The sequence below is a fragment of the Triturus cristatus genome, chromosome 5_1 (genome assembly GCF_964204655.1).
Source record: "Triturus cristatus chromosome 5_1, aTriCri1.1, whole genome shotgun sequence".
Taxonomy (NCBI): Eukaryota; Metazoa; Chordata; class Amphibia; order Caudata; family Salamandridae; genus Triturus; species Triturus cristatus.
In genome coordinates, this window is record NC_140587.1 from 952314036 (window position 1) to 952386124 (window position 72089).

The window sequence follows — 72089 nt, forward strand, 5'->3', positions numbered from 1 at the left end:
TGCCACTGCTTTCGTGTCATTTTTCCTCCATCTTTCTCCCTTTTCTGTTTTTCTCTCTCTCTTACCCTCGGTCAAAGTTTGAGGATGAAATCTAAGACCTAGTCGCCAAAAATAAGGGGTTCCACCACCTGCAAACACTGCCACAAATTAAGCACTGTCTTTAGGCTACTGAACAATGAAGTTTATCACGGGGCACCAGTGACAGCATACAGCAGTCCTCCAGTTTATCTCCATCAACAGCATCCTGGTAGGACACACTGTTCCCAAATTCAACTGACAAAGCGCAAAATTGAATGGATGAATGAATGACAAGATTTGTTAAGTGCAGGGATACTCAAAAAGAGTGTCGCGCCTCTCGGCAAAGAGTAGGAAAACAAAAGGAGGTAAAAGGAAGCTAGAGTGTAAAATTATTTGTCTTCAAGAGCAGCAGTCACAGAGACAGAGGCATAATATATCTTTTCTTTTGCTTTTTACTTCATGGTGAATATCAGGCTGGTGGCCTCACTACACAAAATGTTCAAGCTTCCCAGAGTGGGTGGGAGAGGAGAAAAAAAAGGGGGCGCACCCCACTTAAAGCTCTGTTAACCCCTATCAATAGAGGCACACACTAAAGAGTGCCACTGTAAAACCTAAACAACTTTTCCAGCGATTAAAATTGACACAACATTGTCTAAAGTTGATTCGGTCTCAAAGGCCTTGAACAATTGCAGCACTGTAAATGTCTGCTGCCTGATCCAGCAATCATGATCATTATATGTTATTACTAGAAAATTGCTATGTTCTTCCCAAAAGACCAATGTTTTGTTTAATATGCATCAGCTTGGAAGCAATCGCAGATTATGTGCTGTCCCTGTAATCTGTTCCAGGTAACAGACAGAAATTGATTCACGTGCTTGCGAAAAGGTTTCTAGGCTAAATTGCTCTGATCTTTGATTGTTAGAAAACCAATATTTGGAAAACAAGTGCTTTCAAGAAGACTAACGCCTTCTATTTCGCACTTAATTTTTATCCGAAGCATAAAATAATTAAGAGACATTGGAATGTATCAGCTGCTGAAAAACATGATATTTACTCACCCTTTTGAAAAGAGAGGCCCTGATTTACAAACACTTTGCACTGGGTTAGTATCACAAGTGACACAACCTACTCACATTTTTGGGGGGATTTACGTTTCAGCAAAAAAAATGTTTTGTGGTGGGAAGTTGTCTCAAATTAACGAAGAGCAGCACAAAGTGCTTGTCATCAAGTGGGTTATGGGCGGCACATGGGCATTCCCATGCAACCATCCATGGTTTTTTGTGCAAAACTTCATCTAGTAACAGTAGGAGACAGGCTTTTGCACCATGAACTAGCCCCACTTTTATGAAGGTGTAAAATGGAGAAATGCTTTTATTTCTCCTAACATTTCCCACGTTGCATGTGTGCTGCGCTGTACAAACACATCCGAAGTGGAAAAAGTTTTTAAGTAAGTCTGAGCATAGTATGGTGTACTGGAAGTGTATTCTCCAGGTACAAATCCTTTGCTAGGAGTGACACCCACACATTTGTATTATGGTGCAAAGGTGTGTGCGTGGTGCTAGGTGGTCTGATTGTGCACCAGTGCTAACGAGAGAGAGGGATAGGGCAATATCATAATGGATATGGCACATTACTGCTCTCTCCCTCTCCCTGTAATGCAATAAATTAACTTCGGTCCCTGCGCCGCATTGTGAGACATCTTTGTAAATCTGGGCCAAAGAGTCTTAATTGTTTCCTAACCCCTCCCTCTCCATAAGAATACTAGAACATTTTGCATGTCTATAAACCCCGTTGTAATCCACCTAATGATTTTATTTTGTTTATCATGTCAACTAAAGTTTACAAAAAAGTGATGTATGAAATGCTTACATTAATCTCATTCACTGGTTATTACTCGGGCCAGATTGCAGTTCATCTTTTTCTTTCACACTGTGCCACCTCAGTTTGGACCCAGCCACATGCAAATTAGTCTTGACCCTGCTCCAGTGGGAGCAGTTTAGCCCAAACTGCCAGGCCTGGTCCTCACTGAAACGAAACACAAATAATCTAGGACTGGTTTCACCCTAGTTAGGGCTCATAAGCCAGGTACAGCTTGATTCCAGTGGCACAAAGTGCATGGGATCCATGGTTGGGCATACCCATCCCACTTAGGGCGGTACACTAAAGTATACAAAAAGGTGATGGATTTAATGTCTGATTTTATATCAGTCACTGGTAATGACTCAGGACGCATCCCAGTCCATCAGTTTGCCATTTATTTTGAACGGCGCTGCAAATCTGTGGTTCCATAGCGTCAATTAAAGAGAGTTTGGTGGTCTCCCACTTTCTTTTTAAAACATTGTAGGGTGGGCCAGAACCTGGGGTTTTTATATGGGGAGGGGGCATATGGCATACCACCCTCAGACTTGAATGGGCCCAGGGAGCCCACCCCTGGGGGCCAGTATATTAATATTATGGGGAAGGAGCACAGGTACCCCTCACTGAGCCTTCCACAGACCCCAGCAACCTCATCCCCAGGGCCGATTAATTTTGATTAAGGGAGAGGGGCATGCAGCCCCCCTCCCTGAGCCCTGTGGACCCCATCCCTGAGGCTGGTAAATGAATATAATAATGGGGAGGAAGGTGCTCAACCCACCTCCCTGAGCCTTGAACATGCCCCGAGAACCCATTCCCAGAGGTCAATATGTATATAAGGGGAGGGTGCGTCGGGTGCCCCCCCCCCCCCCGGAGCTGTAGATCAGACCTGGGGACTCCATCCCCTGGGCATCAATACAGCTGCAGTGCCCCGGGGACCCCATCCCTGGGGACGCTGCCCGGGCAGAAAACATACATTTGCTCTGACCAGACAGGAGCAGTGAAAATTTCAGCTTGCACTTCGGCAAGAACAATGTTAGTGAGCTGGCTCCCACCAGCACCCCGTATGTTTCTGTCCAGGAAGCCAACTGGGGCTAACAAAAGTTGTCTTGTGTGTGCCCTGGGTCGGTTGAGGATTGGAGAGGTGCAAAAATGACTCCACCCCGAGAGATGTGTTAGAAGTGCATTATAATCACCTGTAGACCACATCCACATGTATTCCTTGATTAATGTTGAAAATGACTGTGGGTTGTTTTGCATATTTAAAATATCCTTGAAATCTAATGAAATATATGTGTGTTTGAGATGTAACTGATAGAATTGTGGTGCTTATGTATTAATATTTCAAGATAAATAACTGCTAATGTGTTCACGGAGAAGTGGTGTAATGAGCTGTTTACTAAGAGAATAATCATAATAAACTGTATTAATTACTAAAGTGTATGTTGGAAATTCGATTTATTTGTGTGTAGAGAAATGCGCATAATGTACCCTGTGCACATGTTAACTTAACCCAACATGTGGGCCTGAGATGTATTTGAATTTAAGCTCACATTCCATACAAAATATTGCAAGCTAAAAAAACTGTTCCCTTACGACCCAAAGAAACTAATACAAAACAAAATTCAACCATCTCCCTCACATATAAAATAAGACATCCAAACAGGATTCCTACACATTCTCTTCCTCGCCACAGACAACTCCTCACTTCATCCCTCAACTCCAACTGATTGATCATAAATCCCCTACATTACTCTCTTCCATACCTCTTGCTGGCAAACCTTATTTACACATTTACAGCATTCCCTCAGACCTCAACTCCTTCCCAGAACTCACCATCAAAATTCCGGCTCACTTCCGCATCGTTCTCTTCTCTATATATGCGTCTCTCACACTTCAAAATAGCAATCCTTCTCAGATTCCATACCTTACCATCACTTACCTTCACAGCAAGTTTTAAAACTTCAATCACCTCAGAAGGACCTGTGAATTGACTCACACCCATTTGAACTTCCACTTTTTTTTACCTTTGACTAGCATGCCAACTTTAATCTTGGACCCATCAGTCAACGGTCCTTTTTTTCAACCATACAATGCCTTGTATTTTACGTGTGTATCCCTAAGGGTCTCCTTAACCTTCTCAAAATCTACCTTGCAAGAAATAGACTTCTTCAACCATCCAGAGTCACATTTACTTCGGGGAAGACATCCCCTTATAATTTTAAAAGGAGAAACATTTGTCATTTCATCAGTGATAATTCTGTATAACCATACAGTTTTCTGAATTTGCAATTTCCAATCTCTCTGCCAACTGAATTCCTTCTTTGAGTACTTTGATGAATCGTTCCACCATACAATTTACACTTGGATTATAAAGAGAAGGGGTACAATGCTTAACTCCCACCCTTTTAAAGTATTTCACAGCCATGTTAGATACAAATTGTACACCATTATCCATGATAATAGATACTGGTAAACCTTACAGAGAAAACACCATATCCAGAAAACTCAAAACAGTATTCGTATCCACCTTTTCCACAATATGTACTTCTGGCCACCTTGAAAACAGATCGATAAAAGCTATGATATACTTAGACTGATTGGAGAGCCAATTGCCCCGATTATGTCCACAGCAACTGTATCCCATGGCTCACTAGGAATAAACAGTTCACCCATATTAGGCATCAAAGTCTTTAATGCTTTGTCTGAATTAGCACAGCTAATGCAATTCCTCACCATCTTTTCAATGAACAAATCCATTCCCGGCCACCAAAATCTCTTCTTAACTCTTTGTTTGGTCCTAACAATAACTCCATGTCCCTCATGACATTGCACAGTAATATCCCTCCTCAAAGCAGCTGGAGGAAAAACTCTCTCTCCCCTCCAAATCATACCTGCATCTGAAGTATATTAATTCATATCTTCACAGAAACTCCTTATCTCTGATTTAAAAGCACCTTTTGTGGGCGAACCATTAACCATGTATTCTATAAGATTTTGCAGAACCACATCCATTTTATAATCATCCATCCATATATTCTTCATTACAGCTGGAATGCCCTGATCATGAACCCACGCTATATCAATCGCACTCATTGAATCTGGATCAAATTCCTTCAAAGCGGTGGCATTAGCAATGGCAGTTTTTTCATCCGTAAATACTTTTCTACGTTCATCACTCCATAAAAATGTTCACTTGTCTTTGAGCAATTGACGAATGTTAAAAATCCTTGTAGAAAAATTGTTCACATACTTTGAATAGAACTCTGCAAGTCCAATATAAAATCTCACACCATCTTTGCTCGGCAGTTCTGATGCCAAAAGAATAGCCTCCACTAATTCAGGTTTAGTTTAACACCATCCTCATACAACACATTACCCAAATAGGTAACTGAATCCATGGCAAACTTGCATTTCATATGCTCAATGGTCAAACCTTTCTCGTTCATAACTCCCGAAACCATTTGTAAAATACTGTAATGCTCATCCTTGTTTTTACCATACACCAGAATGTCATCCTGAAAACACATGACATTAGACAATTTAGAAAATAAATGATACATCACACGTTGAAAAACAACTGCTGCTGAGGCAAGTCCAAAAGGCATTCTCTTGAATATGTAACAGCCCATTGGAGTTACAAACGTGGTTTATGAACTACATTCTTCTTTAAGCAACAATCTGATGGTAGGCAGCATAAAGATTAATAGTGGTAAAAAATGTACAATCTCTTACAAGAGACAGCATTTCAGAAATGTTAGGCAATGGAAATGGATCCACAAGGATATTATTATTTAAATGGCAAAGATCAATACATAACCTAATTTTTCCGTTACTGCATCTGGCTACTATGATGGGTGAAACCCATTCAGAAGACTCCACCTTATCTATAATATCACCCTGTGCCCATTTCAACAATTCCTTCTCAAAATCCTCCCTCAACAACTTAGGAATGTTTCTAGCTTTGTAAACTGTAGGAATAGCATCTTTCTTAAGTGCAATGTCATACTCAAAATAATTCAAGTTACCAATTTTACCACAAAAAACATTCAGAAATCTTTCCAACACACTCCTACAGTGCTTTCTAGTTCATCCACAATCATTACTGGCTCCAACCCATTTGGATTCAAAATCATATGTAAATTCCCAAGGTCTTGCCACCGAAGTACAGAAGGACCCTTTTAGCAACATATAACTTTCCTAAAGCCTCATGATCTAAACACAAGTGTATGGTAGCCCAAACCATACATTATTCCCCCAGTATGGCCTTCCGGATTGATGTCAGTATTCTCTAAGTCACTACCAATTTTGCCAACAAATTTTATCTCCACACACCCCCATTTACAATAGTGTATGGAGATCTTGAATCCACATAAATTTGCAGTTTCACCCCTCCACGCGTCATGTCACATAAATGTTTTTTTCTGTACAACTTTATCCTGCAAATTCAAAACGTTAGATGAGAAGTCATTTATATTCAAAACAAACGTGCATGAATTCTCTTCTTGGTTTGAATCATCATCACTAGAATTTTCTTACCCTAAACCCTTTACTCTTCCCTGTTCTTGCCTCCTACACACCTTTGAGAAATGTCCAATCATGCCATAACTTGAACACTTTTGTTGTAAAGCAGGACACGATTTGCTATTGGCCAAATGATATTTGATATCACACCGATAGCACCTTAACCATCCTTATTTTTTCCAGCATCAGCACTCCTTTCTGACGGTTTGACATTTGTTTTCTGAGCCATTGTATTTCCTATTTTACTAACACATGCATCACTCTTTTCTTTGGTTTCCACTTGTTTAACTTTAGCACTCCTACAAGAACGTTCAACCTTCCTCACTATTGCTAGTATGTCATCTAGGTCAGCATTTCCATTAAGCCACAATCTTTGCTGAGTGGCCCGATCATTCAAATGCATCACAACCTGATCCCTTATCAACTCTTCCTACAGACCACCAAACTTACAATCCAAAGCAAATTACTTAAGAGCTACCACATAGTCATCTACTGTTTCATTGGCCTCCGGTTTCCTTCTGAAAAACTTATATCTAATTATACCTATGCACACTTTAGGTGACAAATAATGATAAAATGAGCAATAGCATTCAAAAACACACTACCATCAACCCGATCTTTCCTAGACATTTTCTCAAAAACTTTTAAACCTTCAGGTCCTATTGAATGCCACACAATTATTTTTTTCTGTGCCGGCGACATCTTCCCTTCTTCAGCCACAGTAGCAATGTAATTAAAAAAAAATAGGACTTCCATTCCGCCCATTTCATACATGGTGTAGATCCAGCTGGCCAAAATGCCTGAGGAAGAAAGAAAAATTGTACGCACTCATAACTCAGACAAAGAACCAGTTCACTGTCACAAATAGGAACTAGAACCAGTGTCCAATCGTAACCTCTTATGAAATGTGGAGAAAAACAAATCATGGAAACAACAGTATAAAAATTACCTAGGCATTGCAGGTACATGAAAAGCATTCCAAAAGAAGAAAACAAGCAAAACTTGCTTTATAAACCACATGCAACTGGGACAGGAAACTGAGGAAGCATGCCTGTTGCTGAAAACTTGCTTCATAAAAATCTGAAAATCAACTAAAAATTGAAGAAGCATGCCTGTCTCTGAAATTAACTTCCCAGTTAGAGGCAAACGTGCCTGCCACTGACTAACAACACAGGACAACTGAAGAAACTGAGAATTTGTGCCTGTTGCTGAAATTTACTTCCCTATTACAGGCAAATTGCCCGTCGCTGAATAACAACTCAGGGGCTTATTTATGAGCCCTTGCATCACTTTTGCGCCCCCGGTGTGTCACTTTTTCTGACGCACCACCGGCGTAATAAAATGTACCATGTTGCGTCATATTTACAAAGTAACGCATCTAGGTAGATGCGTCACTTTGTAAACCCCTGCGCCACATTATACCTGCGTCAGGTATAATGTAAGCAGGGTGGGCGTTCTGATGCAAGTACGCCTCGTCAAAGTGACACAGTGAAATATATGAGATTTCACTGCGTCACTTCTAGGACGCAAATGCATCACTATCTTACACCTGCCGCACAGCAGGCGTAAGACTGATGCAGGCACATTTTAAATGGGACTTGCCCATGTGAAATGACCCATTAATGGAGTTGTGTCACTTTTGTGACACACTCCAGCAATGCGTCATTTTTGCACCTACACATACATCAGAAATACTGACGAATCTGTAACTCCTTGAGACATGATGCGTCATACTGTAAATATGACGCATCCAGCATGTTGCAAGGAGGGCGCAATGAAAAGTGACGCATCGCTGTTTACACGTAGCGATGCGTCACTTTTCATAAATGAGGCCCTCAGTTCCACAAAGCAACACGAGGACACTAGCACACATCCATAGGCGACAATAAAAAGAAGCTCAAAAGATGGCCACCGTACATGAGAAAACGTGCTTTTGAAAGCTGGTGGAGCTTGGTCAGACGTCCTCATGCTGAAGCTATTGTCAGGAATCAGTCGTTGTGACACTTGATGAGCAGAAACGTGACAGGTGATCTGGCACAAAGACGAAGGTCACAATCAGGCAGAGAAGGCAGAGAAACACACGCGCTGGAGCAACCATCATTTATGCTCACGGGACACGAGAAATCCAGGTAAAACACAAAAAAAACAAATATCTTGAAAATGCTTCTGCAGATACAATCAAATGAAAACCATAGCCATAGATGAAGCCACTATTACATACATAAAAGCACATCAAAAGGGGTGACAAGAACACAGGAGGTTCCCAAAATTGAGAAAAATTTAGAAACCAGGGGTTCTCACAGTGGTGTTTAAAGTAACCCGTCGCCAAATTTACTCCATCTGAAGTCAGAATCGAATGAGTATTTATTCATGTCAATAAACACCACCAATGAAACACTCCTCCTTGCTGGTCAAATCGCCTGCAACTGTCATTCACGCTCCATGGAACAAACAAATCCATGACTCGTGTGACAACAGGAATACACAACACCTCTGCTTTGGTTAGTGTGGCTTTATGCTACTTGACCCATGTTGTAGTTTTTTCTACAGAGGACTGTGATGGCAGACACTTTTCTAAATTAACCTTACTTTATTAAATATCTGCTTTAGATTAGGGCTGTGACCTGCGGAGAGTGTACAGACTGATATAGGACCAATGCTACCTTTTGATGAAAAATTAATGCAACTATCTCAAAAGGTTTGTTTCCTTATTACATACATGGCAATAATTTAGTTAGTTGTTTTCTTTTATTGTCTAGTGTAAATCATTTTAGGAGATTCGGTTTTCTGTTGTTTGCATTGTATTTCTGTACAATAATGCTTAGACTGGTTTATATTAATCAGTTTCTGAGTCTGACTTTGAAATAAACTTACTAACTTGAGAGTTGGTGTTGAACTGAGTTTTGTGTAACCAAATTGGCTACACTATATTTGGAGATTGGAAAGACAGTGTTTCCCTTACCTATCATGTCACACAAAAAGACTGTAGACCACATGTTACTGTGTAAGTGGGACCAGGCTCCATCAGTTGGTAGGTATAGAGGATGGTTGTTCACTTGAAGTAAGTGGAATTTAGCATAGAATCTAGAATAGCCTAGATACCAACCCCAGTGTCCCTGGTCTTGAACCTAAGATCGAGGATTGGAGAATGTCGTCACTTAAAGTAGAAAAAGGATGGCGGGAAGCTACGTTTTGTTTCACTGAGTCTTTATTTTAGGGCAGCTAGACATGCAAACGTCCTCCGTCACACTTGAACAGGAGAATAGAATTCTAAGTCAGGGCAGTTAGAAATACAAGCGTCCTTCGTCACACTTGAATAGGAGAAGAGGATTCAACTCGTCTTCCTTGTATCACAGGCACCTTTCTTCTGGGGTCTTCTTTAATGTAGGAGGCTCGGAAAGAAACAAAACAAACGGAAACAAAAATCAGAGACCTTGTCTCGCTTCTATACGGTGCAAGGACAGTGGGTGAGGAATGTACACCAGCCGGCCACCGGATGTGAAGGAACGGGGAAAAGAACAGGCAGGACGGGACACCACCCGTACGGTTTTACTCCGTGTCAACAACCCGCCTCCCCCTTAGTGCCCGTAACCGAGCACGTACCTCTGTTAGCCACGCTCCTCCGGGAGCGTGGCTGGCTTCCACACGTGTTGCTGGAGTCTCTGCTCTCCGTCTGGAATGGCGGGCGAGGCTTCTATGGTTCTGTTCCTTCCGCTGTTCCCCGGAGCTGGCAAGAGCAGGGATTCCCACTGGTCGGACTCTTCGACGGCGCCTTCTCCCGATGCCTTCTGTAATTCCTCGAGCGGACGGCGTCTTCCGGGGTCCTCCCCTTTTACGTACTTCACCTCCGTTGATTCAGGGAGGACGCTGTACGTGATGCATCCCCTTGGGGCAGGGACTGCGTCTGGAAGCCGGTGTTCCTTAAAGGGCCCGTAGTCCTGAGGTGATACGTTACAAGAGGTTGTCACAAGATTGTTATTCTGGAACGATAAGAAAGGCATGGCATGGTCAGGGAGGGAGTCCTCTTCTAGTCCAGATGTAGTAGTCTCGTGACACATCCCCCCACCAGACTTTTCCCATTCGGGGAAACAGGGGATCCGAGATAAAAAGTCTGCATTACCATTCGCGGTGCCCTTACGATGCCGCACCTCAAAACGGAAGGGTTGAAGGGAAAGGAACCAACGTAGAACCCTAGGGCTGTTTCCCTTATTTCTACTCATCCATAGGAGAGGAGCATGGTCGGTATACAATGTAAAGAAGGAGCCCTCCAAATAATACCGCAGTTTTTCTACCGCCCATTTAAGGGCGAGGCACTCCTTCTCTATGGTGGGATACTTGCGTTCCCTTGGAAAAAGTTTTCGACTGATAAAGAGGATGGGTTGCTCCTCCCCTTTTGTCGATAATTGGGAGAGAACAGCCCCTAATCCTATCTCTGACGCGTCGGTCTGGAGGATAAATGGTTTAGTGAAATCAGGGGACATCAGGACAGAACAGGAGATAATAGCTGTTTTTAGCCTTGTAAATGCTTCCCTGACTTCTAGAGGAAGATTGAGCAAGTCTTTGGTTTTTACTTCTTTCTTCAATAGATTTGTGAGAGGGGTGGCTATGTCAGAATACCCAGGTATGAACCTCCGGTAATAACCCAACAGGCCAAGAAAAGCCCGGACTTCCCTTTTGGTAGTTGGGAGGGGTGTGTTGATGATAGCTTTAACTTTCTCCTCTTGTGGTTCAATGACTCCATTCCCCAAGAGATACCCTAGGTACTTCACCTTTTGATAGGCTACCCTTGACTTTTTAGCGTTAATATAAAGACCAGCTTCTTTGAGTGCATGAAGGACCTGTCTACAATGTATAAGGTGTTTCTCCCATGAGGGGCTAAATATTATGATGTCATCTAGATAGGCGGAAGTGTATTCTTGATGCCCCCTTAAGACAGTATCCATGAGCCGCTGAAAAGTGGCAGGGGCACCATGGAGGCCAAAGGGCAGTACCGTAAATTCATACAGGCCGTTTGGGGAGGTCAAGGCTGTTTTCTCTCGATCTTTCTCTCGTAATGGGACTTGACAATACCCTTTGGTTAGGTCTATAGTAGTGATGTATTGGGCCTGTCCCAGTCTCTCTATTAATTCTTCAACCCGCGGTATTGGGTAGGCATCGAGTTTAGACACAGCATTGACTGCTCTAAAGTCTATGCAAAATCGGATTGAACCATCAGGCTTTGGCACTAGGACTATTGGAGATGACCAATTACTTTTTGAAGAGCGTATGACACCCATTGCCAACATGTTCTCTATTTCCTTTTCTAGCGGTAGTCTTCGGGCTACCGGTTTACGGTAAGGACGTTGTTTTATTATCTCGCCTGGTTTTGTATGTATGGCATGCTCTACCAGTGTTGTTCGTCCCGGGAGGTCAGAGAAAATACCGGAAAAAGGATGTAAAACGCTCTCGAGGTCAAGACTCTGACAGGTGGTAAGGGTGTTATTGATGTTAAGATTCCCCAGAGAGGAGGAAGGGGGAAAGGCACAATCCTGTAGAATATTGGTGGAGTTGGGAGGGGGTCCTATCCATTTCTTTAGGAGGTTTATGTGATACCTTTGTGTCTTCCTGGGACCTATCTGGACGGTATAGGTGGTGCGTCCTATGACTCCTACTATTTTATATGGACCCTTCTAGGTCGTTTTTCCTAGTGTCAGTGCCGAGGGAAGGGATATCAAAACCCAATCACCCTCTTGTAGCTGTCTCCACTTCTTCCCTTTGTCGTAAAAAGCTTTTTGGTTTTTTTTGGGCTTTTTCTAGGTTTGAATGTGTTAAATCACGTAATTTTCCAAGTTTTGATTTCAGGGTATTGGCATACTCAAAAAGATCTGGGGTGTCTGTTGCCTTTTCCTGTTCCCATGCCTCTTTTGTCATCTCAAGAAGCGTTCTGGGATGGCGACCATACAAATGTTCAAAAGAGGAGCAACCAAGACTCCTTTGTTTTTGTCCCCAGACGACAAAGAGGGCAAGGGGTAAAAGCAGGTCCCACTCTTTTCCTTCACTAGCCAACATTTTTTTGAGAGTTAGTTTCAATGTTCCGTTATATCTCTCACAAAGACCATCGGTCTGAGGGTGGTATACTGAGGTTTTGATATGGGTTATATTCAACAGTTTGCATACTTGTCGCATAAGGTGTGACACAAAGGGTGTTCCCTGGTCGGTCAGGATTTCTTTTGGAAATCCTACCCGGGAAAAGAACTCTACTAGTTTTTCGGCAATCGTGGAGGTATTTGTTGACCGAAGGGGAAAAGCGTCCGGGTATCTAGTTGCATAGTCAACAACTACTAGGGCATACTGATTCCCTTTTTTGGACCTAGGGAGAGGACCAATAAGGTCCATGCCTACTCTTTCAAATGGGGTTCCAATTATGGGAAGAGGTTGTAAAAGTATAGCAGGGGGCCTATACAGGTTTTTCCTTTGACATATCTCACATTCCTGGCAGTATTTAGCGATGTGAGAGTGTATACCTGGCCAGAAAATTGTTTCAATATGTTTTCCTTTGTTTTCTCTGCCCGCTGTGGCCAGCAAGAAGATGTGAATGAGCAAAGAAGAGCACTTGGTCCTGAAAACTTTTAGGAACAAGTAGTTGTGGCTGGTCTCCTAGTTTCCCTATTCTATAGAGGAGGCCATTCTGTATCTGAAAACATTGGGTGGTAGGGGAAGAGTTGTTTTTCTTGGCTTGTTCCCACGTGAACCGAAGGGTTGAGTCGTTGCTTTGGGCAAACCTAAAGCTACGGTCAGAGGACCAAGGAGTTTGTGTCAACAAGTAAGGGGCGGACCTAATCCTTGCTATCGCGTCACTGAACCAGGGCAAGAAACTGGGGTTGTCAGTCCCTATTATGACTTCCTCTGGTAAGGTATCCATTACCCCAACTCTAGAGACCCTAGGGGCATGACCCGGTAGTTCTAGGGTGACCTCTACTATGGGATACACCTTGATGTCCCCGTGTACGCACCGTATGGGTACAGTGGTGCTAGAAACCAGCTGTTCTTTTTCTACTAGGCGGGTCTGGACAACCGACTGGCGACACCCGGAATCCAGAAGAGCAAGAACCCGTTTTCTGTTCACAAGGAGACTTACGTAAAAGCTTGCCCCGACTTCCTCTGAGTATAGCACGCTTTTTGGAAGATAACTAACATCCATGGGCTCGTCTGGTGGTTTCTTTTGTGTGCAGAACCAAGCAATGTGGCCCCAGCTGCCACATTCAAAACATTGGGGTCCCCAGGAGGGTAGGGTCTCAGTCCTTGCACAATTGTATCTAGAAGGAGGTTCGGATGTGGGTTTCAATGGTTTCTTTTCGGGCTTTTCTGAGTGTCCTAGTCTTTGTGTTTTCTCAGTGTCCCAGGGAAGGGAGCGGGCCTGGGCCCTAGAAAATGTAGTAGCCATCTCAATGGCTTGTTGGATAGTCAGGTTGGTATGCTGACATTACCATTTTTGGGAGGGATATGGCAAGGCCTTCAAGTACTGCTCTAAATAGATAAGAGCCATTATGTCTTCCTTTGTATTCTCATGGGGTCTTAACCATTTGTCGGCTGCTGCTTTTAATTTAAAAAGCAAAGTCTTAGGGTTGTCCCCTGGTGACCCTCGTTCCTTGCGGAACTTGATCCTGTAGGCTTCTTTGTCCATGCCAAAATGGTCAAGTATGACTGTCTTGATGGTTCCATAGGCGGTATTGCCATCCGGATTGGCTACTTGGTAGGCAGCCTGGGCTTCTCCTGTTAACAAAGGGGCCAGAAAGAATGGCCACTGGGCTACAGGCCAACCGCATGCCCTTGCAGCCCTTTCGAAGTTCAAAAGAAATGCATCGGGGTCTTCCCCGGGTATATATTTTTGCAGTGATATATGGGGTGAGCCTGAGGAAGCCTTGGGAAACTGTAATCGCGTGGTCAATTGCACTTGATCCTCTGCTACCTTATGGATACAGTCCACTTGTTGGGCGATGGTGTCTTTGAAGAGGTCTCTGTCAGCCTGAGCTGCAGTCAGTTGCCTCTCTATGGCCCACTCCAATTTTTCCTGTCCCTTTATCAGTTGTTGCACAAGGTTTTCCATTATTATCTTCTAATGGACATATGCCCGCATTCTCCACCACGTGTCGTCACTTAAAGTGGAAAAAGGATGGCGGGAGGCTACGTTTTGTTTCACTGAGTCTTTATTTTAGGGCAGTTAGACATGCAAACGTCCTCCGTCACACTTGAACAGGAGAATAGAATTCTAAGTCAGGGCAGTTAGACAAACAAGCGTCCTTCGTCACACTTGAATAGGAGAAGAGGATTCAACTTGTCTTCCTTGTATCGCTGGCACCTTACTTCTGGAGTCTTCTTTAATGTAGGAGGCTCGGAAAGAAACAAAACAAACGGAAACAAAAATCAGAGACCTTGTCTCGCTTCTTTACGGTGCAAGGACAGGGAGTGAGGAATGTACACCAGCCGGCCACAGGATGTGAAGGAACGTGGAAAAGAACAGGCAGGACGTGACACCACCCGTATGGTTTTACTCCGCGTCAACAACCCGTCTCCCCCTTAGTGCCCGTACCTCTGTTACGCACGCTCCTCGGGAGCATGGCTGGCTTCCACGCGGTGTCACTGGAGTCTCTGCTCTCCGTCTGGAATGGCGGGCGAGGCTTCTGTGGTTCTGTTCCTTCCGCTGGTTCCCAGAGCTGGCAAGAGCAGGAATTCCCGCTGGTCGGACTCTTCGACGGCGCCTTCTCCCGATGCCTTCCGTAATTCCTCGAGCGGACGGCGTCTTCCTGGGTCCTCCCCTTTTACGTACTTCACCTCCGTTGGTTCAGGGAGGACGCTGTATGTGATGCATCCCCTTGGGGCAGAGTCTGCATCTGGAAGCTGGTGTTCCTTAAAGGGCCCGTAGTCCTGAGGTGATACATTACAAGAGGTTGTCACAAGATTGTTATTCTGGAACGATAAGAAAGGCATGGCATGGTCAGGGAGGGAGTCCTCTTCTAGTCCAGATGTAATAGTCTTGTGACAGAGAACGAATGGAGTTCCTGTGGCTTGCGGTGAAAACGGCAGTGAAGGAGTGAGTATCAATAAGGTTGAGTGTTTGAAACTTATGTTTAGATTGTGGCGAAAACTGGTTGGGTGATGTCTGGCGGAGATGTTGTGAGAGTTGTGTGAATGTGGTCATAAGTTGTTGTTGAAGTTATTATCATGAGCGTCGTGGCCTAAGATCCCGGGATATATAGTAGGGTGCAGAAGACACTGTGTTGTATTTGTCTGCTGGGTTTTGTGGGGTTTGTCACGAGACGTCATCGATGTCATAATTAAGACAGGTGACCTTGTCTGAATGGGACAATTGTGATTAGTGTTGTGGACCTTTTGCGCAGATGGAAAACTACACTGAGTCAGGTGATTTCCTGCTGGTCGAGGTTTCATTTACAAGTGTGTGTTCTTTGAGTGATTGGATTCTACCGATACATTTAGTGAAGCAGACAATTTTTGTTTAGGAGAACGTGTGTGTGTGAATAAATTGTGAGAGAGAGTGAGCTGTAGCGAGGAGCGGAAGTGACGTCAAAGTGTGCTACTCTGAGATAGGTTGCTTGTTGTAACGCCATGCTGTGATTGGTTGTATTCATCATTTGGTACTGTATTGTTGTTATGTTTATACCACTGTGGAACTCAGAAAATCTAAAATTAGAGTTGAATTGTACTTTTCTAAAAGGGAAAAATTAGATGTTTTGGAGCGATCAGAGATATGATTAGAGGAGAAGTGGGTATTCCAACTAGAATGGGCAAAGAGGGGTCACCTGAGGATTCGTCAGCTTATTATATGGCAACGAATGTAGGACATCATACTATTGTTTGGCTCAAAAATTGGCACAAGATCACTGAGAAAGAAGGTGCATTGACATTTCCACACTGCGGTACATTTAATCTGAGAATAATTGATCACTTGAGGGGGATGTTGTTTGTGATGAAGTCACTGCCTAGATCTTCACAGTTTGAGGCGCTTAAAGTATGGGAACAGGCAGCACATGTAAAATTGAGAGACCAATGCAAATGTAAAATGACAAAAGTAATGCGTTCATTTACATATGCGAGATGTGGTGAACAACAAAAGAGATGGAGAGTAGACATATTTAGGGAGTGAGATTGTATCCTGCAATGGTGACTGACGGAGGTGATAGAGGAAGAGAGAGAAAGAGGGGTGGAACAGACAGAAGGCGGCATGAAGACAACGATAGTGATGCTAGTGATAGTTTGTTGGATGGACTGTTGGCAGAACATCCACCTCCATACAACCAGTAATGACCCTGATGTTATGGGGTTATATCAACAGGGAATATACAGACTGTAGCGAGAGAGGACCTGAGAACTTTTGCACCCAAAGCATAAGTACTTTGCAATCCTAGTTCTGTATTAAAGATTCTGGATGCTCTTACATTACCGGTCACTATTGTTCCCATTGTCCCCATCTATGATCCAAAATTAGCAGGGAGTGATGCTCAGAGAAAACCTGTAGTTCTTATAAAAAGGGGAATATCACAGAAAAAAACAGAGTTCTCATGTGAGATTTGTTCCACTAACCCAATGAATGTAAGTACCCCTTGTGCAGCGACTGCAGATCCGTCTGTAGTTTAGACTGCGTTAGGACCTGTAAGGTCTTTTCCTGTATTAGCAGGTCTAGATTCACCTGTATGGGAAACAATCCTAGAGTGCATAACAGTAAGCATCGAGAAACTGCTAACATGCAGAACACATCTGAGAGTCACCATATATTTCATGTCTTGGACTTAGAGACGAGGTGGAAAGAGCATAGCAATGCTATGGAGAGCCAAAGCACTGAAACAAATCAGGAAACTATAAAGTCATCTGTAAAGGTAATTTTGATTGATGTGGTCAAATTGAAAACAGAACTGGATGAAATGATAAGTGGGAGTTTGGATTTAAACTAAAGTGACACCTACTAATCAAAAGAATTGGTGTTTGTGGCCAAAGATGGTACCAGGAGAGCAAGACAAGCTCATGAGAAATGATACCAATTGGCTCAAAAATATGATATTGATCTTGGAAGAATGAAGTTTTTGCAGAAGAGCGACAGGCTTGCTTTCAGTGATCTGGACATTGATGATTTGAGAACACCCAAACTGAAAACCCAAATTCGGGAATTAATTGCAGACATCCAAGTCTGGAGTACAGTAGATAAAAGGAAAGAGAAATGGTCTAGGAGAAAGGGTTCAAAAAGAGCAGCAGGAGAACTATCTCCATTAGGAGAAAGAGTTACAGGAGTTGGAGCTTATCTGCTACGAGAAGTACCTAGTGGGGGGGTTATGTACAAGTACCTTGGAGTAAAGGTGATCTTGCTGCATCTACAAATGACTTCTAGAGGTTGAGAGAGAAACCTGTAGAATGGTACAAACAGGTTAATTACTTTGTAAAAATTTCAAAAGTGTTGTGAGTTGATTTGAAAATGTTGTTTGAAATTGTGGTTCTTAGTAATTTATGGTCTGCATGCAAAATAGCCTCGGAATGGCTTGAGGGTGAACCAAAGAGAGACCCAGTGAGGCATAGCCCGTCACTGACAGTGGTGGAGAAATATGACCAGGTGATAACATGGTTAAAGGTTAAGGTGGCTCCACAGGATATCGAATGGGTCATGATTGATAGAATGACTCAAGAACCTAAATACACAATTCATGCGTATTATGAAAGGTTGTTGCAGGCGTTCAAACAGTACAGTGGCATGGATACGCTTGAACCTAAGGATATGGGAAAGTTTGTGTTTAGATTTGTAACTGGTTCATGATCTGAGATTAGCATGATGATTCAGCAGCATTTAACTTGTTGGCAGAATAAATCTGTCAATGAAATTCCGCGTTGTGCAAAATATTGCAGCAATGAAATTAAGATGAGACACAAAAGGATAAAAGAAAACCTAATGTTAGTGCAAATGAAGGCTACTCAGAAGGGGGGACACGTTGAGCCCCATGTAGGGAATGTTACCTCAGTGTCAGGTACATATCAAACAAGAGTTCAGGTACAACAAGGTGGAGGAATACAGGGACAGGGATGAGGTAGAGGTGTTCCCACAGATCCAAAGACTGGAGTTAACGTTGCTACTTTAAAGAAGAACAACCCATGTCATTATTGTAATAAGGAGGGGCATTGGAAGCGTGAATGTCATCTTAATACTGCAAATCAAGATCAGAATGGGGGATTTAACTAGTCACAGGGTAATGTAGTACAAACACAAAATGTGCCCAGACCAAGATCACAAAATATGGGCCAATCTCACGATCCTGTGATGCAAATGCCACAGCCTCAGATGCCACAGCAAGCTGTGCAGAATGTGCCCCATTATGACATTCCGTTCCAACAGTTTTCTATGTTCAAGGATTTTAATGATTATGGTGCAGACACAACCTTATGACGGTGCTTGAGGTGGGAGGAAGTCTGTACACTTTCACAGTCTTAGAGGTAGACCAGAGTGGACCATATGCTGATGCTAATGTAGATGGTACAGTGTCACTTTTTTGATCGACACTGGTGCTACTTGGTCTACTGTGAGAACAGCAGAGGCTCCAAATCTACCCCTCTCTGGAAAGCAATCCAAGTTGTAGGTGTTGCAAATAAGAGGACATCAAATCCCCTTACAGATGAGGTGCCTGTGAAGATAGGGACATTTGAGGATAATCATCAGTTTGTGGTGTGCGATACAAGTCCTGTATGTCTCTTAGGACATGAATTATTGTGCAAGTTAAACTGCACTATATATTGTACACTAAAAGGCATTGAGCTTCAGGAAATGATGAAGAAATTGCATTTAAATTGGCAAATCAAAATTCGAGTGTTCATAGTTTCCCTTGCTGACGGTGAAAGATGTACTGTTGTATCTCAGCGACAGTGTCAGATTCAGTCTGGGATTTCTCGGGAAAGGAGATTGGACTCATTGAAGGAGTTGAGCCAGTCTGCATAGAAATTAAGCCCAATGCTGAACACTCGAAAATACCACAATATAACCTAACGCCCGAGACGGTTGCTGGGATAACACATGTGACTGAGTCCATGATTGAGCAGGGGATTTTGAAGGAGATCCTGGGAGTCCATGTAATTATCCCATTATGGGCTTACAGAAACCCAGAGGTAAGTACCGCATTATGCAGGGTCTTCGAAAGATAAACAGTGTAATGATTCCTTGTTGTCCTGTGGTACCAAAACCATCTGTTTCAGATTCCATGCAAGGCTGAATGGTTCACTGTCATCGATCTTTAGCAGGTGTTTTTTTTCGATCCCCTTACATGAAGACAGTCAGCTTTTATTTGCATTTTGGCTGGGGGATCGTATTTTAACATGGTGTCGAATCCCTCAAGGGTACATGGAGAGTCAGTCCATTTTTAATCAGATTCTGAAGAAGAATCTCGAGTCTCTGCGTATGCTCTGTAATTTGGTGCTTGTGTGGTATATCGATGACCTTCTGAAAGAGAGGGTTGTGCTCTCTCAGTGTTAACTCAGAACCATGGAAATGCCTGTAGACCAGTGGCCTATTTTTTAACTACTTTAGATCCAGTAGCATCTGCATTGCCTGGATGTCTCAAGTCCATTGCTGTGGCAGGTGTCAGCATAGAGAGATGTGATGGCATTGTGATGGGTCACCCTTTAACTGTCTATGTTCCGCACTCTTGAATTGCTGTTAAAAAGAACACTTAATCAGCATCCGGGTAACAGTAGTCTCATGAGATCTGAGCAGGTGATTTTGGCTGCTGAAAATTTTACCTTGAAACATTGTTCTGTGCTTAATTCTGCCACGCTTTTACCTATGCCTAATTTTGATGGGGATGGAAATGAAGGCGAGCATGACTGCCTTGATGTCACTGAACTATGCACCCAACCCCGTCCTGACATTACTGATGAGCCATTATCTGAGTCTCACCAAATCCTGTTTGTGGATGGCTCATGTTTAAGGGATCAGGAGGGAAACCTGAGGGCTGCCTATGCTGTCTGTACTGTTTTAGGAGTGTTGGAAGCTGCTTGGCTTCAAGAAGTTTTATCTGCACAAGTGGATGAATTGGTTGCACTAACATGTGCATGTTGTGTTTCAGACCAGCTGAAAGTGACAATATTCACTTATCACCAATATGGCTTCGGTGTGGTGCATGATTTCAGACAGCTCTGGTTTCAGAGAGATTTTATTACCTCATTGGGGTCACCAATATGCAATGGAGAAGCTGTGAGAAAATTATTGGAGGCTCTACTGATGGCTCGAGAAATTGCTGTTATAAAGTGTCCTGCCCACCTTAAAGGAAATGATTTTCTCACAGTTGGGAACAGGTACTCTGATAAAGGTGCACATTATTGTGAACTAAATGCTTGTACTTTCAATGGGGAATAGGAGAATGAAAAAACAGATGAGACCAATGTCAACCTTTTGATGACTGTTGCTGATACTTGGGATGAGGTGAAGAGATTGCAAGAGGAGGTGTCCGAAGAAGAGCAATTGGGTTGGATCAGGGCAGGATGTGTGAAAAGAGATCACATTTGGGTTTCAGGTGATGGAAGACCAGTGTAATCCGCTGTATCAGATGGCAAGACATATTCATGGGCCAACACATGTAGGAAGTGATGCGATGGTGAGGTTGTTCAGACAAACATGGTTTAATCCAAATTTTCGAGTGATGGCTGAATAATAGTGTCACAGGTGCATGACTTGTCAGCAAATGAATGTGGGAAAGAGAACCGCTGTTATCTTGTGCCACATTCAAAGTTCACAAGAACCTTTTAACAGGATGTAGTCAGACTTTGCCGAGATGCCTGTGTGTAATGGATTGAGATACATTGTGGTGGTGGTGTGTATTTTTCTTGGTGGGTGAAGGCTTAACCGACAAGAAGGCACGCCAGTCTTGCAGTAGAGAAATTACTGCTGAGGGAACTTATTCCAAGATTCAGATTTCCAACTACTTTGGAGTCAGACGAGGATCTCATTTTAATAATGAGAACTTGAGACTGTTATGTGCAGCATTACAGGTGGAGTAGAGATTGCATTGCAGTTACCATCCAGAAGCTTCAGGCATTCTGGAACAGATAAATTGCACTTTAAAATCCAGGTTAGCTAAAGTGTGTGCTTCAACCTCTAAACAGTATTCCAATTAGAAGAACAAGATGGTCAGCACACGAAATTCTTATGGGGCAAGCTATGAGGTTATCTGCTATGTCTGCCAACATGCTTGTGAACATATCGGATGATTTGGTGCTCGACTACTGTAAGAGGTTAGCTGACATCGTTCGTTCTGTGTCTTACCAGGTTGAAGCAGCAACAGCACAGTCATACCAGGAGCAATTTCACAACCTCAACCCCAGAGACTGAGTTTTTATCAAGAAACATGTAAGGAAGAACTGACTTGAATCTCATTGGCGTGGCCTATTTCAAGTGATTCTGGTTACAACGACTGATGTGAAGTGTGGTGGTCTTCCGAACTTGGTGCATGCTTCCCATACCTGTAGGGTCCTGTGTCCCCTTAATGATACAGCTCCTCTTCCACAAGAAACGCCAGAGGTTGTTGAAAGGCCACAGGAGAGGGTCAGACAAGCTGTAAGCGAACATGCTGAGCCTGAAACAGCACTAGAACAAACCGAGGGGGGCCCAGGTGAAAGAGAAGTTGGAGCTGACTCGAGTTGAACTGGTGCAGTAGTGGTGAATGAGCCAGATCCTGATCCCGGCGAAGGAACTAGTGCTGTAAGACCATGAGTGGGAGCAGAATAAAGCTGGCCAAAGGAACAATCGAGGGGAAGTCTGCAGTTGTCCTCTGGAGGAACACTTGCATTCATAACTGTAATGTCTGAATCGGAGCACAGTGAAAATGAAGGCGAAGTGCCTAATCTGAGGAAATCAGAGAGATTGAGGGCCTATTACGATGTCGACACTGTCTCGGAAACGGGACCAACCGACCTCTGTTTGGCAGTACCGGCTGCCTGATTAGGATGTGACCGAAAACTGTTCGGTCACATTCCAACATTTCCCTATGGGAACATGTGTTCCGGCCGTAAACCGGCTGTAGTACATGCTCCCAAAGGGAAATGGGAGGTGGTGTTAATCCCTGGACTCCGTGGCAGGCACCTCAAGGTGCCTGCCACGGTGTGCAGGGATTTCATTGGGGCACTATAGGTGCCCCCTCGGCCACAACCGGAGGCCACAAACTAAAGGTGGCCCTGCTCGGGGCCCCCAAAAATGCTTTTCCCGACAGGGTTTCCATGTGGGAAAGGCCGGCATGGAAACCCTGACAGAAACCATGCATCATAATCCGGACGGCATAAACTGGTGTCCATTTGGATTACGGGCCAGTTCTGACTGGATGACGGGCTCCATGAGCCCGTCGGAAGCAAGCAGGAATGACGAGCCTGTTTCAATTTCGACCGGCTGAATCGAAATCAGCCGGTTGTAATTGAACCTGATGATGTTGGTTGTCCGACCTGAGGTCGGAGGCCTTACGACTGACATCGTGATAGGCCCCCTAGTGTTACTGTCTTAGTGGGCCCAGGCTCCATCAACACTGAGGCACCTAAAAAACTGTTAAAAAAGCACAACAAAATAAAGAAGAGTAATAAATGAGTGACAGGAGCCACCAATTTATTATTAACTGCTCCAGACAAGGAGTACCCCATACTGTCCTGAAAGGGCTATTTGTTTTTAATAGCAGAAGTTCCTGAGGACTAAGCATCCTGTTGCTTTATGATTAGTTGCTTATCAAACACAAAGATCAAATTTGACAGAACCTAATACCTAGATTACAACAAGGTTTACATTAGTTAGAACACAGCACACATCCAACACAGCTCAGATATGCTACACAACCAGCAGTAGAACAATTAGGGGTCAATTAGAAAGTCGGGCAGATTGCCACCGCCCGCAGGGCGGTGGACATCTGCCCAACATTCTCTCCTGCCCGCATGCCATTTCCTCCGCCATATTACTATGGCGAGGGGGACCCCCGGGGACGGAAAGACCGTCCACCGGTTTTCTGCCCGGTCGATGAGTTGACCGGGCGGAAAAGGTTTTAATATGATGGTGGTGTCTGTTAGACAACGCCATCCATATTACGATACATGTGGGGATTTGCCTTTCCATGGCGGCGCATGCGGTCCTTGCCAATGGGGGCCCGTAGCGGGACCCCAGGAATTTTGGGAGTTGGGGGGTGCACATGGGGGAAACCTATGGTACCCCCCTGCATTTGAATGCACAACATGGCGGCACCGCGCTGTGCCGGGCGGACTTAATGATGCCCTAAGACTCCACATTCTAAGTGATCAGGGAAAGCGTGAGGTATTTTCGGCATCTGGTACATACCAATACATGATTACGATATTTAGTGGGCGTGGTAAATTCCTCCTATTCTGACTTTGCCTCAGGAAAATGGAGAATTGCATGAGGAATTAAATGGTTTCCACACCTAATTTGATAGACATTGAAATTTGCAATATGTTTCCCCAGTAAATGTAAGCAGGTTTAAACTGACAAATTCATCAGGGAAAAACTGTGGTAGTACAATGCTTACCTCAAAACTAGGAATCATGACCCAGATACAAACAGGTGTTGGACAGGCCACACGAAGGGCTTGCTCCCTCCCCGCATGACAGGGCCCGAGCCCGGTCCACCAGGTGTTATCCACAAGAATCACCCGCACCCCGTCTCCCAACGAAACTTCTGCCCCCGGACCCCCATGTGTCACGGGACCGAACCACCTCCGGCTTTCCCGGCCGGATCAAGCCGCCATCTTGGGCCCTGCGCCACGAGGCCGCGTGGCCTCCCCCCGACCCCAACCCTGGGCCTGGCCGGCCCCGACATCCCGGCACCACCATCCACCCAGGAGGTGAGCGGACCACTTGGCAGGTCAATGGGAGAACGAAGCGTCAAGGGCTCTCCCCTGCCAGGTGCCGATCGCCTCCAGCTCCCCCAGGCACTGGCTCCACCCCCTGCTGGGTGTCTGGACACCTTCATCCCGGACCCTCCGACCTCCAAGTGCGAGGGTCCGGACATCAAAGGGCACCAGACCTATAACTAGGGCAGCCCCGGAGCAGGAAGGCAGTTGTATCCTGGAGTCGAGAGACACCGAGAGAACTCAGCCTTGACGGACTACTGGCGCTGCCATAGCCTGCCTTGTGAACTATCGTCCTGCCTGCTGGCGCTGCCGCGGCCTTCTGCAACATCCATCCTCGTCGGGACCTGCTGGCGCTGCCGCGGCCCGTTGTAACGACCATCTTCACCTGGACCTGCTGGCGCTGCCGCGGACCGTGTACCGACCATCTTCACTGGGACCTGCTGGCGCTGCCGCGGCCCGTCCAAGCTAGAACACCAAGCTCGAGGATTGTGAGCTATTTCATCATACCATCTCAACTACCAGACTGTCCCGCTACCCCCCTTTTTCCCACCTTGAGAGACTCGAATCGAGGGGACCTCTGAGTCCAGACCTCCTTGTACCATTTCATCGTACCTTAAGAAATTGCCTATAAAGAACGCTAAATCTTCTCCCTGTGTGGTGTCTGTCTGTGGGGGGGAAGTTATTTATCTGTACGATCGCTGGAGACGGCTCTCCCCGGAGACCTCTCCCCTTGTCCTCGGCCGACCCTCCCGGTCCGTCTAACATTGGTGGCCAGCGGCGCGATCCGAATCAACGCGTAATCGTACAGAGAGTAGCTCACCCCACGACAAAACCACGATGTCAGCCAAAGATAGCGGTTCCACTGAAAAGTTTCAAATGGATAAATTGGAAGAATATAGCCACCGCGAACTTAAACAATTCTGTATGGAACTAGGCATTGCTACCACCGGCCTGAGTACCAAAGACGATTTGAAGCGCGCCCTCGAGTCGTGGGCAGAAACCGGGGTCACCGGATCCTCCGACCAAAACAATGTCGCACCAGAGGGGAACGCCACGGCTCCCGAGGAGCGGGGAACGGGTCTCTCGCAGGAGGAGATCCAAGAAAGAGAAAGAACCAGATTACACGAGTTGGAAATGGCACGACTCAAGATGGACGGTGAACTAAAGTTAGCCGAGCAAAAACTAAATCTAGAACATCTGCGGCTCCGAGAAGAACGGGAAGAAAAACAGAGACAGAGAGCTCGAGGAAAAAAGAATAACACTCGAACACGAGCGCAAACTGGCGGAAATAGAACTTCGGAAACAAAATAAAGAACCGGGGGTGCCTGAGCGACCGCACACCCCGGGGGCAACCGAGAAAAAAGTCCACATCCCCAAGGATGTTGTCCGAGAATATGTCCGAGAGGACGACATACAACAATGGTTCAAAGCCTACGAGATTGCCATGACCTCCCACCGGATCGACCGGAGTGATTGGGGAGCCGGCCTATGGGGGAGGTTCGTCAACGAAGGCCGCGATGCCCTACTGCAGCTCCCAGATCACCAGATGTCATCCTACGACCACATGAAGGCTGCCCTCCTCACCCGCTACGGACTCACACCCGAGATGTACCGCCAGAGGTTCAGAGACTGCACCCGAATCCCGGGTACAACTTGGGTGGAATACGTCAACTATTTCAGCCGAGCCTTCGAGGGTTGGATCAAGGGGAGCCACGTAACAACCTACGAGCAACTCTTTAACCTTATGGTATGGGAGCACCTGTCGAACAACTGCTTCGTCGAGCTCAGGCAGCACCTCCTCGACAGCAAATTGACTGACCCACGGCAACTGGCCGCCGAAGCTGACCGATGGGAAAGCACCCGAGTGGGCCGGAGAGGGCCACACGAGCAGAACCGGAACAACCAAGGTCAGCACCGTCCCCGAGGAGGAGGAGGAGGCCAGGGGCGAGGGAGAGACACCGTCCCGGCCACTTCCGCTGCCAGCACCCCGCCACCGGCCGGCCGGGGCAACCCCCCGGTGCGCCCGGGGTTCCGAGCCAACGTCACGTGCCACCGATGCCAGCGAGTCGGCCACTACGCCAATGACCCAAGCTGCCCGCAGAACCAAACACCAAAACCCCGCCAGGTAGCTGCCGCCGCCCTGGGGGAAGAACGAATATCCGAAGAGCAGGAAGAATATGAGCCGGCCCAGCAAGAGTGGGAACCGGCCGCCATGGTTCTAGCGTGCCTAGGGGGAAAAGACATGGTCCCGCGGGCTCCCCTACCCGCCAACACCCGGAAATATGGCCAGTGGGTAACCATTAATGGGAGTCGGGCCGAAGCCTTACGTGACACCGGCGCCAGTGTGACGGCCGTCCGCTGCCACCTGGTGAAGCCCGAGCAGATCCTGCCGAACATTCTCTGCCCCGTCCGCTCAGCTGACAATTCCGAAAGTCTGTGTCAAATGGCCTGCGTCCCCTTCGAATGGGGAGGGGTCTCCGGCCTGTTGAAGGTGACGGTCCGAGATGATGCCCCCGTGGACTGCCTCCTGGGGAATGATCTTGAGAGTTCCCCGTGGGCCGCCGTCGAAAGAAGAGAGCACCTGGGGATGCTGGGCCTCCCGGACTGGGCCTGCGTAACCACCCGGTCCATGGCCGCCCGTGCCATCCCCCGACCAGAAGAACCAGAATGGCCGGCACCTCCGCCGCCGGTCGCCCCAGTAGAGGACAACGACGATGCCGACCCACCAGAACCAACGGCAGAAGGGGTCGCTCAACCCCAGGACCTTCCCGGCCTGGCTCAGTGGCGTCAAGAAGGGGGGCCCACCCAAGAACAGTTCCGCCAGGAGCAAAAGACCTGCCCCTCCCTCGAGGGACTCCGCCAGCAAGCCAGCGCCCAGAGCGCAGGGGACTCCACCGGAACTCATTGGGTCTATTGGGATAACGACCTGCTTTACAACGAACAAAGAATCGCGGAGCTAGGGGCCAGTCGAGTGCTGGTGGTACCTCTCCGTTTCAGAGACTTCCTACTAACTCTGGCCCACGATGTCCCCCTGGCTGGACACCTGGGCCAGGACAAAACCTACAGTCGCCTGGTGACCCACTTTTTCTGGCCGAAGATGCGGAACGACGTCCTTAACCACTGCCGGTCCTGCCCCACGTGCCAGGCCAGTGGGAAGAGCGGCCGTAAGCTAAAAGCCCCTCTGCAACCCTTTCCGGTGGTCACCACCCCGTTCGAGAGAGTAGGAATAGACATTGTGGGGCCCCTGGACCCCCGCACGGCACAAGGACATAGGTTCATCCTGGTACTGGTGGACCACGCCACCCGCTACCCCGAGGCGGTGCCCCTACGAACTGTAACAGCTCCGGTGGTTGGCCGGGCCCTAATGGGGATCTTCTCCCGGGTGGGCTTCCCCCGAGAAGTCGTCAGCGACCGAGGCACGAACTTTATCTCCAAATATATGAAGTCCCTCTGGCAACAGTGCGGGGTCACCTACCGATTCACGACCCCCTATCACCCCCAAGGGAACGGACTAGTGGAGCGATTCAACCGCACCCTCAAGGGGATGATTGGGGGATTGGAAGAGCCCCTCCGTCGCCAGTGGGATGTACTCCTCCCGTGCCTCCTCTTTGCCTATCGAGAAGTTCCCCAGAAGTCCCTCGGCTTTAGCCCTTTCGAACTCCTGTACGGGCACCCTGTGCGAGGGCCCCTCAGCCTAGTCAAAGAATGTTGGGAGATGGCCCCCCTCAAGACCCCTCCAGACGTCTTCAAGTACCTCCTGGCCCTACGCAATCAGACCCGGCGCTTCAGGGAGATGGCCAAGGCGAACCTCGAGGCCAGTCAGGAGGACATGAAAAAATGGTACGATCAGAATGCCTCCTCCGTCGAATTCGAACCTGGTCAACAAGTGTGGGTGATGTCCCCCACCGAACCATGTGCCTTACAAGATAAGTGGACGGGGCCCTTCAAGGTGGTCGAGCGCAAAAGCCCCGTCACTTACCTCATCGACATAGGGACCACCCGGAACCCCCTCCGGGTCCTCCACACCAACAGACTCAAACCACACTTTGTGCGCTCAGAGCTCAGCCTCCTGATGGCTACGGACAGTGGGGCGGAAGAAGACTCCGAGCCCCTCCCGGATCTCCTAAAGACTCAGGAGAACGACGGTTCCGTGGACGGGGTCCGGCTCTCCGATGCCCTCACCCCAGAGCAACGCCAGGGCTGCCGGGACCTCCTGCTGCGGTTCGCTACACTATTCTCCCTCACCCCCGGGATCACCCCTTGGTGCTTGCACGACGTGGACACCGGGGACAGCCCCCCTGTCCGACACCGGGCCTACCGCGTGCCAGATCGGGTACGGGCCTGCATCCAAGAGGAAGTGGCCAAAATGCTCACACTCGGAGTCATCGAGCCCTCGGACAGCCCCTGGGCCAGCCCGGTTGTACTGGTCCCCAAAGCCGCTGCCCCCGGCACCACTCCTGAACTGCGATTCTGCGTCGACTACCGGGGCTTGAACGCTGTCACCCGGACCGACGCTCATCCTATCCCCCGAGCGGATGAATTAATCGACCGGCTGGGGGCCGCCCGCTACCTCAGCATCTTCGACCTAACAGCGGGCTACTGGCAGATCGGTCTCACACCCCGGCCTCAGGAACGGTCCGCCTTCTCTACCCCCGATGGCCACTACCACTTCAAGGTCATGCCCTTCGGCATGAAGAATGCACCCGCTACCTTTCAACGTCTCGTGAACCAGGTCTTGGCGGGGCTCGAAGAGTTCAGCGCCGCCTACCTGGACGATATCGCTGTGTACAGCCGCCACTGGTCCGACCACCTCCTCCACCTCCAAGAGGTCCTGCAGGCCCTCCAGCGGGCCGGCCTCACGATTAAGGCCGGCAAGTGCCAAATTGGTCAAGGGTCCGTGACCTACCTCGGGCACCAGGTGGGAAGCGGACTAGTGGCCCCGCTGCAACTTAAAATTGCTGCCATCCAGTCCTGGCAGCCCCCCGTCACCCAGACCGAGGTCCGAGCCTTCTTGGGGCTCACCGGCTACTACCGGCGGTTCGTAAGAGACTACGGCAGCATTGTGGGGCCCCTCACGGGTCTCACGTCCAAAAACCAACCGAAGCGGATTAACTGGACCCCCGACTGTCAAGCGGCCTTCGAAAAGCTGAAGGCCGCCCTGTGCACCGCCCCTGTGCTCCAGGCCCCCGATTACAGTCGGGAATTCATTGTACAGACAGACGCCTCCGACCACGGCATCGGGGCGGTTCTTTCCCAGCTGAACCCCGAGGGTCATGACCAGCCGGTGGCCTTCATCAGCAGACGTCTCCTGGCCCGAGAACAGCGCTGGAGCACAATCGAGAGGGAGGCCTTCGCAGTGGTGTGGGCCCTCAAAAAGCTCCGGCCCTACCTCTTCGGTACCCACTTCCGGGTACAAACCGACCACCGACCCCTGCAGTGGTTGATGCAGATGCGGGGGGAGAACCCAAAACTACTGCGCTGGTCCATCTCCCTGCAGGGAATGGACTTCACCGTGGAACATCGACCGGGCCAAGACCACGCCAACGCAGATGGCCTGTCACGCTTTTTCCGCCTCGACGGGGAAAGTCCCCAAGAAGATGGGTGACTCTCCCCGCCTTCAGCTGGGGGGGACGCATGTTGGACAGGCCACACGAAGGGCTTGCTCCCTCCCCGCATGACAGGGCCCGAGCCCGGTCCACCAGGTGTTATCCACAAGAATCACCCGCACCCCGTCTCCCAACGGAACTCCTGCCCCCGGACCCCCATGTGTCACGGGACCGAACCACCTCCGGCTTTCCCGGCCGGATCAAGCCGCCATCTTGGGCCCTGCGCCACGAGGCCGCGTGGCCTCCCCCCGACCCCAACCCTGGGCCTGGCCGGCCCCGACATCCCGGCACCACCATCCACCCAGGAGGTGAGCGGACCACTTGGCAGGTCAATGGGAGAACGAAGCGTCAAGGGCTCTCCCCCGCCAGGTGCCGATCGCCTCCAGCTCCCCCAGGCACTGGCTCCACCCCCTGCTGGGTGTCTGGACACCTTCATCCCGGACCCTCCGACCTCCAAGTGCGAGGGTCCGGACATCAAAGGGCGCCAGACCTATAACTAGGGCAGCCCCGGAGCAGGAAGGCAGTTGTATCCTGGAGTCGAGAGACACCGAGAGAACTCAGCCTTGACGGACTACTGGCGCTGCCATAGCCTGCCTTGTGAACTATCGTCCTGCCTGCTGGCGCTGCCGCGGCCTTCTGCAACATCCATCCTCGTCGGGACCTGCTGGCGCTGCCGCGGCCCGTTGTAACGACCACCTTCACCGGGACCTGCTGGCGCTGCCGCGGACCGTGTAACGACCATCTTCACCTGGACCTGCTGGCGCTGCCGCGGACCGTGTACCGACCATCTTCACTGGGACCTGCTGGCGCTGCCGCCGCCCGTCCAAGCTAGAACACCAAGCTCGAGGATTGTGAGCTATTTCATCATACCATCTCAACTACCAGACTGTCCCGCTACCCCCCTTTTTCCCACCTTGAGAGACTCGAATCGAGGGGACCTCTGAGTCCAGACCTCCTTGTACCATTTCATCGTACCTTAAGAAATTGCCTATAAAGAACGCTAAATCTTCTCCCTGTGTGGTGTCTGTCTGTGGGGGGGAAGTTATTTATCTGTACGATCGCTGGAGACGGCTCTCCCCGGAGACCTCTCCCCTTGTCCTCGGCCGACCCTCCCGGTCCGTCTAACAACAGGGGTCAGTAAAGATATCTGAATTTACCACTCCACTTAGAATCAAGCCCTCAGAATATGTCCAGTTGCCATGCAATGAGCAAATTAAGATAACTAATGAATTGGGAAATCTGTCCAGCTATATTTCCTTAGCAGTAATATTATGCACACAAAGCTCAATTAATATATAGAGCAGAATACCACAAAAATGGATCAGTGACATAATATTGATGCATACAATACTGAAACATAAACATAGCAGAAAATGAATATCGGTCACAAAAATATTGATTTCCTTTGCTTAACAAATAAAACCAGAAATATCAAGAATACAAATATCGTTGTTAAAATATCAATTTTTACTTATACCGAAAAAACAAATATTGGAAACAAAAATATTGTCACCTTTAAACAAACATATAGGGGCCGATTCCGATCCTGTAAAAAGGCTGTACGAATCGTAATACGGAGCGTTTACCCCGTAGGACTCGTACCCGGTACACTTTCCGTACAACCTAGGAAGTACGATTCGTACCGAAAGCCTATTTCAGTACGTTTCGTAAAAAAGCCCATACGGCTCAAAAAAACCTACGATTCTGATCCGTAACAGCTTGTATGCGACGTCCGGACGTATTCAGGCAGCGGTTTCCGGCCCAGCAACTACGATTCGTCCCTAAGTCACTCCGTACGGCTCTTTTTTTACGGGAGTCAAACACAGCCGGAAAAGCAGAGTCCGACGCGAACCGCAACGCAACGGAGCCCCGGTACGCGACGTGCACGCCATGAACGCTGTTGTACGTGTCATCCCGGTCCTCTTGGCTTACGACCTGGTACACCGCACCCGACGCACATGCCGCAGAAGGTGAGAACAACATCCAGGGGCCAGGGTAGGGGTGAGGGGCAGGAAACAAACCCCATACTCAAAGCCAAACCTATAATATGGAGGCCATATATTACCACCAGGGTCTGGTCACTTGGGGGGCGTGGCCAGCAACCCCTGCGTACCGCAACAACGGAAGTGGACGTGTACGGTGCGTTGCACACGTACCCCTACGGCACCATTAGAACAGTGATACGGACCGTACACACGCAATGACTGCGTGGGCACCATTAGAACAGTGATACGGACCGTACACACGCAATGAATGCGTGGGTACGGTGCGTACCACACGTACCCCTACAGCACAGTAGAACTGTGATACAGACCGTACACACGCAATGAATGCGTGGGTACGGTGCATACCACACGTACCCCTACGGCACAGTAGAACTGTGATACGGACCGTACACACGCAATGAATGCGTGGGTACGGTGCGTGTCACACGTGTCCCGTTACGGCACCAGTACATTTGGGATACGAGGCGTACACATGCCAGGAATGTGGGCTTAGAGGACTGGCTCAGCATGTTACCTTCATATTGGTGTGTATGTAGGTCCAGGCCAGCAGTGTACTGCTCCAAGGGGGTGCGTGGGTGGGTGCAGAGGAATCCCAGCAGTGTCCAGACATATGAGGGGTGGGTGCATATGACTCCCAGCAGTGGCCTGCAATATGAGGGGTGGGTGCATATCACTCCCAGCAGTGTCCAGACATGTGAGGGGTGGGTGCATATGACTCCCAGCAGTGGCCTGCAATATGAGGGGTGGGTGCATATGACTCACAGCAGTGGACAGAGATATGAGGGGTGGGTGTATATGACTCCCATCAGTGGCCTGCAATATGAGGAGTGGGTGCATATGACTCACAGCAGTGTACAGACATATGAGGGGTGGGTGCATATGACTCACAGCAGTGGTCAGAGATATGAGGGGTGGGTGCATATGACTCCCAGCAGTGTCCAGACATATGAGGGGTGGGTGCATATGACTCCCAGCAGTGTCCAGACATATGAGGGGTGGGTGCATATGACTCCCAGCAGTGGCCTCCAATATGAGGGGTGGGTGCATATGACTACCAGCAGTGGACAGAGATATGGGGGGGGGGTGCAGAGGACTCCCAGCAGTGTCCAGACATATGAGGGGTGGGTGCATATGACTCCCAGCAGTGGTCAGAGATATGAGGGGTGGGTGCATATGACTCCCAGCAGTGGCCTGCAATATGAGGGGTGGGTGCATATGACTCCCAGCAGTGGCCTGCAATATGAGTGGTGGGTGTATTTGACTCCCAGCAGTGTCCAGACATATGAGGGGTGGGTGCATATGACTCCCAGCAGTGGTCAGAGATATGAGGGGTGGGTGCATATGACTCCCAGCAGTGTACAGACATATGAGGGGTGGGTGCATATGACTCCCAGCAGTGGCCTGCAATATGAGGGGTGGGTGCATATGACTCCCAGCAGTGTCCAGACATATGAAGGGTGGGTGCATATGACTCCCAGCAGTGGTCTGCAATATGAGGGGTGGGTGCATATGACTCCCAGCAGGTTACAGAGATATGAGGGATGGGTGCATATGACTCCCAGCAGTGGTCTGCAATATGAGGGGTGGGTGCATATGACTCCCAGCAGTGGACAGAGATATGAGGGATGGGTGCATATGACTCCCAGCAGTGGCCTGCAATATGAGGGGTGGGTGCATATGACTACCAGCAGTGGACAGAGATATGGGGGTGGGTGCAGAGGACTCCCAGCAGTGTCCAGACATGAGGGGTGGGTGCATATGACTCCCAGCAGTGGTCAGAGATATGAGGGGTGGGTGCATATGACTCCCAGCAGTGGCATGCAATATGAGGGGTGGGTGCATATGACTCCCAGCAGTGGCCTGCAATATGAGGGGTGGGTGCATATGATCCCAGCAGTGTCCAGACATATGAGGGGTGGGTGCATATGACTGCCAGCAGTGGCCTGCAATATTAGGGGTGCGTGCATATGACTACCAGCAGTGGACAGAGATATGGGGGTGGGTGCATATGACTCCCAGCAGTGGCCTGCAATATGAGGGGTGGGTGCATATGACTCCCAGCAGTGGCCTGCAATATGAGGGGTGGGTGCATATGACTACCAGCAGTGTCCAAACATATGAGGGGTGGGTGCATATGACTCCCGGCAGTGGTCAGAGATATGAGGGGTGGGTGCATATGACTCCCAGCAGTGTCCAGACATATGACGGGTGGGTGCATATGACTCCCAGCAGTGTCCAGACATATGAGGGGTGGGTGCAGAGGACTCCCAGCAGTGGCCTGCAATATGAGGGGTGGGTGAATATGACTCCCAGCAGTGGCCTGCAATATGAGAGGTGGGTGCATATGACTCCCAGCAGTGGACAGAGATATGAGGGGTGGGTGCATATGACTCTCAGCAGTGGCCTGCAATATGAGGGGTGGGTGCATATGACTACCAGCAGTGTCCAGACATATGAGGGGTGGGTGCATATGACTCCCAGCAGTGGTCAGAGATATGAGGGGTGGGTGCATATGACTCCCAGCAGTGTCCACACATATGAGGGGTGGGTGCATATGACTCCCAGCAGTGTCCAGACATATGAGGGGTGGGTGCATATGACTCCCAGCAGTGGCCTGCAATATGAGGGGTGGGTGCATATGACTACCAGCAGTAGACAGATATATGGGGGTGGGTGCAGAGGGCTCCCAGCAGTGTCCAGACAAATGAGGGGTGGGTGCATATGACTACCAGCGGTGGTCAGATATATGAGGGGTGGGTGCATATGACTCCCAGCAGTGGCCTGCAATATGAGGGGTGGGTGCATATGACTCCCAGCAGTGGCCTGCAATATGAGGGGTGGGTGCATATGACTCCCAGCAGTGTCCAGACATATGAGGGGTGGGTGCATATGACTCCCAGCAGTGGTCAGAGATATGAGGGGTGGGTGCATATGACTCCCATTAGTGGCCTGCAATATGAGGGGTGGGTGCATATGACTACCAGCAGTGGCCTGCAATATGAGGGGTGGGTGCATATGACTCCCAGCAGTGTCCAGACATATGAGGGGTGGGTGCATATGACTCCCAGCAGTGGTCAGAGATATGAGTGGTGGGTGCATATGACTCCCAGCAGTGGCCTGCAATATGAGGGGTGGGTGCATATGACTCCCAGCAGTGTCCAGACATATGAGGGGTGGGTGCATATGACTCCCAGCAGTGGCCTGCAATATGAGGGGTGGGTCTATATGACTACCAGCAGTGTCCAGACATATGAGGGGTGGGTGCATATGACTCCCAGCAGTGGTCAGAGATATGAGTAATGGGTGCATATGACTCCCAGCAGTGTCCAGACATATGAGGGGTGGGTGCATATGACTCCCAGCAATGGCCTGCAATATGAGGGGTGGGTGCATATGACTACCAGCAGTGGACAGAGATATGGGGGTGGGTGCATATGACTCCCAGCAGTGGCCTGCAATATGAGGGGTGGGTGCATATGACTCCCAGCAGTGGACAGAGATATGAGGGGTGGGTGCATATGACTCCCCGCAGTGGCCTGCAATATGAGGGGTGGGTGCATATGACTACCAGCAGTGTCCAGACATATGAGGGGTGGGTGCATATGACTCCCAGCAGTGGTCAGAGATATGAGCGGTGGGTGCATATGACTCCCAACAGTGTCCAGACATATGAGGGGTGGGTGCATATGACTCCCAGCAGTGTCCAGACATATAAGGGGTGGGTGCATATGACTCCCAGCAGTGGCCTGCAATATGAGGGGTGGGTGCATATGACTCCCAGCAGTGGCCTGCAATATGAGGGGTGGGTGCATATGACTAAAAGCAGCGGACAGAGATATGGGGGTGGGTGCAGAGGACTTCCAGAAGTGTCCAGACATATGAGGGGTGGGTGTATATGACTCCCAGCAGTGGCCTGCAATATGAGGGGTGGGTGCATATGACTCCCAGCAGTGGCCTGCAATATGAGGGGTGGGTGCATATGACTACCAGCAGTGGACAGAGATATGGAGGGTGTACATCGTCATCAGATGACCACACCTACATGGTGGTATGGACGCATCCCTAACATTGGACTATGATTTTAGTGCTATTACAGCACATCACTGACAGCAGTGTCCCACTCCCAGGACAATGGATGTCTTTCACACACTGCATGACACACCACATGTGGGTGTGAGGACATATAACACATGCATACCCACCCATGGCGGATGCAGCACAATACACACCCTGATTTCATGTCAACAGACTGTATAGTCATGTAACTGCATACAAAACTAAGATAGCCAAAGGGAACACACACTGTCACGCACATCCCAGGACTGATAGGAATGTTCAGGTGCTGGTCCAGCCACCAAGATGTTGTCTCTCAGGGAAGCAATAGGGTTCAATTCCACCAGATACAATGCCCACAATTGTGAGTCAGGTGCACAAATAGCCTGCATAGCAAGTACCATTTGTGTGGTAGGCCGTGATTACACACATGCATAGTGCTGAAAAGGGCCAATTTGTCCCTGAAGGCATTCCTACATACCCAAAACACAAGTACAGTGACTAGCAAGGATGGCACAGACGATTCAGCAGGAGACATCGGTGAGCAGGCATGGCCATTGTTGAAGGGATCCGTCACCAACAAAGGAAATGTGGACACAGGTCAGCACAACAATTGTGCAACTGTTTGCAGGGAAGATGTCAGGTGTCACAGAGGAAGGAACACTCCTTCGGACAATGTCTCCAAACTAAATGAACACACACTACCATTGATTATTTGCAGAGACATTGTGATGGCACACAGATACCATGGTCCACCTCATGACCATCATACAAAAACATTTCTCAGAACCCTAACACATTACCAGAACACCAACTCCAGGAGCCTCAGCACCAACATCAAGTACCTGAAATGCAATAGTGTTCAAAGTAAAAGAAAAGGCTTTATTCAGCACCAAAAATAAATAAATTCAAAAGAGACTATGTACAAAGGCCAATGGTCAGTCCATTTCTCAAGTCCAAGGGTGGACGTAGGGGACCGCGTCCACCCCTACCTTGCCTGTACAAAGAAACCTCAAGGTTTGTCAACCGGGGGGGGGGGCATCATCTGTGGCAGGACCAGGCACCGCAGGGACATGAGGGGGATGGGTAGGTATAGTGGGTGCAGGGGTGGAGGTCTCCACCACAGGGGGTGGGGCAGCGCCAAAGGTGGAGGTGAGCTCGGCGCTGCACACTGCTGCTAGGGCCTCCATCCTAACCCCTGCACCTGAAGATACCCCAGGGCCAATGGAGGGTGTGGGGGGCGAGGGATGGGGTGCAGCGCTCTTGGGGGAGGGGGTGGATATGGTGGGGGACTCAACTCCCGTGCCCGGAGACTTCCTCGCCCGCTTGTGGGGTGGTGGCTCAGTGGGGGCGAGGCCCAGCTCAACCATATAGGTGTCCTTGGGTGAGAGTTTGGCAGGAGAGCTAAGGGCAGTGGTTTTGGAGGAACAGGGTTGTGAGGACTTCGGACTGCAACTGTGGATGCGTGTATGTCATCTGCCCCCAGACCCTGTGGGTGTGCCTACATCCCCCTGAGTGTGCATGCCAGGAGGTGTGCGCTGTGCCTTACTTGGGGGTGTGCTGGATGTGTCTGGTGGGGTGCGTGTCCGTGACTGTCAGGGTGTGTGTTGGGCAGGCATGGGAGAGGGCAGTGTGGATGGGTCCGGGGTAGGGGGGGACGGAGCGCTGCAGGAGAGAAACTGCTGCCGTCAGGGAAGAGTCCATGGACCGCAGAAACCTGCGTTGGTCAGACATCGTTGCTGACATGCCCTCCATGAACGACACCATCTGTGTGAGCAGGTTAGTGTGTCAATGGAGGACATTCAGCACCGATGCCTGCCCAACCTGCAACTGCCGCAGTATGTCCACAGACTCTTCACTGAGGGCAGCAGGGGTGACAGGGGCAGGGGGTGTGGTGCCTGGGCCGAAGGAGACATGGTGAGACTCTGCACGGACAGAAGGGATGGGAGCAACTGGGAGGGCGGAGATGGTAATGGAGGAGGCGGGGACAGATGTGGGAATGCTGCCAGTTGGTGTTGCAGCCTCCGCCTCCTCAGGGAGGTCAGCCTCGGACCCGTCGGCATCGTAGCTGCTCTCGCCTCCAGACAGGTCCTCCGACTGACTCCCCTCGCCCTACGTGCCACTGGCTCCTTCTGACTCCCCAGCACTGGTGGCACTGTCGCTGGGTTCCTCCTCCAGGTCCATGCAGGTGTCTCCCTCGGTTGCGGATGATGATGCTGTGGGCAAGGAGAAGAAACTGAAATGCATCAGTTACCTGTATACATCTGACACATGAGCACAAGAACAATTGGTCACAGTGCATATCAGGCAATGCATCATGAGTAACAGCTAGATAACTCCGCACATATGTAAGCCCTGTACTGCCCAGTTGTTTGACCCACTATGCCACTTGGACACCAGGAAAAAAAGAACACAAAAGGCCACAACTTGAATGAGAAATACACTGAGAACCTAGTGTCGGTGAACCGGCGAGCACAGCAATACAATGAAGTCATGCCACCTCTTGTTTACCCTGAAAGAAACAGTAGTGGTGCACCCAACGTAAACTGACACACCTCAATACTCAAGGTGTCACCACACTCAGAGACCTGTAAGTACTTTGGAATACAAAACGAAAAAATGTTGCTACCTTGGGACTCACAATACCTTACACAATCTACATGTTTGGAAAGTGCCAATTCGCCATTTCGTGAAAAAAACACTCATGTGCCTGCATGAAATATGTCGCACAAGGCAGTGCACACAAAAGTACATTTACACTCTCATTGAAGAAGCTGGCACCTTTTTTAAGAAGCCACTGTTAGAAATTAATGGTGTTGCAGAAAGTACATATACATGGGCCCACGGAGGTCTTGATGTCTTGACACTCGTCAGTTTGTATCACCAACAACAAAGGAGTCTCACAAAATCAAGAGCACTGTGGGAACATGTATATGGAGAATCTGCAACACCATTTAATTCTAACAGTGGCTTCTTAGAAAATGTGCCAGTGTGTTCCATGAAAGTGGAAATGTCGTGTGGTGTGCACTTCCTTGGGAGACTGTTTTCATGCAGGCACATCAGTGTTCTTAACACAAATCATCAAATTTCCACATTTAAAACATGAAGAACTGTTGACAAGTGCTGTGAGTGCCAAGGTACAATTTTTTAAGAGTAACAACTTGAATTATGTCAGTTGTCACATGGCCATCCGTCACCTGATTACACAGTTGGCTACACATATGACCTACTGCCTGTCATCTTGAGTGGCACACATGTCCACACCCAGGACAATGCATAAGCTAATGGGCCTGCAATTGGGTTGAAAAAAAGCCTAGCTGTACTGTGGGGACACCCTCATGGCAAGCCAGAATGTACACACAGATGTCAGCACACAAAGTCCAAACAGCGTTGCATCTGAACCACACACAGGTGCTAAAAATTTATGAGCAGGAATAATGTTTTTAATAAACTGACACAGGCTGCAAAGCACGAACATTAAGCACTGGCCAGCATCACATGGGCACTGCACGGTGATTCTTTGTACTGCCAAGTCTCACACACAAGTCAGACCTGGCAATGAAAAATCAGGGTATGCCTCTCCAACACACCCCACCCCATGCCTGAGTCAATGTGATTGATACAGATCAAGAAGTGACACCTCTTATTCAGGGTTACAATAACTGTGCTGGAAAAATAGCTTCATTTACACAACATCACCTCGTGGGGCTGGCAACACATATTTGTGACAAACAACCATCAACAGATTGTTGTGAATAGCCACACAGGCACTGCCCAGTGTGAGTATGCACAAGCAAAATGGTGTATCCCTGTCCAGTGGACACATATAGCACACATTTGCAAAATACTAACTAGGCCAGGGAACAATGCCATAGAGGCAGACCTATGATGAACCCACAGAGAATGTCCACAGTGTTGGATGACACACATGATTAGGAGGCCAGGGTGTCTCAGGGGACTGTAGTGGGCACACTGCTCCATGGTCCTGGAATGAGCTGACTGTACCATGTTCAACCCTCATGGCAATATGCATATCTCCCACTCATGCACATCATGTCTGAGGCCACAGCATTTGTCATGCATGCTGCAAGGCTGTTCAGTTGAAAGCTCACACTCCTATGATGAGAATCATCATCAGTGACAACAAATATGGACCCCCAACATAGTGAACAGGTCATGGCACAGGCAAGGTACCAACACAAGTCACAGACCACCCTCCCACATGATGCAGAAAGCAATGTGCACTTAGATTTACTGGCATCCTAGTTGACCATGTGCAAATGTGATTACACACAGACCAGGGGACACATGTCAAGGAGGGGAGGGATGAAAAAGAGGACCAGGTGACATTGGGGAACCGAAAATGCACTGCACACATAAACTCTGGGAGTGTATCCAGGCTACAGAGCACGTCCAAAAGCTGACAACACATAACACGACAAACAGCCATGTACCTACCCCCTCCTTGCTGCAGTCTCTCCTGTAACTGCCTATCGAGCTCAGGGAATACCACCGCCAGGACACGTTTCATGTGGGGGGTCAGGCGTCGGCGGCCGCCGTGGGGGCGAGGACTGTCGAACCCCAGCTGGACCCAGGTGATCCGCCGGGTCCAGCACCGGATGTCCTGCCACCTCTTGTGGACCTGTGGCAGCTGCCGACTACGCTCCCCCTCAGATCTCACGGCCCTGACGATGTCTTTCCAGATCATCCCCTTCTCGTAGGCAGTTACCTGTCAGGATGACAAAGTGACACAACATCAATACACCTGCTCCATGTCCCAGAGACACACATTTGAACATCATTGAAATGTTGAACAGGGCATAGGATGCAGACAGGAATTACATCATACACAATAAGAAATTGGCCTGTGTGCAAGCCCCAATGCACTACATGGCATTGAAAGTCAACAGGTTGGCATGAGGGGTGCGACACACTCACTGATCATGCCACACACTGTGCAGCACATGCAACAGCAGGCTGAAGGCCAGCACGTGCCAAGCAGTCACATGTCCTACTCCACTGACGCACCATCAGCATACTAGACAGACACACCCAAGCACAGATCACTCGCCTGTCATTGACAACAGTGGATACAACCCTCACTCTGTACATGTGCCACTTGCCAGTGGGGTGTCACAGGTGTCATGCTAGCTCTGCAAGTCAGACACACAGCACGGCTTACTTGTCACATCAGATGGGTCGATCTGTTGCCTCCTCCATTCAGCTGTGGTGCAAGACTTCACATAGACACTCACCCACATGACAAGGAACATTCACACACATCAATGTCCATGAGGTCGTACACATCATTTGGACACTCTCAATACAGGGCCACTCAACTCATACACATCTGTGGGTACAGTCACCTATCACACCGGGGGGACCACTGAATCACCTCAGGACAATAGGAAAAAAAGCCACCAAGGATTTGCCAGGCTGAAAGTGTCATGCACTATACAGTGAAAGTCACAGTAAGCACAATGCAAGTGAGGAGTGCACACAGGAACTACATCATGCTCTGCATGAGAGACATCAGCATGTCCCCCCCCTGGGACCCACTCTAAACAACATTGCATGTCTGTCCCACCTGGACGCAATATTGACAGTCACACAACAGGTGCATAGGCAAAGGTAGTGGACTCAGCACTCACCTGCTCCCCTGGTCTCCCATACAGCTTGTTGTACTATGGGAGGAGGACGTCCAGCAAGGCCTCATTCTCCTCCTGGGTGAATGGCTGGGCCCTCTCCACAGTACGTGACATGGTCCAGAGGAAGCAGAGACAGCAGCAGTGTGGTCGACTGGAAAGTTGTGCAGGCAAGTGCCCTCTCATGGGTTCTGGCTGCCTTATATCTGTCTTGCTGAGGGGCATTCATTTAGAGGAGTACATAGTGATTGGTCAGACTCATTCGCATCCTACGTTTACTCCAATCCCTTTAAACATACACCAATGACTTTAAACATACACCAATGACAGCATTCGCATCGGTCAAATTTTGAGTATCATGTCAAGTCAACAACCACTTTGCAACATTGTATTTTGTGGCCAACTGACAGTTCCAGGACACATGATCGACACTTTTCAACTGAAAACTCTGTCTCCATGACCACCAGCATGCATATAGGGCCTAATACTTGTCCCTTATGTGTCCCCTATGTAATTTTGAAATCCACACACAGGTACGGTGCGTTTCACACGTACCCCTACGACACAAGTACAATGGTGAAACGAAGCGTACACACGCGATGATAGCGGGTGTACGGTGCGTTTCACACGTACCCCAACGGCACAAGTACAATGGTGAAACGAAGCGTACTCACGCGATGATAGCGGGTGTACGGTATGTTTCACACGTACCCCTACAGCACAAGTACAATGGTGAAACGAAGCATACACACGCGATGATAGCGGGTGTACGGTGCGTTTGACACCTACGGGTACGCACTAGTTCACATGTACAGGTACGCACTAGTAGTACAGTGCGTTTGACACCTACGGGTATGCACTAGTTCACACGTACGGGTATGCACTAGTAGTACAGTGCGTTTGACACCTACGGGTACGCACTGGTTCATACGTACGGGTACGCACTAGTAGTACAGTGCGTTTGATACCTGCAGGTACGCACTGGTTCACACGTACGAGGTACGCACTAGTAGTACAGTGCGTTTGACACCTACGGGTACGCACTGGTTCACACGTACGGGTACGCACTAGTAGTACAGTGCATTTGACACCTACGGTATGCACTAGTTCACACGTATGGGTACGCACTAGTAGTACAGTGCGTTTGACACCTACGGGTACGCACTAGTTCACACGTACGGGTACGCACTAGTAGTACAGTGCATTTGACACCCACGGGTACGCACTGGTTCACACGTACGGGTATGCACTAGTAGTACAGTGTGTTTGACACCTACGGGTACGCACTAGTTCACACGTACGGGTACGCACTAGTAGTACAGTGCGTTTGACACCTACAGGTACACACTGGTTCACACGTACGGGTACGCACTAGTAGTACAGTGCGTTTGACACCTACGCGTACGCACTAGTTCACACGTACGGGTACGTATTTCACACACTTACAATGGTAATACAGGTGCACACATGCCAGGATTGGAGGGCTACGAGTCGCACAAGGATCATCAAGTACTTGTCATTGCATACTGTTATGTGCAGGCCCTAGGTGTGGCAGCCAGTGATATTGCACAGGTCATCTCATCTGGTTGCACAATTGATGTGTTATGACCTGTGGACACATGTCATGTGTGATGGGGCACTATGTGGCACACATCACCTTGACACTTGCCACGTGTGTCTGTAGTCCAACTGTGTCATGCACAGCAGCAGAGGGATGGCACAGTCATCACCACCCGCACCTGTCTCCTGATGCCAGGGACAGGGACACTCTATCAACTGACATGTCACGATCTGCGTGCCCCTTTGTGACTATGTCAGGTGTGTGTCATGTGTTCCCATGAGCTTGATGTCAGTGTTCCGTCAACTGCATCTGCTGTTGGTGCATCCAACATGGGTCTGTGTGTAGATGGGCATGGGACACATCTACGCACACCATGCCACATGTGGATTCCCACCACTGTAGGGTCTGTGTGCATCGGACATCATATTTTCCCAGTCATACATTGTCTGCGTTGTCTCAATGGCTGTGTCTTTCTCTTGTCACGTGTACCCCTTCATCGCAATGTGTTTGATATGTACATTTGACATTCCTAGTGACCTGTGCGTGTGCCTTGCAGTCAGCTGTGTGGATGAGATGACATCCTTCCAATGCAGCTATGTGGTTGTGTGTCACTCCGGTGATATCTGTGGCTCTTCACTCAGACTGGCCACCAACTCATTTCAGGGCATGTCATGTAGACTTGACAATCAACAGGTGTATCTGGTTTTTTGTAGGAGTGCCAGCAAGCTGGCATATGTGTCCTGTATGTATTGCACACACCCAACTCCATAGTTACCTGATGTGTATCAGCAGTGTAGCATGTGCTTTGTTCATTGACATTGATATTGGCAGACTCTCAATCTTCATTCTTACAAACAATGTCTTGCAGGGCACCGCCTGTCCCAAGAACAATGCCAGACTTGGGTGCCATGAGGGAACGTGCCTGCATCCGACGTTACAGATTCACTCAACAGTTGATTGAGGAATTGACCGACAGGCTGGCACCACACCTCCAACCGCGACACAGGTATCCTACTGCGCTGACCCCCAAGATGAAGGTGATGGCAGCCCTACATTTTTTTGCCACAGGTACGTTTCAATTCACCATAGCTGGTGTTGGTGGCATGTCACAGACAATGTTCAGCCGTGTCCTGCGTGATGTTTTAGCAGCCATGTTGGAGCACCTTGATGAATTCATCACATTTCCTACTCCTGAGGAGTTGACAGATGTCAAGAGTGATTTCTATGCCCTGGGAGGGATGCCCCAAGTCATTGGGTCCATTGATGGTACACATGTGGCTTTGGTACCACCACAGGCACAGGAACAAGCCTATCGCAATAGAAAACATTACCACTCGATAAATGCCCTTGTGGTGTGTCTTGTTAACATGCTGATTTGCCATGTCTGTGCACGTTTTCCAGGATCAGCACACGATGCCTACATCATGAGGCGTAGCAGGGTGCCACAAATGATGCTGTGGCTGCACAACGAACGAGCATGTCTTGTTGGTGGGTATACTCTGTTTGTCCTGTGTGTTGTGGTTTCTTTGGCTCTTACGGCATCTCCTGACCCACTTTTTTACATGATGTTTCCATGTAGGGGACTCTGGCTATCCCAACATGCCATGGCTGCTGACACCTCTCCGCAACCCAAGAACTGCTGCAGATCACGGGTACAACAATGCACACGGGCAGACCAGGCGAGTGATTGAGAGGACGTTTGGACTCCTGAAGAGCCGATTCCGGTGCCTGGACAAGACAGGCGGGTCCCTCCCTTATGCCCCGGAGAAGGTCTGCCGTATCTTCCTCGTGTGCTGCATGCTGCACAACATGGCAGTTGAGAAGGCAGTGTCACTCATCCTGGATCCGGATGAGCAGGAACATCCACCCGTGGAGGATCAAGGGCTTGCCCACGGGGCTAGTGATGAGGAGGAGGATGATATCCGGAGTCAGCTCATACGCAACTTCTCATAATGGTGAGTCAGTGGGTATGAGTGTGCAAGCTTGTAGCATTGAGTGGCATGTGTTGCAATGTGTGTGTCCAGCTGACTGAATGCAAAGTGACTTTGATGTGTGTTCTGATGTGTCACTCGAGTGATGATGTCATGCCACACAGTTTTGCGGAGAGACTTTCTTTGAAATTTACTTGTGTCCAACATTGTTCATGTTTTGTAAATGTCCATGTGTGCGGCGAGAATAGTTTTAGGTGACTTCTTGTGTGTCTGTCATTCCCAGGTTTTTGCGCATGTTGTCTGCTCGTGTCATCGTTGTCCTCCTGACATTCCTCATGAGGATTACAACGAGTGCTGAATCAGCGCTCCATGCACGGACATGTGGAAATGTCAGTTTGGGTAAGGATTGCAGCAAGGCTTTTTGGTGGTGGTACGGGTTGGGAATGTGTGGGCCTGCTTCTGTGCATGTTGTGGTACCATGCATACATGTCTTCTCACCATGGAGCATATAACATGTAGCATTACTCCCATGACATGATAGTCACCCTTCTTGACTGTTATCTGTAATTGAGTGTGGCGTCTGATGAAGGCATCAATGTGTGTAAACCTTGCCTCTGAAACATTACGGATGCTACGGGTGGACATAGTGTGGGACATCACAACAACGGCTCTATGGAGAATTGCAGCCTCTCCGTGTGCAGCAGGATGTGTTTGGCTCATCCCCTTGACTTGTGTGCCAGTTCATTGGGATTGACATCATCCGTGTCGTGAAGGGGGGGTCCAGCGTATGTCCCACATGTTCTGTCAACTGACCTGTGAGTCTGTTAACATGGATGCATTTCCCTTTCAAAGTGTGTGTGGAATAAAGGTGTTCAGCACAATCCAAAGTGCCTCATCTCTGTCACTGCAGCTCTCTTGCCAGTTTGCATGCGTCATCTATGGCATACTTGTCAAATATTGAGCATATGTGTATGTGTACTTCGGCAACATGCATGCAGTTCTTCATGGTTAATAATATCTGTTGTGCATGAAGTCCCTGATTGTGTATGTATTTGTGCAGGTTGCTCCCCACAACGGGACGTGAACACATGCTGATGGTGTGTCTCCTGTGCGCAGCTCCGCATTTTGTTGCCTGACCCTGTGACCGTCATTTTTGGTGATTGGTCATACATTTTCTCGTAGTGACCCATGAGTTACCTGACACTCCTTCCTTTACATACACCTGTTGCACTGTGCCTTTCTGACCTCCTTGTCTTTGTGTGCTACTTTTTGCCTAGTTTCTCACCCCTTCCGCCTGCTGCTGCCTCACCTGTGGCACCGCCCCACTGAGTGCCCTGATTCTGCAACCCACACGCCTCCAAAATGCTCCTCCCTTCTCCCCTCCACCCATTGTTAATGCAGCCAGCAGCTTGTCTGTGCCACTGTTGCGCCAACGCCGTGCCACAGTGCACGAGCCTCTGGTCTTTGCATGACCCACGTCACACAACAGGCTCATGCTGAAGCCAACCTCCAATCAATGTCCTCCAGACAATCATCCGCCTGCTATAAGGCAACCCCTAAGCGCACACACGACACCTTCGCATGCTGAGTGTGCAACTCCAACTGCCTACACAGCGCTGCCCAGCCTACCAGACCCTGTCAGAACAACCAGGTCATGTGCCTCCTACTCCACACCCGCTCCGTCCACCAGCACGCCATTGGACTCTGTTACCTCCTCAACACAACAGCCCCACACATCACCTTCATGACAGTAACCTGGACATAGGCATCCTCAGCACACGACTTCTTCATTGCCATCTCAGACGGATACAAGATCACCCGCAGGGATGGCACCAACAATCCCGGAGGATGAATTGCAATTTATTCAGAAGTACACCCTCAGAGTCCCAAATCCGGGTTTGCAGCAAGTTCCTGGCAACCCTCAGAGTAACACTCATCTACAGATATCCAGGCCTACATCCACAATTGCGCTAAGCCATCAACACGTACATCTGCACGCACACCCTCACCTCCACAGGCTACATGTGGCTGGGGGCCAGTAACTTCTGGCTGGAGGAGAACCACACCACCATCCATCATTGGTCCATCAACATTTTAATCGACGTCTCCGACAAGCAACACACTGCTCCACACCCTGCTAACGATCCCCCAAAGATGCTTGATGTAAGTCACCACAGACAAGCTGTGTGGGACACTCAAAACAACACCAACGCAACACCCTGAAACCTCACGCACTGGATCAGCAACTGATCCAACAATCTTGCCACATTGACGGACTTTCCTGTGAAGCACAACAACAGTTAAGGCACCTGGGACAAGGCAGACCTACTGGACTCCTACAGACCTAGCCGAACTCTTGTGCACACCTTGCAACACAAAGAGCCATCATTTACCTTACAGGCCTGGAAAAGACCACACACAGACATCACCATATCATCAGTAAGGACAAGTGGAGATCCTTCAGATAGTGCAGAGACACCAAAACACACGACATCAAGGAGCTCACCAGCAAGACCCAGGGAGTCTGCCTCCACCCTGCAGCATGTAGTACACTGGGGTCATGCGGCACATGCCCCAGGGCTCTTCTCTCAGCGTGACGATCTTCAATGTCTCCATGACCCCCCTCTCCACCATCACATGCGCACACGACCTCATCATCATCTCGTATGCCATTGACACCCAGCTGCTCCTCAAACTCACCAAAGAGCCAGCCATTGCCAGATCCAAACTTCAAGAAGGCATGAGATCCGTTGACGAATGGCTGAACATCAGCCACCTGAGGCTGGACTTGGACAGGACTGAGGTCATCATCTGAGGATTGTCCCCTTACGGCTGGGTCAACTCCTTGTGTTCCACTGGTCTGGGCACCGCACCAGCACCCAGTGGCCACGCACACAAGCTGGTGTTCATCATGGACCCATCGCTCACAATTACCATGCAACTCACCACCATCTGTACCTCATACTGCAACACCCTCCGCATGCTGCAAATGATCCACAGATAGATCCACTACAAGGCAAGACAGACCGTCCCCCAGGTTCACGACACAAGCCGGCTCAACTACAGCACCGGCATCTACGTAGGACAACAGCAAAACTGCAGGAGAAGTTGTCCACATCCAGGGTGCATCCGCACACCTCATCTTCAACATCCCCCGCCCCAGCCACATCACCGTCCACCTGAGATAGCTAGAATGGCTCACTGTATGCTGCAGGATCACCTTCAGACTCCTCAACCACACTCAGGAGGCAGTCCACAACCCCAGACCCAAAACAAACCTTGGAGGTCTGTCATCCAACACCTCGTTGGCCCAACTCCATGCAGCCCACCTTGCCCTGGCCACCATTCATCACATCCACATAAGAACTGCATGCAGGAGATAGTTCTCCCACCTCGCCAAACAGAGCTGGGACTCCCTCCCCGGGCAAATCAACATGACCCATGACCTCTACACCTTCATGATACTCTTCCAAATTGGTCTGTCTGAGCAGTATTGCAAGCCCCCCCTCAGCAGCTTGAGGCCATCACGGGTGAGTATTGGGCTCCATGTCTGTATTTGGTGATACATTGAGACACATGTGTGTCCTCGACCGGACTCAGATCCAAGTGTATGGATGGCTGGAGTTAGTTCCACACTCAGGCATACTTTGACATATCCCCACACGTATGTTGTGGACTCATGCTAAATGACTGCAATATAAAATTTCACGTATTAATTATTTAATTATAGCTCTGTGGCGTGATTTGTGCACTGAAAAAGGTGCAATGCAGGGACCATAGAATCCAAAGTTCACAGGGGGAGATGGGATCCTTGCCATTTGAAGTCATCAGAGTCCAGACCACAGTGTTTGGCATCATTAGTCAGACTGTGACCAGCAGGTCCATGTGGCAGATGATGTCAGTCAATGAGGTGATGCTGTCGCACATGAAGGCCAGGTGCCAGGCCAGGTGACCTAGTAGATGTGGATGTGCCGCTGCCTCTCACGGTCTTTTCCGTGGACGACCCACCTTCCTCCGGGGACCCTCAGATGCAGGCCTTGACGATGCTTGGGACGCTACATCGGACGAATCCTCCTCCTCCTCCCTCCCTGTGGCTGGTGGTGGTCTTCGCCTGGTGGCACAGGGAGGGTTGGCCATGTTGTCGGCGATCCGACGGAGTGAATGGCTTATGTCCCTTTGCACCGCCAGGAGCTCAGCCAGTCTTGCCTCCATCCGGCCTTGGTGTTCTTGTTGACTGGCGTGTTGCTCGGCCTGCTGGTTCTTGATCTCTGTGAGGGCCAGCACTACCTGGCTGAACTCCCTGGTGTCATGCCGGTATGCCTCCATGATGTTGTGTATGTGTGACATACCGGTCCCTTCAGCTGGCTGGTCAGGTTCTCGCCTCCACCTGCCTCCACTCCCACCACCCCTACCCACACGAGCCTGGCCTGCCGTTGTGGGCACATCGGGTCTACGGGACCCCTGAGGGATGGCAGTGGCAGTGTTGTCTGCCTCCTCCTGGGTGCCCGGCGCTCCTTGTCCCTCCTGGTCAGACTGGCTCAGTTGTTCACTGTGGGCAGGGCTCCTCGGTGTCTCCTGGGATGTGGCAGGAATGGGGGTGGTGGTTGGCACAGATGGTCCTGATCCAGGTGCTGCAGGGGCTTGGACACCAGAGGGTCCAGGTCGGTCGGGGTCATCCGCGAATGTTGAGAGGCGTTGCTGCCGGTGGGATCAGGTTCCTCCCGGGCCAGGGACTGTGAATCTTCACTCCCATTGTTGGAGGTAGATTCATCACGTTGCCCTGTGTGTGAGAGACAGACAATGTTAATGCTGTTTCATGCAACATGCATGTATCATACACATTCAAGTTGGCACTGTTCCTCCAGGTAGTTGTATGTGCCTAGCATTCTCCTCAATGTTCACTTGTGTATGGGTATGTTGCGGGGGACAGATTGATATGTTCTCCTGAGTCTTTGACATGTAGATTTTTGGCTTGGATGCTTCTTTGGCTATGTATTGGTGTTGTTGTGTTACATGTCCATTGTGACAGTGGGTAAATCCATTGCGTATCCCGGGGGTGTCTGCTTGTGTAAGGGGTGTGTGTGACAGGGCCTGCTGATGGGTGTAGTGTGATTTGGCAGTGGGGTTCCCAGGTGATGTAGCTGTCCCCCTATGGAGCATGCTGCCATGACAGTGAGTGTGAGTTCCTGTCCTAGATATCTGACCTTGTTGTCTTGGTGTTTGTGTTTGCACTGGTCACAGGAGGGCCTTGTGCTGCCTACACCCAGGCCGACTGTGAGCTATCTTGTCAGTACTTTCCCAATCCCTGTGCATTGCGCATGGTGCATGGGTATGTACCTGGGCCATATGGGATTAGGGCAATTGTGTCTGATTTGGAGTTTAAAAATGTGTTTTGTGCCACCCACCCACCCAGCATACCGGCCATCCATTCTTGGGTTGCTGCTTCATGTAGCATGGGACATAGCATGGCCTTGCAATTCTCAATGGAGCATACACATGTTAGTGGCATTAGCGTTATTTTTTACTGTGGTTGTGGCCAGTGAGGGCTTGGGGGTAGTTGCGTGCATTTGGTGCAGTTGGGGTGTGGATGCCATTACCCCATGTTACCTAAGTTGTTTGTGTACTCACCAGGCTCTGGAAGTCCTTGCAGTCCATGTACTCCCACCGGCGGAAGCAGGGCCATCACCTTCTCCTCCCAGGGATGGAAATGTACTGGTCTGCGGGGCGCACCACCCCCAATGATGTTGCTCTGGGTGTAGTCATCATTCATTTTGCGCTTGACCGCCCTCCGCAGATCGTACCACCTGGCTTGGCATTCATTCCTGGTCCTTCTGATGAGTGCAACAGCATTCACACTATCGACGATCCTCTGCCGCAGGCGTGATTTTTCAGCTATGCTGGTCTGTCTGACCAATGTTCCAAACAGCTGTGGCTCGACTCTGATTACTTCATTGACAAGGATGTCCAGCTCCTCCCTTGTGAACTTTGGATTCTTGTCTGTGGGCATGGTGTGAGGTGAGGGTGTGGATGGTTGTGGGTGTGTGGGTCTGAATGTGATGGTGTGGGTGTGAATGTGAAGAGGGGGTATGTGTGAAGGAGGATGTGTGAAGGTGTATATGTTAAGATGGATGGGTGCAGTTGTTGGTGTGTGCTCTCTAGCTGCAGTGAGTCTGTTGCAAAGGCTCATGGTTTGTGTGTGTGGGCCCTTTTTATTGGTCCATTTGTGGGTGGGCCTCAGTTTGAATTTTTGGTGGGTGTGTTATAAGGGGTGGTTGTGAGTTTGCCCCTCCGTTTGCCTGTTTGGATGTGTCCAGGTCAGTCATTTCCATTTTTAGTGCACTGTAGACGTGTTTTGTGGTGTTGTGCGAGTCGAATAGACCCTCCTTGTGCTGTTTTACAGTGTCCGTGGTTCAGTTCAGTACAGGGGTACGAGTCGTACAGGCACACACCCCCATGCGTTGTGTATGTACGGTGCGTACAGGGACATTGTTATGTACGGTGCGTACACCGACATTGCTATGTACGGTGCGTACACCGCCATTGCATATGTACGGTGCGTACAACGCCATTGCTATGTACGGTCATTGCTATGTACGGTGCGTACACCGCCATTGCATATGTACGGTGCGTACACCGCCATTGCTATGTACGGTGCGTACACCGCCATTGCTATGTACGGTGCGAACACCGCCATTGTGTATGTACGGTGCGTACACCGCCATTGCTATGTACGGTGCGTACTACAACATTGGTGCGTACAACAACATTGCGTATGTACGGTGTGTACACCGCCATTGCGTATGTACGGTGCGTAATACAACATTGGTGCGTACAACAACATTGCGTATGTACGGTGCGTACACCGACATTGCATATGTACAAGTCATTCCCCGTGTACGGGACGTTTTCCGTACGATTCGTAAATCGGACAGCCGGTCCGGATCGTACTTGTACGCTCGGACTGTATTTTTACAATTCATACGGAAAAGTGTCCGGGTCCGTCTCGTACAACTTTTCCCGCTACGATTCGCACGGATCGGGCCGATCCGTATGTACTTTTTCCCGTACGAATCGTACTTCACGGGTCGGACGTGACTTGTACGATTCGTATGGAAAAAAATACGGATACGAGTCGTACCGGAAAAAAAAATACCGGATCGGAATCGACCCCATAATATGTCAAGAATATGGATTCACAGAATATCGACTACATCAATATTGCCAAAATAATTACATTATCGTTGATATGAAAAAACACTTTTTACGTAACACAATTATTTTAAATAAATCAAAACAATGTATGTTTAAATATTTACAATTCACCCCAATAACATTTATAAGCGATCTTAGATCAATATAACCCAAAACAAATATTTGCATTCACTATTAACATTTAGACAATAACTTAAATATTAATAAATATATAAATAAATTATATTAAAACGATCAAACTATTTATCAGACATTATAAATAAAACCTAAACTAGTCTTTACCATAGAAGGACCTAACTGATGACAAAAATCAAACCAAGACTAAACTAACCAATAAAATCAAATTATAAAGGACTTTAACCAATAAAATCAGACAAACAAATAAAAATTACCAATATAAAAGGCATCCTAATTTTATCAACCAAATACTTCAAAAACAACAAATGCTGCAAGACGAGTAAACTCATGCCCGATTCTTTGACCAGACCCTTGAAGAAGAAATATACATATCGATCACTACCTAACAAAGTATGTAAAAGTTATATTTAAATTAAAACGTACTTGTAAATAAAGTTTAAAATGTAAAATAGCACATAATTAACAGAACACTCTCCATCTTCTATCTCTTTACATGCACTTCCTAAAATAAAGCACTATGACTTTGAAAAGTGATGAGCTGCCAGAAAAAAACAATTATCAGAAACCAACAAAAAGACATAAAAAAATGGTATACGTAAATAATTTACAAATATAAAATCACCCCAATAGAGGTAAACCTAACAACCTCAGCCTCACCTGCTCCACATTAGAACAACCCATTGTAAAAGCTGCAAAAAAGTATGAAACATCCAAAAAGAACATGCAGATCAGTTTTAAAAATAGAAGTAGCTTCATAATTTTAAATGTAAATTACAAATGTGTAAATCTTAAAATGTATATATTTATACTATGACACTACTTTCAGATACAAAGACAGAGACAAATATATAACATCCCATAAAGGTAAGAAGTTACTGGGGGGCTTATTAAGACGTTAGCCCCGGGGGCAGTACCATGGAGGCCAGGTGCGAGACCGCAAAGTAGTAATAAGGCCCTAAATCACATGGGCGACAACTACACCAAATGAAGTGCATCAACAGAAAATGGAAATATTTTTCTAATGCATACTTTGTGAAGGCTACTACAAAAGATGATGTTCTAATTTAATGTAAGAGAACACAACAACCCCCCAAATGGAACAGAAATAGCAGTAAGGGAGATGGTGCAGGATATAAGAGAGGCAAGAACCAGCTTCCAGGAACCCACAACCAAAATCCTAAAAGGTTTAGGGCCTTATTACGAGTTTGGCAGTCCTCCTGCTGGCCCACCAAGCCCCAAGTGTGCCTGCCTGTTGGATTATCAGTGTAATCCATAGTTGTGACAGTGCCTGCAGCATGTTCCTCCATGGTGTGGCATGCATGTCACAACAATGCAGGAATGGGGGTGCAGACACAAGGTGCGCAACACGTTCCCCCCTCATGCACCCCAGGCACAAATCTGGTAGGGGGCCCTGTTAGGGCCCGCTTAGTTGCCTCTCCACAGTGGAAAGGGCAGTGAGAAAAAGCAACTCGTATTATGCTCGGCGGTGCCCAGTGGGATCCTTTATCCTGGTGGAGCTGGTGGTCTCGTAGTGGTCTGACCGCCACACTCATTAGACTGTGGGTGGACCCGCAGTGTGGCTGTGGTTGAACAGCCACCACCAGTATGACGGTCCTGAAAACCGCCATGCTCGTAATAAGGCCCATACTCCCTAATGTCCCCGAACATATCACAGGCCAACTACTACCTACACCCACTTTAAAACATTTAATTGCATGAACTAAAAAAGCCACCAGAAATACTCTTCCTGCCCCCTGAAAATACCAAGGCAAGACATACAAATACCTGAACATTTAACAATAACACTTAGGGGCCGATTCACAGAACTAATCTGAGATAAAATCCTAAACTTCCTACTTTTGGTATTCATAGAAGGCACTAAGGGGTCGATTCCGATCTGGGTCGGAAAGCTCTCCGACCAAGCCGGATCCAGATTGTTTTCCGACCGAGCCGGACTCCTGCAGTCCGACCGAGCAAGTACGATGCGGCCGCATGCTGCTTGACTCGGTTCGGTCGGACTCCCATAGAAGTCAATGGGAGCCAGTCCTACGATGCGTACATGGGCTCCCATTGACTGAATGGGTACGTCCCGCACAAGGGCGCCCCCTACAGTGGGTACGTGTTGGTGCCATCTGCACCATTCATGCCTGTGTTGGGGAGACCCTTGGGTCTCCCCCTGTGTCCGAGTCGTAAGGCTGTGGGAGATGGGGGGTCCGACGCGAACCCCCAAAGGCAGCTTCCCAGACATTTTGCGAGCCGTAAACTTCAGCTCGATCCGGCTGTCCGACGCGTACATCGTACTCGCTCGGTCATAAAACGTTTCCATTGTGCGGTGCGAATCGTCTCCGTTTGAGTCAGTCGGAGCGGGTCGGATACGGAAACGGTTCATTCGGAACACACTTGTACAGTTGCATCGTACTTGCTCGCTCGTACAGGTGTCCGAGTCGGTCGGGAAACACGCGTCCGACTCGTTCCTTTTTCCTGCCGGATCGCGTTCGGAGCCCTTCTGACCCAGATCGGAGTCGGCCCCTTAGTAGTAGTAAAGTTAGGACTCCTAACTCTACTACTACTAAACTGAGAAAAAATCCAAACTTTACGACTTTGGGTATTCACCAAAGGCATTTAGTAGTAGTAAAGTAAGAAGTCCTAACTTTACTACTTTTAAATGCCTTCTGTGAATACCAAAAGTAGTAAGCTTAGGACTTATCTCAGATTAGTTCTGTGAATCGGCCCCATAATGAGGAACCTTTTGCTTGAAATCATTTAATTGAAAGTTTGGAATCAAGCAAAGCATTACACGACATTGTATCAAATGAAATATTGCATTAGTACATTAAGCAAGACATTGCACAAAGGTTTGACATCACGAGATGGATATAAGGACTCACAGTAATAATCAAAAGAGGTGTTAGAAAGTCAGACATGAGCATTCCCCACAATTTGACATGCCGCAAACCAATAAACATTTGGAAACAATAATGTACAGCAAGTTCAGGACAATGTGCTTTGCAGGTATCTCCAGAACAGGGATTGCACTGTGCCGCAGTGTGTGTGGGGTCGACACTAAAAAGGGAGGGGAGTCGGATGAGGAGGAAGCTGTCAAAAAGCAGCTTAGTCAAAGAGAAGCAGTGCCGTAAGCTTAAGAGGATTATAGAAGTTCAACTCCAAGCAATTTGGATAGTGAATCAGTGGATACCAAGCACGCAGGAACTTGGTATCGGTCTGAGCCATGTTGTGGGAAGCTGAGCTAAGTCGTGGAAGCTGCTCCATCACGTGCCAAACATGATTAGATTACAACTGCCGTGTGTCATTGCTTCTAAGATGAGGGATCGGATGCCTAGTATAACAGTGATGTTGGAGGCTGGGAGTGGGGCAGCCCACTGTGCAACTAATAGGTCTCAAAACGTCCATCCAGTATGTGTTTATGAGTGAGCAGGACCACCAGATGTGGCAGAAATCTCCGGGCTCCGTTCCAGAGCCCCAGCAGAGGTGAGATGTGGAAGGATATATGGTGGGGAGGTGAGTCGTTTTGTAATATCATTGGAATATGAGCTTATAGGCTGTTACCTGCTGGGGAGGCTTCTGTAGGTTTTGGGGCTATCACACCAGAGGATCTCCCACTGCTTGGATGATACACACTCTGTGGTGCTACTCTACCAACTGGTTTAATAAGTATGAGCTTGGGGGGCTTTGAGTGTTGGAGGTGCTGGAGATTAGTTCCCTATAAACATCATGCATCCGTACTAGCTTTTCAAATGAAGTGTAGGATCAAGTGGCTCGTGTGTTGAGGAGGTGCAGCACCCAATGACCCAGCTGGTAATACTGCAGCTGCGATGTTTCCAAGAGGTTGTAGTCAATTTTGCATTGCTGAAAAGTTTTACAGAAGTTCCCACACAAAGGTCCTGTGGCGTCCCACAGTACCCTGACTCCCAGCTAGGAAATGAGGGTGGGTGGAGCACCGTGGGTGAAGTCTGGGTTGCATGCAAGCAGTGTTTTAGGGGAGGGGAAGGTGGTGAGACCCATCTTGAGAGCAAGTTTGCCCCATATTTCAAGAATCGTCCTGGTGGGGGCGACTTCCCGGTACAAACTCAACCAATTTCACAAACGTATTGAGCACTAAAAGGGTGACATTTACTATTCCCATTCCAACCTGTGCGAATTGTGGGAAGGTTTTGGAAACTAAAAGGGTGACATTTACTATTCCCACTCCAATCTAAGAAAATTTAGAGAAAATGTTGGACACTAAAGGTTGAAATTTACTATTTTCACTGCAATCTAAAACCTTTTATACACAGTGATACAGACTAAAAATTTTATATACACAATCAATACCCACACAAATTTTGATCTATGAAATAAACTGACCAAAACAACAAACCTATATATTCATATTTAAACATTCACTTAAAACAAAGATTTTTTCACTATGATTAATTAATATATATTTTAAAATATTTACTACCATTCCTAAACCTTGAACCAAAAAATTAAAACATAATCCAGAAATTCACAATCATAAAATTACCAAAATATATAAAAACTGTTTTTTAAATACAATTTTTTACAAATATATTTTACAATGACATTATAATTTCCAAAACACTTTAAAAATATATTTTAGATATGAATTTTCTTTCACAAAAATTATGAAATTTCACATTTTCATTTTTAAAAATTATCCAATTATTTTACAGTATTAAATTAAATTTTATATATATATATTTCTTTTTTTAATTCCAATTTAAAGATTTATTTTCATATTTAAAATAAAGTAATTATTGATTACATTCAATATAATTACTATATATGTTAATTATAAATTATAAATATTATTAATGTAACAAAATTAATTAAAATATGTTACAATATTTATTTGCATATCATCAAAATAATTAACATTACATTTCAATTAAGGTAATAAACATATAGAATGAAACATACTTTAAAAAAATATTTTAGATATGAATTTTCCTTCAAAAAAATTATGAAATTTCAAATTTCCTTTATTTTTAAATCATCCAAATATTTTACTGTATTAAATTAATTTTTTAATTTTTAGAAACATTTTTCGTTTTAAAGATTTATTTTCATATTTAAAATAAAGTAATTATTGTTTACATTCAATATAATTACTATATAAGTTAATTATAAATTATAAAAATTATTAATGTGACCAAATTAATTAAAATACGTTCGAATATTTATTTTCATATCATCAAAATAATTAAAATTACATTTCAATTAAAATAATAAACATATAGAATGAAACACACTAGAGTAAATTACATACTAATTAACACTTCCAAACGATATTCCATACAATAATAAATCAATATTTCTTTACAAAGATATTAAGAAGCAACACTTAAAACAATATTTTTACCTTCAATTTTCCTGGCGATTATATTTTTGCCATCCCAATATTCCTGAAACAATATTTTTGTATGATGATATTTTTTTTAATATTTTGTCCAAACACCAGACATATATCAGCACAAGCAAACTCACACTACAGTCTTTCAAGGAGACAGCAGAAATGTGAAGATCACCTTGAGATTGCAAAAGCCCTAAGGGAGCACTCTTATAGTGACATTTGCTTGAAACTGGACTACCCTAGGTGCAGAAATACCATCTTTGGCTTAATGCTTTAATCCCACTGAAATGGGCAGACACAAGGATACCTATATTTTTTTTTAAAAGACTTGGAAAAAAGATGTTACCCATGATAATCCACATTTGACAAATGTCGAATTGGTGGTAAAACTGTTGCAAAATTAATGCCAGTTTTTTTCATGTAGGAATGATGCTACTACCTGGTGCCGTATCATGATGGGCTTAGTGCCTGTTTTTTTGTGCATGGTGTCTAATTTTCAATAATAAAACTTGGAATTTCTCTGGGGTTGTGAATGAACTTTGCACAGTACAAGTCAGCAAGTCAGAAACAGAGAGATGCAATCTGCTCACTATTTCTTACTTGTCCTGTTCAAAGTTTGTGTTAACTCAGAGAAGTTCTAAGTTATATACATGGAAGTCATTGAGTGGGTCACTGGAGGTCACTGCTGCGATCCCTGACGCTACCCTTGTGACCCTAGCTTGGATCTCGCCAGGAACTCTGATTAATTAGGGCTGCATCTGAACATTTTTTTGTTTCCATTTTTTGTGACCAGGTGTTCCTGGAGAGGGATCTTTCCAGCAAAGGGAGCGTGACTGCACCTGTGATGTAAATCTTACATATATATATATAATGAGGTACGGGTCTGCTGCTAACACCCAGAGACCTTCTGATATATATTCATTTTGCATCTGTATGATTTACGAACTACTTGCTATGCTAACCGTATTTGAGTTAGGCATTTATCTACTTTTTGTGGCACGTATACTGTATACTAGAGCACAATAGTTAAAATTAGTTAAAATAAACATTTTAAACTTTTCTCGAGACTCTGTTAGTTCTTATTGTGAACTAGTACGAGAGTGAGAGCGAAAGGGTGCATCCTGCAACCGCGATTCCTGAGAGGGGCTGGAGTTTTGTGCTCTAGGGTGTCTAATCATTTGTTCCTCTGTGAGTAAGTAGGGGGGCAAGTGATACACTATAGCCCCAGGTTCATGGGTACTCAGGTGGTAGGATGACTCAGTTCAAAACCTACTAAGGCTCCATGATCCAAAGCATAGTTCTGTGACTCCAAAGAATCCCTGCAACAGGCCAGAGGCACAGGACCTCTTGCCAAAGGGTCCATGACCTCACCCTGCTATGCTTGTTGCAGCACCATGTGGTGATGATCTTGTCTGTGAACACTTTCACTAACCATCCCTGGATGAAGGGTAGAAAGGCTTTCAATGCCAATCGGATCACCCAGAGCTCCAACAGGTTGATGTGGAGTTCGTATTCCGCCGGATACCAGAGTTTCAACCTCTCACAGATGACTGCCCCATCCCAGGAGTGACACATCTGTCACTACTGTTAGATCCGGTTAGGGAAGGGCGAGGGGTATGCCACTGACCCAAACGTGGTTCGGAAGCCACCACTCCAGGTCTTTTGCAGTGCACTTCGAGATTTGGACCATGTCAGAGAGATTGCCCTGATGCTGGCCCACTGGAACTTCAGTTCTCACTGCAGAGCCCGCATATACCAATGGCCATGTTTCACAAGCAGGATGCAGGAGGCCATAAGGCCCTAGCAGCCTCAGAGTCATTCTCACCAAAATTCAGGATAGAATCTGAAACATTGGTATCGTAGCCTGAATATCCTGGGCTTGCCGTTCAGGAGAATTAGTTCAAAACTGCACTGTATCAAGAACAGCTTCAATGAAAGGGAGCATCTGAGAGGGAGTCAGGTGTACCTTCAGCACGTTGATAGTGAACCCTAGCAAATTCGGGGGGTCCGCTGTACTCTGGAGGTGGGAGCCTTGGGTAAGCCCACCTTCAACAGCCAGTCATCGCGATACGGGAAGACTGGCACCCATGAGCTGCAACCACCACCATCACCTTGGTGAACACCCAAGGGGCGCTGGTGAGGCCAAAAGGGAACAGAGCGCACTGAAAATGCTTGTGGTCCACTGTTAACCGCAGGCAATGCCTGTGGACAGGCAAGATGGGAATGTGGAAGTATGCGTCTTGCAAGTCCAGTGCCACCATCCAGTCTTCAGGGCTGACAAGACCTGAGCAAGAGTAAGAATCTTGCATTTCCTCCTCCTGAGGTAGAAATTAAGAGAGCACGGGTAGGAGATAGGACAAAGGCCTCCATCCTTCTTGGGCACCAGAAAATAGCAGAAATAGCAACCAAGTCCTACTTCTGGCATTTTCACTCTTTCTGTGGCTGCTTTGGCCAAAAGAGCTATCACTTCATTATGGAGAAGGGATAGGTAGTCCTCCATCATAATTAGGTGGCATGGAGGGAGGGGTAGTCTCGAAGGGGAGGGAGTAGCCCCTCCAGACAATGTACAAAACCCACCTGTCCAATGTCATGGATTGCCAGCGGGGCTGGGGAATCCTGCTGTCCACTGGATGCCCATGATGGTAAATGGGCAGATTAGGAGGGTTTGGAGGCTGCGACTACTGGGAGGATTAGCAGACTGACCCAACCGCTGACACCTGACCCACAGGGCCTGTAGGAACGGCGTGAAAGCTAGCGTTCTGTGGCGGCTGGGCTGGTAAAGATCTGGTTATGTGCCCTTTCTGTGACCACGAAAGGAGCAAAAGGCAGATTGAGGGTGACGAGGGGCCAAGGGCCTAGCAGTAGCCCTGCTGTCCTTAAAGCTCTCTAGCGCCGAATACACCTTGTTTCTGAAGAGATGGCAGCCATCGAAGGGCATGTCCATGTGTGAGGATTGGACATCCCCAGAAAAGCCAGTTGTCCTCAACCAGGCGTGGCATCACATGGAGAATGTCGACGAAACCGCTTTGCCTAGTGAGTCGGCGGTGTCTAGTTCACAGCAGATAGTGAGCTTAGGTGCATCACTCCCACCGGCAACAGCCTGGAAAAAGACGACCCAGGCTTCCTCCGGGACCGTTGGCAGTCTCTGCGCAACCCTATTACACAGAGCATGGAATAGCGGCCCAAAAGGCATCCAGTGTTCCCAGACCACAGTCTAATACACGCAAAGAGGAGTAGATAGTAATGATCTTGGTTGTGGCACGTGCCGGGTATTAAAATACTGCCCTCACTCACAAGGTTGTGATATGCTTCATCATTGGGCTTGCTTCAGTACACCCCCGTGCAGACCAATGTCTGGGGTGAAGCAAAAGGGAGGGGAAGACAATACAGACATAAAAAAATATACAATATTTCTTGCCAAATTATAATGGGATCACTGAAATAAAAGTGCAGTGAAGGTTAAAACTAGCTCGGAGGTGTCACTCCTCAAAAATGTATTCCTGGACCCACGGGCCAGAGCTAAAATCGTGAAGGATGGTGGGGACAGGAAAGAATTAAAAATTCCTACACCCCTCCTTACTGCCAGATCGTCGACATGTTTCTGTGGTGTTCATGGCTCCCGTTGTGTTGGGTCACACCGGCATTCTTCAGGATTTTTCCAATCCCAATAGTTTTTTCACCCTCGATACCAGGATATGGTATCTCTAGGAAACAGCTGTTCCCACCAGGAGGGTACCCCTATGTAACTTGCTCTCGTTGTATGAGTTTCTCAAGTAATATGATAAAACTGGTGAGTACGAGGGAGTGCCCTCCTGTAGTCACACATTCATCAAGGTGGGTGCTCAGCCCCGAGGATTCCCCGATTCTGCCATGTAGTTATCCAGACCACAGTGCCATGCTGGCAGAAAAAAAATATCTTCTTCCCAAGATTTTCTAGCCTCTAGGATTTCCTGTCCGGGGTTGGGAATGCACCTGGATTTACATGGGACGTTGAAGCTCTTTGGCATAGGGTGTTTGGTTAGGAAATTTGGGTCCTGGAGCAGGGTAATGGTGGCGGGCAATGGTCCTGTTATCAGTAGCCCCTTTGCTGGACTTGGACCAAGTCCCAAGCAGGGCGTCTGTATGTGCTTTATTGAAATGGAGAAGCAGTTCTGATGTGAGCACTCCCGGCTGAAGCACTTCCATCAAGACATTAATCTTGACTGTCACCGAGGGGAATCTAAGGTCCAGGACCTCAGCTGCCCTCTGCACCACAATTGCAAAGGAAGATCCCTCCTCTTTAGCCATGGTAGGAGGAGAAAGCATGCTAGTAACTGGGGAAGTATCCAGTCCACTGTTTTCATCCAGATCCGAACACCAGTCCATTTGTTCTTCATAAGGCTGGTATTCTTTAGGGTCCAGTGAACACACCCATCCCTCTTCAAGTCCTAGCCCATATGAATAGGCCTCAGTTTTGGGCCTGGAAGGTATGTCTGTATTTGGAGCCGTTGTCAGACAGTCCGCTCCCAAGTCGGAGTCAGGGAGTGTCAGCCTCTGGAGTGTTGGCCTTTGGAGTGTTGGCCTCAGCGTCTGGGAAATTTGAGGTGGCTTACAGTAGCTGGGCTGGAGAATCCCCCCGCTAGAGACTCCCTGGTCTGAGCAGGGCGACTTTTCAGCCCGCTCAGACCAATCCCTTTGCTGCTCTGCAGCGCAGGGATTGGCTGGGAGTCTGTGCCAGGGGATCCTGGGACCCAAGAACCGGCTAGCAGTAGCGATGCGGGAGGAGGCCGGCGGCTAAAGGTACAGATTTTGGAAAAATGAATGCTTGTCCCGGTTTTTCAGAAAGTGATGAGTGAGCAAACACAGTTTCACAGTGCTGTGCAGGCTCACATTTACACAAGACCCATGACTAAGGCTTTGATAGCGAAACTCACCAACCGAAATAATAAAGCAAGGTTCTGGCATCTTTGAGTGTACGACTTGTGTTTTCCAATGGAAGCTTGTGAAGAAATGGATATATATATAAAATATGTGTATATATAAAATATTTATATATTTATAAAATATGTATGTATATATATACATATTTATATATATATATATTCACTGAAAAAACCATAGGTTTCAGGCTTGTTAAAGTTAGAAATTAGCATTTAAAAAACCTTAGAAATTCACTGAAAAAACATAGGTTTCAGGGGCGTTATAGTTAGTTGGACATTTCACTCGTACAAAACCTTTGAAATTCCCCCGTTATAGTTAGTTCAGCTAACTATAACGTGCCACAGGGCGTGTTTGCATATATGTCACCTCATACCCCGCCCACTCCCTTCACCACTGTGTAAACGTGCCCCGTGGCGCGTTTTAAGTTGTGGGATTAACTCCCCTGGAATCCTGAGGGTCCCTGGGTTGCAACTAGCCCACCATGTACCTCCATTAAGCGCCACAGAGCTGCGTTGCAGAGAGGTGTAAAAAGGGTGTGGCCTCAGAGCACCTCTCTGCAACGCAGCTCCCTGGCGCATACTGGAGGTTCCTGGTAAGCTAGTTGGCCCCCAGGGACCCCCAGTATTCAAGGGGAATAAGTTCCCCATCTGCAAATGCGCCAGGGGGCACGTTTGCAGAGTGCTGCAGGGAGGGGGCGGGGCCTCCGGCGTGCTGTCGGTCTTTTTAAAAATAAAAAAAAATTAAGAAGGGGGGCTGTGTGGCCCCCCTTCTTTTCCTAATATTTTGGCCCTGGGGACCCCATCCCCGAGGGCCTGACCCCTGTTTTTTAAATATATATAACTTTGGAAGGGGGCCGTGTGGCCCCCCTCCCGATGCCATAATTGGCCCCGGGGACCCCATCCCCCGGGGCCTGGCCATTTTTTTTAATTTAATTTTTGGAGGGGGCTGCATAGCCCCCCTCCTTAGGCCATTTATGGTCCCGGGGACCCCATCCCCCAGGGCCAGCCTTTGCTTTTTTTTTTTTTATAATTGGGGAGGGGGGCCGCTGGGCCCCCATCCCGGGCCACTTATGGACCTGGGGACTCCATCCCCCGGGGCTGGCCCTCTCCGTTGGGGACCGTGGGGGGTCCTCAATCTCCCCACGGTCCCGCCGGCTCCCCGCGTCCTGCGGGAGCCGGCATTGCTTTTCCACATGGGGAGCTGCTAAGATGCAGCTCCCCGTGTGGAAAAGCAATCTGCTTTGGTATTTGGAAGAGAGAGCAGGTTTCCTGCTCTCTCTTCCAAATACCAAAGCAGAGTTTGCTATGGCAGGGCAGGAGCCGCGATGCTCCCGCCCTTCCATAGCGGGACACTGCAGGAGCCAGCCCTGGGGGATGGCGGTCCACAGGGCCATGACAGGGCTCGGGGAGGTGGTGGTCCCCGGGGGTGGTCCCCAGGCTGGGGGGGCTTGAGCCCCCCACACAGGTTATTTATTTATTTATTTTTTTAAAAACACAAGCCCCAGGGGGCTTGGGGGGGCCTTTGAGCCCCCCCACCCATGTAGTTTATAAGAGGGTGGCGGTCCCCGGGGCTGGGGGGGCTGTGAGCCCCCCTGCACATATTTTTTAAAAGCCCCGGGGGTGGCGGTCCCCGGGGCTGGGCCCCCCATTACAACAAAAATATTGCTTCGTTTTTTTTTTTTGCGGCTGGATCCGCGGATCCGTCACACATTTTGCAGATTTAACAAAAAAAAAAAATTGGGGCCCCCCTTAAGCAGGCCTAGGGAGTCAGAGTGTTTCTACCCTGCCCCCTTTCCTCTTCTTTCGTGTTTGTTTGACGTATTGGCTGCCAACACTTCCTGCTTTGGAGTGTTGACAGCCAATTAGCATTCAGCTCGTGATCGGGAGGGTGCGCGGATCCTGCGCGGCCATAGATATCAAAACTTTTTTAATTTTGATTTTCTCAGCAAATACTTAACGGATTTACACCATTTAACAAAAAGGGATCTTTCTGAACCAAAGGCTACCTTTTTGCCAAATTTGGTGTAATTCCGTTCAGCAGTTCGGGATGTAGCCTTGTCTAAAGTTTCCTATGGGAAATTGCATGGGGAAAACACATTTTGGGACCCGCCTTTTTTATCGGCCCCCGCTTGACTAATCACCCCGAAACTTTCAAGATGGGAGCGGACCGGAGCGCCCCACGAGTTTTGAAAATTTCGCAAAGATTTGTCAACCGGCGCCAAAGTTATTGGGAATAGAATGTTGCGAATTTCCTATGGAAAATAGGTCCTAACTATAAGTTTTAGTTATGCAGCACAATATCCTTGGTGCAACAACATCAACTGTTGCACCAATGGCTAAACACTTATAAGGTCCAAAAGCGAGACCTATTGGCTATGCATTTCATTTTTCTGCTTTAATGGCCACCAGGAAGTTTTCAAATGAATTGTGCCATTTGTCCCAAGGTAGCAAAGGCTTGCTGGCGTTAGGCATGTGGTCAGGACTGGGTATTCGAGAAAGTGATAATGCAATACCAACTAATGTTCAATGAAATCAAAAAACGCTAGGAGAAGCATAAAACACATTGCTGAAGAAATGCACGCATGATATTGGTGCAGAAGTCTAACCAGCGTGATGCCAACTGACTCGTAAGTTGACCCGCGGTCGAACTGCCAAAGTTAAAGTTGTAAAACAAGCCGTATTCCAGCGGCCGCAGGAAAAGGATTAGGCAGTGTAATATAAACTAACAATCTAAAATGAGTCAAAACTCCGTTGGTTAAATTGTGAATACAGGCTGCGGTGCAGACCATCTGCTTGTCTGCGGTTGAAGAATGTGGGGAATGCGAACGCAGACAGCAGAAGCCAGGACTCTTCAAACAGAAATAAAAAGCGCTTCTGTCGTACGTGTTGTGCCCGCTCACACGGGGCCTTGCTGGGGGTATATATTGGGGGTGACGCGCTGCGGCGCAGGGAACAGATCCACACCACACGTGTGTCGTGATTGGAGACCTCGCCCCCGAGCGGGCGGCTCCTTTTATTATCACCCCGCAGGCCACGCCTGGCCCGCGGATGCATTGGGGCGGTCTTTAACAACTAGACCGTGGAATACTACATCCCTACCCAACTTGGTCAATGAAAACAAACAAATCCCACAGCTCAAATAGTTCAGACAGTTCAACCACATAAGTGGTGGTACTTGCGTGTCTTCTGCCTGCGACCTCTGGATGTTCTCAGCACGAGAAGTCCTTCAAGCACTGGCTTGGGCGAGGGTTCGGCCTCAGACTATACCGTTGCGGAGAACCTCGTAGCCGCGGACTGGCGGGAGGTCCGCTCTCTGGAGCTGGGCTGGCCAGCGGTGCGGTGATGGTCTCTGTGGTGGTTGGTGTTTGAATGGGTGCGCCATCTGGTGGCCCTTCGGCGTGCCTCCCGGGGTGTTCTGGGGGTACTTCCTTTAACCATGACACATTTCGGGACACCTCCTCTCCTCCTTTTTGTGCGGTTATCATGGTACCGCGGTTCGCGGTGACTGTCCAGGTCCCTGGTTTGTACTTCGTTTTGAATTTGCCTCCCGGGCGACGGTCCTGCAGGAGGACGGTGGCTCCCATGTGGAGTGTCTGCTGTGTGGCCCGGCGACGGAGGCTGGCTTGTTGGTTTCAGCGGACTCTCCGATCTTGCGCGCCTTCGGCCTCCAACGGAGGTGGTAACCACCCCGGGCAGGTGGGAAGCAGATCTCTCCTTGGGCCATGAAGCATCAGTGCCCACGGACTCCTCTGGGTGGTGCAGTGTGGCGAGCTCCGGTATTCCCGCAAGAATTCATGGAGCCGCTTCTCTGGGTCCGCTTGTTCTAACCCCACTATGCGAAACATCTTGTTTAGCGTGCGCATAAAACGTTTGACGTCGCCATTGACTTGCGGCCACTGAGGGGTTATCCGCCGGTGATGTATTCCTCTTTGTCTCAGAAACGTGGCAAATTCGGATCCTTGAAATGGTGGCCCATTGTCACTGCGGATTTCGTGTGGGAACCCGAACATAGCAAATACTTTTTCTAGGATGGGCTCTATGTGGGCGAACGCCGTGGATGCCACCGGTTCTACTATGGGATATTTCGAGAACGCGTCCACCAGCACCAGCGTGTGTTTCCCTCCGGGGAAGCTCCCGAAGTCTATGCTTACTCTTGACCATGAGACGGTGCAAGCATCTTCGGTGATCACCGGAGCGGGTCTTTCGAGGCTGCTGGTCATCTGGCACGACGGGCATCGCTGAACATACTCCTCCACCATCTTTTCCAGTTCCGGGAACCAGACTTTCTCTCTCATTCTTGCTTTCATTTTGGTGATTCCTTGAGCCCTCCATGGGCTAACTGTGTCGCTTTGTGTCTCAGGGCTCGTGGTATCACCAGCCTGGGCCCTCTGAGCAGGACCCCCTCGTTTGTGGTGCTGAGTTCGTTTCGTATTTGCCACATTTTTGCTATGTGTTCCCGCTCTTCCGGACTCCAGGAGTTAGCTTGCCGCAGATAGTTTGTCCACGACCCTTCCTGGACTGCTTTCAGAGTTCTGCTGTACACTGCATCCGTGGTGGCCGCCTCTTTGACATCCTCCAGGGTCATGTTCAGGGGACAGGCCGCTGTGGATACGAGGTGAACGTAATGTTCTACGTCTTCCGTGTCTTCTGGTGCCTCGATCGGAACGGGGTGCCGGGACAGAAAGTCTGCGGGGTTCTTGGCTCCTGGCCGGTATACCCCCTCCATTTCATACGGTTGCAGCAGGACTGCCAATCTCTCGATACATGGAGGGGGTGGGGCACCGTCCCTTTGAAGAGTGGGAAGAGTGGTTGGTGGTCCGTGACCATCGTGAGCGGTTGTCCTTTTAGGTATAGATGGAAGTGGTTGCAGGCCCACATAATGGCCAATGCCTCTCACTCGATTTGAGCGTATCTGGTTTCTGTGGGTGTTAGGGACTTACTGGTGAATGACAGCGCTGCCCAGTGGCCCGGCTCGTGTTCTTGGGCTAGCACAGCACCGAGCCCCACTGGGCTTGCGTCCACGAGTACCTCTGTTCGTTTTGTTGGATCAAAGTATGCCAACGTGGCTTCTCCCAGAAGGGTATCCTTTATGCCTTGGAACGCTTCTTCTTCTTTCTGCCCCCATTGCCACTTGGCGTCTGTTCTTGTGAGGGCTCGTAGGGGTTCCGCTCGGGTGGCCAGTCCTGGGATGAATCTCCCACAATATGTTGCCATGCCTAGAAAACTGCGCACTTCCGTCGGTGTTGCCGGTGCGGGTGCGTCCTTGATGGCATGCGATTTCCATGGGTCTACCTGGATGCCTTCCTGGTTGAACACGTACCCAAAGAGTTCAAGGGAGGGCTGGAAAAACTGGCATTTGTCCTTGTGTAGGGTTGCCCCATGTTCTTTGAGGCGTGTTAGCGTGTTGCGAAGATGTTTGTAGTGATCCGCGGCCGTTGCTGAGTGGATTAAGATATCGTTGCTGACGTTTAACACGCCGGGTAAACCTGATAACATTTCCCGTACAGTATTTTGGAATACTTCCGCCGCTGACGATATCCCAAAGTTGAGTCTTTTATATCTTCGCAGCCCGAGATGGGTGCTGAATGTGGTGATGTAACGGCTTTCCTTTGATAATGGGAGCTGGTGGTATCCTGCATTTAAGTCGATCTTTGAGAACCATTTTGACCCATTCACATCTGCGATGATATCATCCATTGTTGGCGTGATGTGACGCTCCCTCCGTATGGCATTGTTCGGCAGTCTCATATCTATACAGAGTCGTATGGCTCCCGGCTGCTTAGGCTTCTCCACTATAACCATTGGGGACACACAGGGCGTTGGTCCCGACACCTTTTCAATGACGCCTTGCTTTTCCAGAGTCTCTAGCTCTTTTTCTACCAGCAGCCGCAGGTGAAAAGGGACTCTCCTCTGTCGCAAAGCAACTGGGACGACTGTTTTGTCGATGTGCAGTTTGACAGGATCGCACTTGATGCGTCCAAGTCCTTGGAACAGCTCCGGGAACTGATTGAGTAGCTCTTCTACTTGGTGAGTCTGGATTCGCCTTGCGAAGGAAATTAGCCCAAGGTCCTTTGCGGTGTGGCTGCTCAGTAATGTGTCCGCCTCCTTGTCGATGACGTGAATTGTTGTTGTCACTTCCAAATCATCTGCCTTGATGGGAACTGTGATTTTTCCCTTTAGCGGAAGTGGGGTGTCTGCTCCATATGCGTAGATTCTGGTTTTGGATGGCTTCACCGGAGGACATGGCCGTAAGCGCCGATATTGCTGAAGGCCCATGACGTTAACTGTGGCCCCGGTGTCGATAACGGCTTTTACTTCCGTTCCCGCCACGTGGATCATGCACGTTGGCTGAGGCCTACAGCGTTGTTTGAGTTCCCACGCGAATGAGATTAGGAACACGCCTCTCCGTCATCATCATCTGACGAGTCTTCACTCGATTCTTGGTAACTCCTGCCTTTCCTTTTCGTATCTTCCAGTGGCGTCACCTCTGACACCGACTGTTGTCGTACTGCTCTTGTTGGGGGCCTTCGGTTTCGGAACTCACGGCCTCTGGTGCGCCTTCGGCATACGGAGGCAAAGTGGTTGGGTATCCCGCAGTTGGTGCACGTTTTCCCTTTGCGCTGGGCAGTCTTTTGCGGCATGTGGTTCATGTCCACAGTATCCACACCTTGACTTGGCTGTTTCCGGCTTTGGATTTCTGAATGAGTCTCCTCTTGGCTTGGCTCGGAGAGCGTCTACACGTTCCGTTTTGATATTGTCGGCCCGTCCTTGGGGTTTGATGAGCGCTTGGTCCATTTCGTTTGCTCTGGCTGCCAACAGGTCGTGCGACCTTGCCAGTACTAGCATGTCTTCGAGCGCGATCTTCGGTTGGCGCAGGATGAGCCCTCTCAACATCTTATCTCGAAATCCCTGGATCAGTTGTGCGCGGATCTCCTTTGGCTGATCATCTTCTGTGCATGTGCTGGCGAGTTCACGAAGCCGGGCATAGAATACGTCCATTGACTCCCCCTCTCTCTGCCGGGCTTGGCGCAACTTGAACCGTTCGAAATCTGGGTTCAATTGTGGATCAAAATGGGCGTCGAGCACGGCCACCGCCGCGTTGTAGTCGGCTGCTGCGCCAGTGTTGGGCAGGTGCTTGAATAGTTTGAAGATTTCGTCTCCCGCATAGTGCAGAGCAGGGATCTTTTTACTGCTTCGTCTGTCTCCCGGGTTGCGATAAAATAGTTATTGAGCCGTTCTATCCAAATCTTCCATCGGGGGGATGCTGTCGCAGGATCCTCTAGTTCACTGAATGGGGGTAGGACTCCCGATGCCGCGTGTTGGAACGGCACGTGGGCCGGTGCTGCCACTTGGCCTGGTGCTGCCCCTTGGCCTGGTGCTGCCCCCTGGTCGTTGTCTCCCATTGTGCTTAGCCTCAGCCGCTAACTTGTCCTCTTGGGGCAGGTGGTTTGCTCCTCCCCCGCATGTAGATTATGCTGGTGGTGATGGCCCAGAGTGCGTGACTAGGCCTCTTGCCGTGAGGCTCCATGTTGTTGTGGGCCTGTTGTAGTGGAAACAACCGTGGCTCTTCAGGGGGGGTGTGCTGTGGGCATATGTGTTAGTCAGCAGCTCCCCTGGGGCCTGAATCACTATATATATACATCACTGAGTCAAATAACGAAATTAGATTGATAACTAACTTTTGTAGACAAGAGAGAAAAGTCCGCAAAATCTTATATAAAAATTGGCCAATTGTCAAATCAGACATGACTTTGTCCAGGATCTTGCCAGGACTTCCGAATCTCACTTTTAGAAGAGCACCCTCTATGAGGGATGCTCTTGTTAAAAATAGCCCTGAGGTTATAACCTCTAACACCTGGCTAACAGCGAGATCCGGATTTTTTAAATGTAGTTCATGTCGTGCCTGTAAATTTGGCAAAAACACTTCAGAATATGTTACAGCTTTTAACCCTGAACCAATTAAAATACAAGGACACTACACCTGTAGAACAGATTATGCAATATACGTTTTAGAGTGCACTTGTCATCTACAATATGTAGGAAGCACCAAATTGCAAGTATTTAACCGAATTCTGCAACATCTCAGGGCAGTGGTCAACTCAGATCCGAGCTATCCAGTAGCGAGACATTTGAAATTGGTACACAATAACGAGCTTAAAGATCTGAAGTATTTTGTTATCTGCTCAGTGCCCAAAAATTTCAGGGGAGGCAACAGAGAAAAAAGACTACGACAAGTAGAATCTGAATTTATTATGCTACTTGATTCGAAAATGCCTAATGGACTTAATAACAGTGATGATTTGCACAATTTTTTATAAGATAATGAGTTTTATATAATGGTCTCATCATTGACAAGTAGCCGGTAATTTTAGTCTAAATTTTATCTATATAGACTGGGAATATTGCCGAAAACTCAAATCTAGAGACTTGTCTAGTACAACTTCAATAATTGGTTTTATGATCTATAGTTAACATATTTATTTATTTATGTATTTTAATGAGTAAATGTTTCACAGACAACATTATGACAGGATCGGTGATAGTCCCATTGTACTTGGTTTTATCTGATATCGGATTTTATTAGGTTTTATGGGATATAGTTACCGGCTAATTGTACTAAACTATAGATAAACTATTTATTATTTAATTCAATTATTGTATTGGCCAGATTTTTAGGTTTGAATGTCTTGACATATTAAGTTATATTCTATGATATCCTCCTGTCTTTCTTTATTAGATTTACCCGATGACTCATTCTTGGAACATAACAAAGGAACGCGATATTGGAAAAATGCTTGAAACTATTGATTTGAAACAAAGGAAAAATACTTTTTTGCAAGGGAACTTTACAAATACGCTGCTACCCTTTGTATTTATACTGTTATCCAATGTGTAAATAGATTTTTGGAATGTCTTGGCACTTGCACATATGCACTTTATTCTTTAATTATTTGGCACTATTTAATGTACTGTCAAAATCTTATTATGAGATAAAAAAATATATTTTCAATGCTCAGAATTTTAATGAGGGTAAGAACCACAAAAAGATTACATTATGTATTTATATAGATATAAACAAATGAAGATTGATTTTAGAACACTTTATTTGTAATAGGAGCACTATGCTCTGATTCTGTATTCCATTGTGGATTATTTATATTCTTTTATGTGGTATATGTTCAACACAATTGCATTTGAGCATTTTGGCCCTTTAAATAATTCTTGAGCATTAGGTTTATTTAAACCAATGAGAAGAGCAGTAATATGTGCCTATTTTGTCTTTCACACTATATATTTGCACTGATAGGTCCTGCGCGTCATGTGATCAAGGCTGCCGTGGGGCAGTCGAAACGCGTCAGGCTGGGCACTTGCTTTGAATAGCTACGC